Here is a 51,794-nt window from a genome sequence, read left to right as displayed (position 1 = left end):
CCCCCCCCCCCCCCCCCCCCCCCCCCCCACACACACACACACACACACACACACACACACAATGATAAATGGATGCAGAGACACACAGATACTCATAAATAGAAACAAACTCAGGAAGCAAAAGAAGCGAGGACAAACATGGCAACACTGAGATACAGACACAAACAGAAGTGACTTGACTGATCTCACTTTTCCTGTGTTAGTCATAATGGTCATCACAGATACTTCTGTTTGAGTCTTGACTTGTAGATTCATCCCCGACCACTGAACTTATTTTAATCATTTCAATTAAAGGGGAATTCCCACAAGTTTACACACAAAGGTCAGTGTACTCATCATGGAGAGGAGAGAATAGCTTCCCACCACGTACATGAAATGAAATGGTGTTGAGCAAACGCTGCCTAAATTGGTTACTTTTATCCCCCTAAAAAAGGCCCGCCTGAAAAAAATCAATATCAGTATAAGTGGACGTTCACCTTGACGTCAGACAGCCCTTATCGATGGGGAACTGGGGCCATTATCTCAAAGCCACCAGACTCCACTGACAAAAACAGTCATTGTGGAACATGGGGGTTGCTCTACCTCTGCCTCGATCAGTTAGTGCGTAAGGTGAAGCAGTAAATATATTCCAAATATAGAAAACTTTTAAAGTAATCTTGATTTTTTTATGTGGCTGAAATACAATTTGCTGTGGCCCCCAATTCACAGCAGTAACGTAGCATTGAGATTTGGTTTATTAAAGATGATAGCAAAGAAACACTGTACATCAAATAAGCACAGCAGAAATGTCAGATAGGTCGGACCAACATGTTTAACCATGTATCTTTAAATGTTACAGTTATGGCTGTAAATGACAACAGAAAAACACTGTGATTCAGTCTACAGTGATGTCATCAAGGTTGCCTCGGCTCTGGCACGAAATGTTTAATAGAAAGTCTGAGTTACAAACTAGAGGTGTGAAGTTTCACAGGCATTTTCCAGTCAGGGTCGCTGCTTCTTCTGCTTTAATTCTAACAATTATTTGTTTTTATTCCGTCTCTGTTGAGTGCCGTAACTTCATGGAAGTGCAACACCAAACCAACAATGTGTATTTATGTTGACCTTACACAGCCCGCTGTTGATGGACATCAAAGTCCTTTATTTCCAACGATCTTGACTGAAATGTAACTGAAGAAAAACACGAAATATGACATTTTCAGTGGAAGAAATTTATTTTATACTCCAGTATTTGACCACAGGCGGCTTATCAACCTTTATAATAGTGTGGGGGAATGTAATAGATATCACTTTATCTTGCTAAAGGTTGTTTGAGTTAAATAACGCTCCTCTGTTGAGGTCTGTTTGTATGAGACTGACTGTTGTTTCTGTTTCTGTCCAGATGCGTGAGCTGTTGCTGAAGCTCCATTTCATCCTGGTTTACATCGCTCCCTGGCAGATCGCCTGGGGCAGCGCTTTCCATGCCTTCGCTCAGCCGTTTGCTGTGCCTCGTATCCTTTGGCTAAGATCTCTGTGTGTGTGTGTGTGTGTGTGTGTGTGTGTGTGTGTGTGTGTGTGTGGTGTGTGTGTGAGTGCATCAGTACCTGCTTTTCTTTCCTTTACTGGTGTGTGTGTGTCCAGACTCAGCCATGCTGCTGCTCCAGACTCTGCTCACCACCATCTTCTACACCCCGCTGGCTCCCTTCCTGGGCAGCGCCATCTTCATTTCCTCATATCCACGGCCGATCAGGTTCTGGGAGCGAAACTACAAGTAAGGCCCCGACGAAGTGAGTGAGTGAGTGTGGAGTGAGTTTTCAAAACAGCCTGGAAGTGTAAAACACATCAGTGTCGCTGTTGCACTGTGTGACATGTGTGTGACATGGGCATTGTAGTTTATTTTGACTCAATCTCACAGTCCTGCTGCTGTAAATACTTACTAGGGCACTAAATGTGTATTCATCCACCGCTGAAAATAGTTCCAAACTTTCTGTTTTCCTTCTTTCTCCCTGTTTGAGTAACGTTTTCCAAAAACTACAGTGCCCAGCTGTTTCAGAAACTTACTGAGCCTTTTATAAAAATAAAAGCATGTATTTGTGACTTGTTTTTAAAGATTTACAGCCTCAGTAGAAATAAATGGGCTTCACACAGAGCCACAGACACGTAAGAGAAGTTGGACAGTGTTAAGAAATGTATGAATTTTAATAATGACATTAAACATTTTATTTCCTGAAGGAGAAATAAATCCCATCCTCCTGAGCTGAGCAGGGCAGATTAGCAGATAGACCCCCTCCTCCTGTCTCCCTCGCGCTTACACAACGTAACCCCTCTGTTCCCTCTTACTTATTGATGTGAGGGACCGTTTGTACTTCAGCTCGCTGAAAGCACTCCAAAAATACTCCTGCAGCTTTGTTGTGCCTGTGATTATATTTAGACGTTGTTGTCTGAAACTCATGACATTAAAACCACCGACAGCGTCGTCTCTGCTGGAGTCAGATCTTTGTGTTTTAGGCGTTAGTTGTGCAGGTTTGTCAACGTGAGCCTCAGCCAAACACAGAGGCAGCATGACAACAAAAAAGTAATTCACACAAAACATCTGAGACAACAGAGTAGTCTTAAAATATTTAGTTTCATGTTTTTTAGATGCCTGTGGAGGTTTTACATCCAGAGTGATCTTTATACTGCATCAAAAAAGATACAGTTTAAGATCTTGAAGAGGGTTAGTTCTTGATCAGTGCTCTCTGTCTGAGAAACTTTACAATGATAATATAATCCACAAAGGGTTTCAGGAACATATATTGTCTGTATTAGCTTCCCCGTTCACACCTAAATGAGTTCCCCACTTGGGACCACTTTGTCGCCGTTGCAGAATTAGTACCTTTTGCTTCTTTCTGGGCTCAACCGTCTGCATGGTTTTTACTGTCTTTTGTCTCCCATATCTTGCAGCACAAAGCGTATCGACAACTCTAACAGCAGACTGGTGTCTCAAGTGGATAAAGAGACAGGTGAGTTCCTTCCAGAGGTTGGAGTAAGTCACACATATGCAAGTCATAAGCAAGTCTCAAGTCATAACCAAGTCAAGTCATACTCACAAACTGACAAAGATAATATAACTCAAGCTGCACCCAGTGGTGGGATGTAACTAAATACGTTTACTCAGGTACTCTAAGTATAAATCTGAGTTACTTTACAAATTAAAATTTTGTACTTGACACATGAAAATGAATAAGTACAGCTGAAACTATGAGTCCGTTATTGAACTGACAAAGAATACATTTGCCACTATTTTGAGAATAATCTAAGTCATTTTTAATGCAGACATATTTCATAGTTCTAACCCCACAAACTTGAGGGTTTTTGCTGCTCTTTTTTTTATTATTTAGTAATTTTTATGTTGAGGTTTGAACTACTGGTTGGACAAAACAAACATTATGAAGGTGTCACTTAAAGATAAAAAACAATGACTGTCCTGCTCACTCAGTGTGAAACTCCATAGCACAGGCAGGCAGTCTGACTGTAGTTAAAAATCCTTTATTAATACATGGATAACCTCCAGGGTATAAAAACCTATGTAAACACCCTGATGAGCTGGCTACACAGAGCCTTAATCCAGTGCAGCACTCCTTATATTTTCCTCATTAAGAAGGTGTCACTATGGGCTCTGGGTAAGTGTGAAGCTATCTCCCACTATTTCCAGAATTTTTACAAACCAAACAACCTGTCAATCTTTGTTTACAAACAAGCATTCAATTTACATATTGCCATTCCTCCTCCTCCTCCGAGGAAGACAGAGCTGTGGTAGTGTGGGCACGAATATCAGCCGGCAGGTCCTCCGCTGCTGCGATATATGTGTCATCATATTTTAAAAACAAAATGTAGCTTCTCAATATCTAGAAAAATACAAATATGAAATTAAAAAAGTCAAGTGGAGACTTTCATCAGTGTGAGTAAAGCAAGTCTCAAGTCCTCAAATTTGTGACTCGAGTCCCCCACCTCTGGTTCTTTCTAACTACACACTACTGTACTTCCTCCGCAGGCTGTGATGACAGCAACCTAAACTCCATCTTTTACGAGTACCTGACTCGCTCGCTGCAGCACTCACTTTGTGGCGACCTAATGCTGGGCCGATGGGGCAACTACAGCGCCGGAGACTGTTTCATTCTGGCTTCTGACTACCTCAATGCCCTGGTCCACCTCATTGAGATCGGCAATGGGTTGGTCACTTTCCAGCTGAGGGGTCTGGAGTTCAGAGGTACAGTTCGACCATTCTTACCTCCTTCATCCCTCTCTCTGAATGAATGACAGGCTATCTAACATCCATCTCTTTACATTCCAGGTACATACTGCCAGCAGCGAGAGGTAGAGGCCATCACAGAGGGCGTGGAGGAGGACGATGCGTGCTGCTGCTGCGAGCCGGGTCACTTGCCCCACATGCTGTCGTGCAATGCGGCCTTTAACCTGCGCTGGCTGGCCTGGGAGGTGATGGCCACCAAGTACCTGCTGGAGGGTTACAGCATCAGTGAGAACAATGCAGCCACAATGCTACAAGTGTACGACCTCCGGAAGCTACTCATCACCTACTACCTGAAGGTATGTTTCATTTAAGTCAGCAGATGTACAACCTCAACCTTTTGTAACTTAAGGCTCGCTTTTGATTGTTAAAAAGTTTCTGTAATGACTTTCTGTTGTGCTCATGAACTGATTATGTGATCGGCCCCTGGGCATAAATATGCAGAGCGCCCAACCACCTTGAGCACCTTGTGGCTTTGCAGCTCTTTGTAGTTGTTATGCATCTTTTCGTGGTTTTGTTTCTCAGTTTATACATTTTGTGTCTCCCTGTGGTTGTTTTGTGTCTTTTCCTAGTCATTTGAGTTTCTTTGAGGTACATCTTTGTCTTTTATGGCTGTTTTGTGTCAGTTTGTAGTCATTTTGTGTCTCCTTGTGGTTGTTTTGCCCATTTCTGTTGTTATTATGTATCTCTTTACAGTATCTTTGAATCTCTTTGTGGTGTTTTTGTGTCTCTTTGTGGTCGGAAAGTGTTAATTTGAGTGACATTTGGCAGGTAAAGGCCAGGGGTCTGGGCCTGTGCCAGTCGGCCCGTTCAGTAATCCATCCATGTTTGTGCCTGAAGTTTGTCCCTTTAACTCAGCTGATATTCTTTTGACTTCCCAACACATCCTGAGTGCTTTGGGTTTCAGTATCTCTGGAGCTTTGATGGTTTTAGCACCTAATTTGACATGATTTCGCCATATCCAACACACTGTGCTTTCAGCTCAGCATCACTGCCCCCTATTACAAATCCAAACTTAGTACACTCAGGGTCAGATTTCCTCACAACACACTTTGGAGCTTTTACTGGCTCAGGCTTGTCTCCCACATCACTTTGTGTTGCTGCATCCTGGGAAACGTTAGCTAACACTGGAGAAACATGATCGTCTCTACCTGATGACGTGACTGGCGTGGTGATATTAGAATGTAACTGGTCACTAAAATCCTGCATGTTAATCTGATGTTTTTTATTAATGTCACCAGTTCCCAACTGGTGCAGCCACAGAGTCCAGATTTCTCCTTAGTCATTAGTTCAAGGTCTACATGGTTTATTATATTCAGTGTCATAACTGTGTTTGGCTAGTTTGCTGTCTCTGTTAAGGAGCTGTCCAATAATCTACTCACTCTACAGCAGGAAATATGACTCCAAAATGAGAGCTTTGTGCCAGAAACTCACTGTACTTCAAAATAAAGTGTGTGTTTTTTTACAAACTTGACACATTTGCAAGTCAGTTGCAGTCCATTCAGAATGGAATAGCGAATCACTTTTGCACCATGACCCACCAGTTGGAAACCACTAATTTATGTAAATTCTTGAGGACATTTAGACATAAAATAACTAGCTTTGTGAATTACAAAAACAGACAAACAAAAAATTTAATCAAAACCAACTGGCAGTAACTCCACAGCCCACTAGATGGCACTCTGAGGCCCCAGTTGCTGATATATTGGTATGAGAAAGACTTGTTGTACAGTATTTATATTTTGCCAAGCTCTATATTTCGGCCATTCACAGTTTGCATGTGTGGATATTTTAAATGCTGCAGCCGCAGAATAGTTTACACACCAGTGTTCCTATAGTCCAGCATTCGTTTGTTGATTTCTTCTACTCCAGCTCGTTCAGAGATGGAAAGATGCCTTCACTTTCTTCCGGTTTTAAAAGTGTTGGAACAGCCAGACATACTGACAGTAATCTGCTGGGATCCTGCTCTCTCTCTCTCTCTTTCCTAATTTAAGTGATATTTTGTTATACTATGTTATTATAGGAGTCACTGGTATGGAAAGGTGGCAAGTGCAGCTTTAATCAGGCATTAACTTTTGACACATTCAATCACCCTCTCCTCAGTGGCAGACTGGAAATTGAATGTTCCACTTGTCTCAACAGGCTCTTAGAGATTTGCCTGCCCAAAGGTTAAACAGTTAAATTGATAAACCAGTATCTTATGCATTAATCATTATAGCAAATGGCAGCTTGCCAATAGTAACTACAGATGTGTTCAGCAGCTACAACACGTCTCTGTCTCCTATGCGTCCCTTGTGTTCAGTATTTTACTTTTATCTGATGGTCCGTCCCTCTTCCTCCCTCTCTCCTCTCAGAGTATCATCTACTACCTGGTCCACTCTCCCAAACTGTCCACCTGGCTCAAAGATGCCGCCGTCCAGGAAGCGCTGCAGTCCTACACCAAGTGGCACCACATCGAGCGTGACCCTCAGGTCTTTAGCGTGAAGATCGATGAAGACTACGTGCACTGCCTGCAGGGCGTGACGCGTGCCAGCTTCTGCAACGTCTACCTGGAATGGATCCAATACTGTGCTGGGAAGATGGAGACGGTACATCACTTAAAGATTAGTCTGTCAAACTTCATTATGGGTCAGAGCAGCTGACTGTAGCTTTTCTCTCACTGAACGGAGTCATTGCTCAGTCTTGAAAATATCGTGAAATGGTGAAAAATGGCAAAATTTCCCAGAGCCCAAGTTGAAATGATTTGTTTTGCCTCACAGACTGTCCAAAACCAGAAATACTCAGTTCACTGTTGTAGAAAACCAGCAAATGGAGCCAGTGAATTTATGTCATTATTCATAAAAATGACTTAAATGATCAGTCAATCTATGTATCAATCATCTGTTTTTATTTATTCAGTCATGTGAAATGTTTAAAAGGAACATGAAAGTTGCATTACGGTGAAATTTGAAGTCATTCATGTTTGCCCTGTCTTTGTCTCTTGTGATTGTGTCCAGCCTGTGGACAGTGACGAGGACTCTCCTTTGGTGACTCTGTCTTACGCTCTCTCCGTCCTGGGGAGGAGATCCCTCGGCACGGCATCACACAACATGTCTAACAGGTAAACCCTCTTCAAGTCAAACAAGCAACACAAATAGATTATATAATTGGGGTCCCATTGTGTCTTGACAACGAAAGCAACCCTGACCACAATGTTGCACAAACTGTTAAACGGTCTGAGACAAAATTGTGATTTGGGGATTCACAGAAAATTTGACTTAAAGGTATACTATGCAGCAATTGTTGGATTTTGTGGGTAAACCTTCTCCTTACACTGTTTGTGCATGTACTTCAAGCTACTATTGAAGGAACATTTCTTGTAATAGAAAAGCTGATACTATAGCAAGTAAACTAACTGTTGGTACCTACCGGTTCAAAAGAAAACAGGCTAACTCTGTAACGCTCTTCATCCCCATCCTCTCCTTCAGTGCTCACCAGTGAAAGTTAAAGCCAGCTCGAGAGTCACTCTTGCTTTGGGCTTTTGTCTCTCCTCTTGGCGTTTCGCCTTGCTATAATTATATTTTTCCGGCACTGTGTCTGTGATTTTTTTAGCTTCCTCTTAGATGTGTGCTGCTACTTAGTGGTCGCTACCTTTTATTGATGTCACCTGTGCCCAGGAAAGTCCCAACCACGGCAAAATAAGAGGAAAATAAGAAAATACAGGCAGAAGGCAGAGTCTCTGCAGATAAATACACCACTTCACACTGTGATGATTGAGAGTGAATTACTTTTGTATTACTCCGTTCATTGGTGTTTTTTCTCTTTTTTTGTTTTAAAGGAAAATCCTGCATAGTATACCTTTAACCTGACATGAATTTATTTATTTATTTATTAACTAATTAATGAAATATGAAAACCACTAAAATAAAATAAAACACAAGGTGAACAATTGAAAATGAAGTACTCACAGTTAATTAATCTGAAAATACAGTAAAACGTTACCCAGTGTGAAGTGTGTTTTCCTGCATAAAGGATCAGTAATAGTTTGTTGGTTTCATGTTTTTTAGATAGATGAAAAAATGACACACAATTGTAAAGTTTTACTGGCTGCAAATGTGCTAAAAATTATTTAGTGATAGCTCAATTGGGGTGACAGTAATCCATAGGACTTGAATTGGGAACCAGGGGATCACTGGGTCAAGTCCTTATTCGGACCAAATATGGCGCGTGGTGGACTGGCAGCTGGAGAGGCACCAGCTTGCTTCCTGGGCAACACAAAACCCCCAGCTGCTCGGGGCATCCATCCAAGGCAGCCCTCTCACCCTGACATCCCTCAGTTTAATGCATGTGTAGGTCCTGTGTGTGTGTGTGTGTGTGTGTGTGTGTGTGTTTGGACTTGTGTGTATATAACAACAGAGTGAAAAATTGAATTTCCCTTCAGGGATTAATAAAGTGTATCTTCTTCTTCTGCTGATATTTTCAGTAGCAGTGAATATTTGCCTGCACTTTGACAGACACACCAGAGGAGGGCGTCAGCAGCTAAATCTTTAACACACTTAGAATTCAAACAGATTTCTGGCACTGCACTCTGTGACTGTGTGTCTTTGTGTGGTTTGTATTCTAAAAATATTTCATAGTTTCATAACCGCTCCTCTCTTTTTCTCTCTCTGCCTTTTTATCTCTATTTCCCCCCTACAAACCTCTGCCCTCCACCACAAAGTCTGGAATCATTTCTGTACGGTTTCAACACCCTGTTTAAAGGCGACTTCCGCATTGCCACCAAAGACGAGTGGGTTTTTGCTGATCTTGACCTCCTGCAGAAGGTGGTGGCTCCTGCGGTCAGAATGAGCCTCAAGCTGCATCAGGTAAAGTGTGCTGTGCTTTAGAAGAGCTGCTGCTGTAACTCTGGGATTGTTTTCTTCTCTTCTGTAAATGCACACACATTTGTGCATCATTTAAAGCTTCATGGTGGTTGTCTCTCATCCCTGGAGTACACATTTTTGTAGTATGTGATCTAAACTCCGCAGTGCTCCATCATGCCTCTCCTGCCCTTTCAGGATCACTTCACCTGCCTGGAGGAGACCGAGGAGTCATCCATCTTGTACGAGGCCATCACAAACTACCGCAGCAGCCTGGTCATCTGCCACGAGAGTGACCCAGCTTGGCGTAAGGCAGTGCTATCCAGCCGCGACACGCTGCTCACCCTGAGACACATGATCGATGACGGCACGGACGAGTATAAGATCATCATGCTGTACAAACGCCACCTCAGCTTCAAGGTCATCAAGGTAAAAAAAATAATCTGGTGAAAATAGGGGAAGAAATATTTCAGTTTTCAGGTTGCAGCTGCAGCACAGAGTCAGAAAATGTTGGTCTGGAAAGTGAATGAATAATAACAACCCCATCTCAACTGAATATGTGAAGATGCAGTATAACAGTCTGACCAGTGTCTGAGGTGCAGGACCATTAAACCTGAGTGAATGTGAAGCAGGGTGTCACCTGAGAAGTGCAGACTTGCGAACTTTAATTTCTTAACATTAAAAGTTAAGTTTGTATTGCACAAAATGACCGCAGCAGTGGCTGATCAATATGTTTTGACGCTGCAGAACTAAGTGCTTAAATTTCTGCTTAACTCTCTTAAAGTTTTAACTGTTCAACCGGGAAATTTGGTACAAATGTCCACTTAGACTTCAGGATAAACTGATTCGAATTTGGTGGTCAAAGGTCAGTGTAACCTCACAAAATGTTTTTTGGCCATAACTCAAGAATTCATTCTCTCATTATGACAACACTTCACACCAGTGTGTTGTTAGAGCCGTTTCTAGCAAGTCCTAGTTTCCTATTATTTTTTGAGTAACTTCAGTGCACCACCTGACCCAGCATCTCGGAAACATTTGATTAAAGTAGGTGTGCTGAAGTGAGTGTGGAGCCTGGAAGACGCCACAGGGTTACAGTCTTTAACTTTATTGCAGCTTCCACATAGGTTCAAAAATAGCTGCCCACAGATGCAGTAACAGGAGACATGATAAACTCGCTGCCTATTTTGTTATTCTTAGTTTTTTATTGTGTAATGAAGTTTGTTTGTTTTGGGATTTTTGTTTTAATTTTTTAAAAATGTGGCAGTCAAGACAATAACTTCATAGCATCATCCTTTCAACTCTTCATACGTCCTGCAAGTCACTCAACTCTGAAACCAACCAAAACACCCTGGATCATCAAGCAGTGAGACACATTAAACCAAAGACAGCGAGTTTATCATATCCCCCATTATGGCGTCTGTGGGCGGCTATTTTTTAACTTATTTGGAAGCAGTAATATGTCTAATAGAATAAAATGATGGATTATATCCAAAAGGTCAAAGAACAACTTCACTGTGACATCATAATATTCTGCAAAAACGCTTTTCTGGCTATTATCTATTTGGTCGGACACTGAATAGATGACACTAATGTGTGTCCATCTTGAAACTCTAAAGATTCTATAGGTCTTCTGTGCTGCTTGTGTGTGAAGCATCCACGTGTTAGAATTTGTAGCGTCTTTGCAGCAACATCCATATTTAAAGTATTGTCTACTCTTATGGCTACATATCTGTCCTGACTGCAAGGCAGTAATTTTAGTTCTACCTTTGGACCAAGCCAGGCTAACTGTTTCCCTGTTTCCAGTCTTCATGCTAAGCTAACAACCTTATTCCCATTCATCCTACAGATGCAAACATGAGAGTGGTATCCATCTTCATATCTAACTCTCAGCAGAGTGAATAAGCGTATTTCCTAAACTGCCTAGCTGTTTCTTTCAGTAAAGTTTTTATCTGTGTGGGTTTTAATAGGGCTGTTAATCAATCTGTCTGACTCTGCAGTTGCTTTAAGTGCACTCATTTCCATCTAATCCTCTGCCACATTAAGTTTTAACTGTTCAGTGATGGAAGAAGAAAACTAAAACATCTCCTGTAGGTGAAAATGCAAGCGACAGATTAAACAGTTAATTACCTCTTCATCTTAAACTCTCATTAGGTAACTTAATTAGAACCAGGTAATGCTATAGCTAATATATTTTTCCAGTGGAGGTTCATAAAACATGAATTGCTAAATTGGATTTTTTTTTAAAAATAATTCTTGTTTGATCTTATCTCTTCTCTCTCTGCAGATCAATAAGGAGTGTGTGCGCGGTCTGTGGGCGGGGCAGCAGCAGGAGTTGGTGTTTTTACGGAACCGAAACCCAGAACGCGGCAGCATCCAGAACTCGAAGCAGGCGCTGAGGAACATGGTGAACTCGTCCTGCGACCAGCCGCTGGGCTACCCCATGTATGTGTCATACACACCTCTGCATACGTGTATTTGAAAAATCTTTGGCTTACTGATTTGATTGAGATATTTAACTTCCTTATCTTTACATTTTTGTCTATGTGCAGGTGTTCCATGTTGCTGATAGTATGACATTTATGTTGTTATCTTCCAGGTATGTTTCACCTTTAACAACATCATACGCAGGAACACACCGCACGCTCCGCAGCATTGGAGGAGGAGCTTTAAGCCTGGATGCCATACGATCATGGCTCTGCTCTAAATGGTTGCGGTCAGTTTACAATAAATTCATTTCTGCATATTAGCATCTCAGTCGATCGTGGAGTCGTCAGACACAACCTCCCAAAACTTTCCCTGTGACTGTGCTCTCAAATTAAAATTCCTCACATCTGAAAGTCCATTATTTCATCCAGTCTGGTTGGTAAAAAGGCAACGCTGTAACTGAGAGGTCATGGGTTCACTTCCTGGAACAGCCATCAGTCTCTAAGAGTCCTTGAATAAGACACTCTGGATAAGAGGCTCAGTCTAATTTATCTGGCATTATTTAGAGTGCACACTTAAGAGTACAAACTTGCACGTTTCTTACAGCCTCATAGGTCACATGTAATCACTTTCAGCTGAGTGTTAGTGCTCAGACTGTCCTCCATCTTGTGTAGCTAGGATGAATCAGGGTGGACATAATGTTTCGTAAGAGATTATTTTAATTTAGGGGTCACAACACTGCTGCAGTAGTCGTCTGCAGTAGGTTGATTACCTGAAGTAGTGTCCAGCACACAATGATAGATATAATATGTCCGTCAGTTTGTGAGTGCTGTTCAGTTCAAAGTATTTACAGTCCCTCCAGGATTTTGCAGCCTGTTGTGGCCTGAAATGCCTGATTTCACAACAGCTTTTGCAAAACAAAAAATCGGACACATGTTGTGATGTTTATAAGTGTTTTTTTGTAATGACATTGCTGGGGCAAGTAAAAATGATGCTGTCTCAAATTAGGAGCTTATCTTTGTGAGTATTCAGTGTGTCCAACAGAATTTGAATCTATTTGCAATGTATTTGGGGGGCAATTGGACAAGATTCTGATTTCTGGAACACTTTGGCTGAAATGCAATCTGGGAACCTATGGTCTGCTGATGATTTAGCTTTATAATAGCCATTTTAAATGTATCTGCATTCATGTTAGAGATTAGCTGAAATATCCGGTGGACAGAAGAGGAAGTCTCGGCCCGGATATTCGTTTGCTACATTAGATCTCCCGAAATATTGGCCATTGCCACTAGGGGCTAATTGTTGTCAGATGATAGCTGATGAGATCTGAGATTATGAAGTTTCAAGCTAATAAAACAACATTTTTGAGAGGGTCCAGGGTCTCCAAGACCCCAAACACAACATCAGTGTTAAGATGATGTAACAAGAGGCATTAAGTTGTGATGACACACAGATGATGGTAACTTCATAACATTCACTTACTCAGCTGGTTGTATTTGGTGTAAATCACTCTTCATAAGGAGCCGCTGGCGGCGTAATGCAGCAGCTGCCTGCTGAGCGAGCGCTTCTCTGTGGATTTACAGATATTGACTTGGTGGAAGTCAGTGCAGGGGAGAGACTTCCCCGCCAACTTAATGTAGTTTTAAATACATGCACAGGGACAGTGGGAGTGCACACTTGAGAGAGAGAGAGAGAGGATTGCAGAGTGGGAGGGCTGCCAAAAGCTTTGACGCTTGTTGCTCCTTCCTCCTCTCCTCTCCTTCCTTCCTTCCTCTGGCTCCACATCCTTCCCTCTATCCTCTCTTTTGTTTATTAGTCCCTCCTAATACATCAGCTTCAGCACAGCTTAACGTATAGGCTCCGCATTAACCTCCACAGGCCAGATAATGTGCATGTATGTGTGTCTCTGTGACTGTGTGGCTCTCTCTTAAGCTTCTTAGAGGCTGAGTTTTCTCTTCAGATTAGATTAGTTTGTTAATCTTGTTTCATCGACCCCCAGTTAAAGGTGTTGTCTTAATTTCAGTAAGTAGCCGAGGAGCCGGGGAGACGGGCCATTCCTCGTCAGCGAGAACACATTTAACTAATTTAAGAGGAGGGCTGCGCTAGTGTGTGTCACATATGCTCGCACAGTTATGTAACATCTCTCTCTCTGAGTGAAAGTTTATGTGTGTGTGTGTGGTTAACAAGCTGGAATAGTCGAGGCTTGCTAAATTTTTGATGGCCCTTTGCCAGTTTGTGTCCCTTGCTCCGATGTGGATATGAATAAATAAATCAGAGTTCTGCGTGTGTGTGTGTGTGTGTGTGTGTGTGTGTGTGTGTGTGTGTGTGTGTGTGTGCTCTGCAGGGTGCGTAAGGACAACCTGACCAGCTGCAACAGCGGTGTAAACATGGAGGATGTTGACTGCGGTGCTGGTGGTTCGTCCTCGCTGAGCCACAACCGCCCGTCCTCTGTCACGTCCAACAGCCTGAGCCTGTACCAGCACAGAGCCAGGACGACACACAGCCACAGACACCATAACGCAGGTACACACCAACACACACACACAAACATGTCTCGCTGTCCTCGTGGAAACCCTTTATTGACGACATTGATTCAGGTCAGATCAGGTGATTTATATATGTTTTTTTATTGTCAGCAAATCCCATGAAAACACCAAAAACAACAAAACAATATTTGTGAGTTGTTTCCTTTTTAAGTTTTTCGTCTTCAGCAGGAACCAGTGTTCCCCGGGCTATGAGCTGACCCTGGTGACGGCCACAAACTGAAATGCCTTGGTCTTGCAAGGAAGTTGTTCTAAATACTGAAAGTTTTATTGTAGTTTCGACACATTTTGACTTGGAGCGACGAGCCTCAAACAGGATAGAAAAATTGGAAACAGACTAACACATTGTTTTATAGGTTTTACTACTACTAGGAAAAATATAAAATATCTAATAATGTCTGATTTCATGTAATTTCATTTTCAAAAGTACATAAAAATCATCACGCCGTGACCTCCAGCATGCACTGGGGCGGTTTGCAGTCGAGCGTGAAGCAGTCAGGATGAGAGTCGGCACCTCCAAGTCTGAGGCCATGGTTCTTTGCCGGAAAACGGTGGATTGCCTTCCTGGGATGGGAGTGAGTTACAGCCCCAAGCGAGGGAGTTTAAATATCTCAAGTGAACGCAGCGTGAGATGGATCGGCATTTTGGTGCTGCATCTGCAGTGATGCGGGTGCTGTACTGGACTGCCGTGGTGGAGATAGATTTACTCGTCCATCTACATCCCAACCCTCACCTATGGTCATGAGCTCTGGGTAGTGACCGAAAGAAAGAGATTGTGGATACAGGCAGCCGAAATGAGTTAGCTGTGTGGGGTGGCTGGGCTCAGCCTTAGAGATAGGGGGAGGAGCTCGGACATCCGGAGGGAGCTCCGAGTAGAGCCGCTGCTCTTTTGCTTCGAAAGGGGTCAGTTGAGGTGGTTCGGACATCTGATCAGGATGCCTCCTGGGCGCCTCCTGTTAGAGGTGTTCCGGGCATGTCCCACTGGTGGGAGGCCCCAGGGCAGACCCTGAACACGCTGGAGGGATTACGTATCTCATCTGGTCTGAGAACGCTTTGGGGAGGAGCTGGAAAGTGTTGCTGGGGAGAGGGACGGCTGGGATACTTTCTTTTTTTTTTTACCCCAAAGTATGTTTTTTATTTTTAAATCAGGTTATGAACGTGTGTATTTCTGTGTTTCTGCAGCCAGGAGAGAGTACCGCAGTCGGTCAGTTCAGCCTCAGAGTCAGCGTCCCCCCGTCAGCAGCCAATCAGGGCCCATCCTGGACTCAGGCTCCACCCACGGGCTCGTCCAGCGTCTGTCCAACAGTCAGCTGTCCTTCAACACTTCCATAGCCTCTATATTCTCCCAGGTATTCACAGACGACACACTGTTCAGCAGGCATCCCTGCTCCTGTGTGCCTCTGTTAGGTGAATAAAGAGGATGTTTCTCTCTCTTCAGGTCCCTCGTCTCTCAGGAGCAGGTGGGATCAGCTCGCAGCTCCAGGCAGCGCAGCATCAGCAGCGCTCCAGCCAGGTACCAACCTGATACTGTTGTGTACATCAACACTTTATCTTAGCCGACACACTGCATCACAACACAACGGCATGTTAGAAATGATCTCAGACAGAAACCAAACATTTAAAGACTTCAGACAGCACATACAAATGGTAATATTCACCTAGAATTAAAAGGCTGTATGCGACATATTTAAATTAAAAGATTTGATGACCGTGTATTTTTGATTCAAATTCTCTTATACTTTAAAAAGTATTTAGCATATATAGAGTTCCTCTTTCGCTGCATTTTATTCATACAGATGTTACGTAAACCACTTAATGTTATTACCACTACAGAGTTCAAGCAGACATTCAGAGTTTCATCTCTGTCATTATCATAAAAACTCCAAGAAACAATTTCATCGCTGATGGCCAAAGCATGTGATTATAGAGTATAATTGAGTTATTTTTACACACAGCCTGCCGTCTCTGATAATTGTTTGTGCATGAGCATGTTTGTGTTTCATGTTAACTGTACGCTGCGGTCTTTCCCCAGGTCTCCTCATCTTCGTCCACTCTCAGCTTGCTCTTTGGGAAGCGCAGTTTCTCCAGCGGCCTGGTTATCTCCGGGCTGTCGGCTGCTGAGGGGGGCAACACCACTGATACGCAATCCTCATCCAGCGTCAACATCGCTATGGGGCCCTCGCACAGGTCCAGCAGCAGAGCCACGCAGGTAGGGAACAAATCAGTAAGTATACATGCAAACTCTCTTTCTACCTTCTTAATACAGAATGTGGTCCTCTATTTTTTTTTTTAACATTTATATAACCAGGAGTAAAAGACTCTAAAATTAAGAATCTTTTCTCAGGAGTGTCCTGGCCAGATAGGCAGCAGCACAAACAACACAGCTGCAGACATAAACAAAGATATAACAATTAAAATGAAAACAAGAACAAATTACAGAATTATAAGATACTAAAAAACATTAAAAAACATTCAAAGCATCTTCACCAGATGTGCCTGCTTCCACGTAATTTAGAAATACTTCAAATGTGTCCAGAGAGACCAGCTCCTGAGACTTAGGTAAGTTTGCAACTTGACTCCAAGCCAAGAGAGCTGCTTAATTTACCGCCCCTCTCCCAACTCAGTATGGACTTTAGTGACAGTATTAGGAATGAGTTCTGTGAGTAAAGACAGTAACTTCCCATACTTTTTTTTGCAGGATGTAGATCCACAGGTAGGAAAAAAGTAGCTCAAGAACAACCTTATATAAGGCAGATCACCCAACCATACAGAGAAATGTTGAGTAACGGTTTTTAGCGCTTCATGGTAGACAGTGTCCACCGTGTGTAGGCACTGTGAGGATACGTGCATGTATATAACGTACTGTAGTCCAGCACAGACATAAAAGTGGCAGAAACAAAGTCTCCTTTCAGCCTTGAAGGGAAAGCAAAACCCAATTTTAACTTCAGTTTTTGCTGAACAGCTAGAGAAAAATCACTCCAAACCTCATTCTTAGGGCTAAAAGCTTGACATTTACTTTAAAGTAATACAATAAAGGAATAGTTTGACATTTTAGAGGGTCAGATAAGAAGTTTGGCACTGCCCTCATAAGTGATCCCTGTCAAGAAATAGTCAACACATAACCCTTGCAAAACCACAGCTGGTACATTTACATTTCTGTAACAACTGGTGCACCAGGTGAGAGTGGACTCAAACACATGACTTTGGAGATAGTTCAAGTAAACTAACGGTCTTTACTGGTCAAAAGGTAGGTTTGGTACTCAGAAGGACTATCTGTGGAGGCAAACAAATCCAACAGGGAGGAGGCAGAGTCAATCAACAGGCTAGATCCAAAAAAAAAAAAGAACAAGAAAAGGACACAGGACACACAAGGAGCTAAGACGAACTGGCACTGAGAGAAAACAAGACACACGAAATACTCTGGTGAGGGGAAGGATAACAAGACACAGGTGAGGTTAATCAGGGCGGGACAGACAATCAGACACAGGTGAAGTCATCAGAAGGGAGGGAAAACACAGGGACAGGAAGTGAAGTGATCTGAAACGAGAGGAGCTGTGAGATAAAAATAAAAATCCCACTCACTGCTGTTTTAATTTGACTTGGGATGCAAAATGGTGCAGTACAGGCTATAAACAAACATTATATCTCTAATTCCATTGCCTCCTCTCTTTCTTCTCTCTCAGTGGACATCAGAGCCATATGAGAGCATAGACGCATCCTACTCCAACGCAGCCATCACAGTGAAAGACGGCGTGCAGTCAGGCGACCGAGGCTGCAGCCAGGGATTGGATGAGACCCAGGAGGATTCGGCATCTGTCTCAACAGCTCCAGAGACGGCGGATCAAAAGAGCGTCTGAGAGAGAGAACACACACACACACATATGATGGGAGTGCCCAAACTCGTGCCCATATACAGAGAGGACTGTATGAAACGTTACACATATACACAAACATACGGAGGATTGTATGAGAGAGCACCCATGCACACAAACCTGCCTCCTCTCCCGTCCTCAGCATGTGGTCTCACCTTGTTGTCTGAATGTAAACAAGTCTGAAAAATGATCTCGGATCCGGTTGATGAAATAAAGACGTTTTTAAATGAGGGTGCCTTTTCTTTCTACCTCATGGCATCTATTGTTTAAATGTGTTGTGTTTAAATATGTTTATATGGTTATACTTTATTACTTTATTTGTATAAAGCAAAAACCTTCCAATGCAGTTCCTTGCCACGCTGGTAAGACCGTCCCAATGACGTGAGCTCATCTGTTTCACCCTCTGTATCAGTCTGGCTCCGCTGTTGCCCCGAACACTTCCAGAGCCAGACTGCTACAGAGAGCCACGTCATCAGGATGATTTTACCAGACTAGTTCCTGGCAGTGTGTAACAAACAATGCTGTATATGTTTCTCTCTTCCACGAACTTTCCAGGATGATCCATAGATTGTTTGAGGCCAGCATGTGATCCCTTAGACCCTTTGGCCTCCAGTCAGCAATCTGAGCTCCTCACTTCCTCTGAACACTTCTCCCCAAGGCGAAAGAAAACACATGCAGACTTCTTGACAGTAAATACATAGTATGAGTAGTTTTACACAGTGGCTGACTGAAACTGAATATATCATAACATATCAAACCAACTCCTAGTGTAGAGTTAGGCCCAGGATTTAACTTTACATTTCTGGTTAAATGATGGATCTTTTTTAACTTAAGAATTTGGTTGGTTGGAATCGAACCTGCAGCAGCTGCAGCAAGGACAAAGGCTTTATACTTTAGGGGTCCCCTCTGCTAGGTGAGTTAGTGGGCACCCTGGCAGTATTTGTAATTTGTTTAAAATTGACTACTTTTATGCCAATAAAGTAAGAAATTAGCCTAAAATAAAGGTTCCTTCCCAAACAATCATAATGTGGAGGAAGATGTGAGAAACCATTTAGACCTTCATATTGGGAAATAAAATGTACAGAGAGAATAACTGAACGAGTAGTCTCTATATACACACACTATATTCAGTGAATGTAGAGTCTGTAGGCAGACCCCGGAGATCTTGCCTCCGGAAGAAGAGCGGAAGAGCCCTGGTTTCCGGTTGTAGGCTGTTTGTAGTCCGCGTGATATTGACCAATCACATTTGAGCCGGCTGCAGTTGTTAACAGGTTAAACGCCCCGTGCGGTGAACTAACGAGGCAGAACATAATTGATGTCACTGCAAACTCTGAATCCATCGCAATGGTTCAGCATATTTACTTATATATAAATGGAAGTCGGAAATGGAAATTCGCCTCCTCCGCCCAAATCAAACCGGTATTTGACCAAATGTCTACTTGCTTTTGTTCCTGGGTCATGGCGTTGAAGTATGGCCAGAAAAGTGTTTGTGCAGAACATTATGATGTCACCGTGAAGTTGACCTTTGACCTTTTGGATATAAAATGTCATCACTTTATTTTATCCTATCAGACATTTCTGTGAATTTTGTTATAATTAGCATATTAATTCTTGAGGTATGGCCAAAAACATCTTTTATGACGACATAGCGACCTTTAACCTTCAACCACCTAAATCATATCAGTTCATCGTTGAGAATGGAACAATTGGTGGACTTACAGCCTTATATTTCTCAATTCTGTATGTCTGCCAATCAGTCAAGTAGATATTGAGATATTTCACAGGATAAGTGAAAACTTTGAAAAGTCAGAGGATCACCAAAGTAAGCAGGACCATGAACGTCTGTACTAAATTACCTGACAACTCATCTGATAATTGTTGAGATATTTTAGTCTGGATTAAAGTGGTGGGCCGACCGAATGACATGAGCTGCACCGCTTCTCACAGCATAAAATTATTTTTGGTTAAAGAAATGTGGAAACCGTTTTATTTGTAGCATTACCAGATCCTTCTCCTCACTCACAAAGCCCTCCATAACCAGGCCCCCTCCTACCTCCTTGACCTGCTCCACTGCCACACCTTCCATGCCAACCTCCCGACTCCACCACTCAGGACCAAGCACGGGACCTGGGGTGACAGAGCTTTCCCCATAGCTGCGCCCCCCAACCTCTGCAGGTTATATTTGCTGGTTATCTCCCACACCTCCCGTCAAAAAAAGACTCAGTCACATTTGGCAAAAATCTATTAAGTATTTATTGTAAGTTGTTACATTTAGATTTCTTTCTCTAGCAGCACTATTTAAATTACAGATATTCAAGGGCAGTTACCATAGATTGGAGTTTTCTCATAATGCAAGATGTCATCGTGTAAACAAAGACAGAGACTGAACCGTAGATCAAAATGTGCCACAAACTGAACACGCCGTTAACGTGACGGTAACTCATGTGAAGTTAGAAACTGATGAACAACATTTCTGTGTCTTTTGAGATAAAAGAAAAAAGAAACAATGGTTGAAATAAATTAAAACAATACAAAACAAAGTAAGAATAGTGAACAGGTTTTGTTGTGTGACACAGTTACAATTTCAGTTGGATCTGATATAGTTGCTTGTAATCCACACCAGTCACGCGTCAAAAAGTTCAGTGCCTGTTAACAAAGTCTTCAGGTCTGTTGGTTACGTGTCAATGATGAAGTACATGTGGATGACTCAGAGAGATGACACAAAGACCCGTGACAGCAACGTGAAAAGACAAAAGACAAATAAAATGTGTTTTGTACTAAGAACCGTTTTGAGTCCAACAGAACATGTGATGTTTTATTCAGACAGTTCATTTGACCCCTTCACATTAAAAGAAAAGGTAGGTAATTATTTTGGCACATTTTATCCACCAAAGACACGTTGTTGTACTTCCTGGGTCAGTTGCATTGGCCAGTGTGTCAGGCGAAAGAGGCGAAGTCGCCCCCCTTCTGGTGGACCACCATCGGACCTTGTTTCAAAAACAAAAAAATATATGCACAGTAGTTAATGCTGAGAGACAAACACTTTTTTGATGCAGCTTGAATCGTGCAATGAATCACACATATAATGTTTAGAAATTTAAAAGATAGTCTTGCACTTCAAGAAAGTCACAGTTTGTCGTAAAACTAGTGCCTAGTGTTAGGTTTCTATTTCTGGCGATGGCATTTGAAAATGGAGTTCATTTGTGAAGATTATCTTACTGAGCAAAATGTGTGAGTATCATAAACATTTGTTTGCTAATAAGCTCATATTCATCGATAATCCAAAATCAAATGGAAAAAATGACACTGGCTTTTTGACAAGGGAACCAGTGTGATGCTAACTTTCGTACGGCCTACAGAAAAATGTCATCCCTGGTGGACTCTATTACGACCCATTCCATTTATTTTAAGGCAGCACCCTCTAGTGGCCATAGTAATAAATAACGGACTGAGCAAAAAAAGACTTTATAATGTTATACAAATATTGAAGAAGCCCCTATAGGGTGGGTGGCAGTGGCGGTGGGATGGGTCAAACAAACACTGGACTTTCACCCAGGAGACCAGTGTCTGCATCTTGAAGTCAAAGCTGACTTGTTGTAACAACAATGTAGCCTTGTACACTATAATGTGTAGCATGGTATGCTAGTGACTTATGTCATGTGTCAGATGTGATGTGTGTCACGTGGCAAACATCACGATTCGTTAGTGACAAAAGTACTTGCCAAACCATGATGTTTTCCTAAACCTAGCCATGTAGTTTTGTTGCCTAAGCTAACCAGGTAGTTCTGGAGCCGAACTGGGACTGTTTCATGATGATAAGGACTTCAACTGTTAGAACGGTGATATATACGTCTTTATATGGTGATATAAAGGAGATGATGACGAGCTAAAAATAAATCTTGATAATAAAAACTAAGACGAAATCTATGTTTCATTTTCGTTGACGAGACGTGACAAAAAAGTTCGTGGTGGACTATCAGACATTGATAAAGATGAAGTTCACTTACTAGTTTAATGTTAATACAGCAAACCTACGACAAACTGTGATTTTCTTGACTATCCAAATGATCTTTTAAATTGACAAACATCATATGTGTAATTCATGGCACAAGTCAAACAGGATCAAAATGTGTTTTCTCCTTTATCGTTGACTACGGTACATATTTTTTCTACAATAAGTTCCTATGGGCGGCACTGAAAGGGGAGGAACTTTGGCTCAATATGCAACCTTGCTTTTCATTCTTTTTTATATAAATATATTTTTTTATGTAACTCAACTACTTCTTTGAAGGAATAGTTTAACATTTGGAAAACACAGAACTTGGCCTTCCCAAGAGTTGGATGAGAAGATATGAAGCTGGAGCCAGCAGCTGGTTAGCTTAGCTTAGCAAAATTATTTCTTGGGTCGTCATGGAATACTCCGACACATTCAACCCATGACACCTTGTTTTTGTATGAACTAGCAATAAAGCTAAAATGAGTGAGTTTCAGAGGTGGACAAAGCCACATTAGCAGTTTCACCTTGCTTGTCTTAAATTAAGGTGACCAGCTGCTGCCTGTAGCGTTATAGTTAGCGCACAAATACAGGAGTGTTATTGATCTTCTTGTCTAACTCTTGGCAAGAAAGCAAATGCGCGTATTTCCCAAAAAAGTTGAACTATTTCTCCAACAGCACCCATTTTAAGTTTCACACAGCTACTTGTACTTGGGTGTACATATTTCTTTAATCTTCTGTCCTTGGTGAAAAGTAGTCACATCTGTATTGTACTATCATGCAGAGAATTGCCAATAACAATATAATTAAATATTTCTTACAATGTACAAATCCCCTACTGCTGAGCGCTGTTAACTTTGTACCAGCTCTGTCTTGACGCACAGATTCACATCCCTGTGAGAGGAGACGAGCCCCTCCTGTGATAATCTACAACAGAGGATGTGTTTCGTCAAGGTTGGACTAATACGATAGAAAACTCTTTTCAATGCTACATCTCAGGGTGCTTTTGACAGCGACTGCCGATCAAGGATTGACGATCAGTTGATGATCAAATGTCAGATCTTTGGGCAGCACGACCCTGAAGGTTAGGGACACAGTGCTCTGAGATGTTCGAGGAAGTTGCACAATCTGTTGAACTCATGAGCTTCCTGGCTGCTGTTCGAAGCTCCACTGTCATTTTCTCATGTCGACATTTTAAATCTGACACCTTGAGGTCGCTTTTTTGTTTGTGTGGCAACATAATAAATAATAAATTTCACTCTACACTGACTTCTTGACCGTTAGCGAGCAGGAGGATCAGATTGAACCTGCGCTGATGTAAATAAAACAGTCAGGATCTCAGTCATCATCAAAAGTTTTCAAGCAACCAGTGAAAAACAGTGAAAAGTTGAGCTCGACTGACAAAAGTCTTGATTTAAAAGCCCGCTGCATTTGCACTGTCCTGGTGGAATTGCTCTGCAAGTCATGCATGTGGAAATAACCAACCATAGTCTATATTTGTTAATACAAAGAGGGTCATTTAGTCATTCTGGCAATTCATGAGACACTCGAAACAAGAACCCATAACTGTCGATATTAGTGAAACATACTAGAAGAAAAATATGAACCTCTCAAAAGAGTTTCTGATATTTTTAATTGTCTGCATACTGCAGTACTTGAATACATACTCATACAGTATCGTTTATAGCAAATAACTGAATTATTTCATTTATTTAGCAAAAAGCATGCTGAATAGAAAAAGAGTCACTTTTTTCTGAATCGCCCAAAGTGACGGTAAAATTCTTTTTATTTTTCACCAGCGGATCATCTCTCCACGTCTGTGATCTATCTACAAAGGCATGACAAAAACCAAGAGGCTTAGGCATCTAAATCAATAAAGAGAAAAGTGATTGCCTAAAACTGTTGAACTTCAACCAGGTACCTGCACAAATATAATCTCTTTCCTAATAGTAGCACAAACACCTCTGGAAGAGGTACAAAAGAGACAATATGAAGGTGTCAGTAGGAGGAACAAACATCGGTGTAATTTCTTTTTTTTGCTGTAAAATGGGACCGTCTCTGCTTTAACTGCTATTAACAGTGTCGTACGTGTGATGTTACAGAGAGAAGAAGTGAGACAGACAGAGAAAGAGACAGAAAGAGATCTTGAGGTCTGTTGTGAAGCATAAAGAGGCACCAAATCCAACTGAGGGAACACACAAAGCAGGTTGAGTTTCAAACCAACATCAGTCAATACATCTGTCTTTAGCCACGATGCACTGTGAGGAATTGTGGAGGAAAATCTATAAAACATCAACCCTCCTATTCTCATTTCCATCTCGCTTCAGGAGCAATATTTTCTGTACAAATAAAGAGTTAAAAAATAAATCATTAGACCTAAATCAACCCTCAACTCGAAGCTAACAGTGGCTCACAGGAGCTGAGTAAATGGTCTCGTACCGTAGAGTAACGCATCATTGACTTTTCTTACATCTTGCATTAGTGGAGTATTAATAAAAACAGAAAACCCACTTCTGCTGATGTGTCCCACATCAACGCTACTGTGTTAGCACAGTGATAGTCTGACCGGATGTGGCTACAAAAAGAACGAAGAATAGAAAAATAAGTTGTTGTTGTTTGCTGACGACACAGTGCTGCACACATTTAATCACAAAGTCACACTAACAGCTGTGCAGTGTCCACTGACAAACAACAAAACGATCATCATGACCAAAACTACTTCATGGCAAGTTAAATATTTTATTTTTTAATTGGTTACTCGTTATAAAATGTGAGTCATGTTTGGACAGTGCACATGCTCCTCCGCCCTTCAAAATAAGACTATGTAACTTTTGAATGACAAAATAACTCAAATGAAATGTGCAATAAATCGCACCTTTGCTCAGTTTAATATACTAATTAAGGTTTTGCAGCCTCACTAGACTGTATCAAAGAAGTGGACTTCATTACGACACTAAACATTTTCCCTAATAAGTTTATCGCTAGTGTCAAGTCTTCTTCAATACAGCATGATGTACCTTTTGTAAATTATGGTCCAATTTAGAGTAAGACAGATTATTAAGCAGGGTATGCTTACGGCGTGGCTACCTTGCGATTGACAAGTCGCTACCACAGGGTGTCCTTGAGGTCTCAGTCAGATCCACCCCTCCCTCCTTCACCATCTCGTCGAAATATGGTCACTTTTGGCTCCAAAAAAATTACATGGCAATGGCCAAAATGCCAAATTCATGGCTTCAAATTAAGCCCCTAGGACCAGTGCTGGGCTATGAACCCAATTAGACATAGTGGCCAAACCGTGGAATTACAACTTGCAGGACGAGGACCGTAACATGATGCCATGGGGCTTAAAAATACTTTTTCTGACAGACTTACACTGTGAAAGAGACGTCTGTGAATCAGCTGATACAATTTCTTTGAGTGTCACACACGCTGCAAGATGACTCATCTCAATATTGGGACTTTATTTAGAAAACTTCTGTTTGAAATGTTTACGACAACAGCAGAACATAGCTAGAGTTTCTCCTGCCTAATCACTCCCCGTGGATACGAGGAATTTGGGGACATGAGATTTGGGGGGGCTACGGCCTGCAGGTGGATGCTGAAAGAGCAAGCAGCAGTACTGATGCAGGGCAGCAGCATTGACAATACCAATACCAATACCAGTACACTTAAAGCAATATATAATACTATAATACTAATTGAGTAGTTAATTTGATACCCCTAACATGACTTGAGTGGCATGTAGAATACCTTAAAACTTTAATTAATAGCCCGGGCTTTGTATATATGGGACAGACATCTTTATAGGACAGGCCTTTAATTCCTTTCACACAAAACTCTTGCTTGGAAAAGATCACCACTTTTTTCTTCTCTCTTATTTATGATGCCGGTAATTCTGAACGAATCATATTTTGGTGCTCGTGTTTTAACATAAACTGGACAATTAAAATGTGGAGAATCTAACCAAGCTAATGATTTGTATCTGTATGTGCGATCTACGCAGCTCACTAACATTAGCTCAGGCATGTAGCCAACAACTCGGAGGGCTTTAAGAGGCTTTACATTTTAAGATCTTCTATAAAAATGAACTGATTTGCGGAGTCAGAGCTTGGTCTTTCGTTAGGCTCGGCTTTTAACTGAAGTTTTACAGCAGCCATAATTTCAGTTTTGGTGGCATTTCAGCACGCTAAACTCCTAGACCCGTCAAATACACAATGCTTAACTTCACCAGACCCTTGGCCCAAAGAGGACCGATCAAGGTATTGTTTCTATTCTACTTGGTACCGGGTTATTTCAATCAATACAAATGGTTAGCCGTGATGCTAATCCAGCTGTGCCGTGGGATTTTGCGATAACCACACATTATTATAGCAATACTCAACTGGGCCTGTACAAAAAGTTATGAATGAATTTGCATACCTATTTCCTAATAAAGAGGCAAACTCAAAGTACAAAATTTTATTTAATTTCAAAAATCTATACGGGGAACCTATTAGTCAATGTTAGCGCATGGGACGCATCATTATCTTACATTACTTCCCGTTTAAATGGTTGTGTTATTGGTGCTTTGATGTTAATAGGTATAAAATGAATTCTTTCATGAGCAACAGTTGGTTGTCAATAGTTATTTGATATTAGCAAATAAAAACCAACATTTATGTCGTAATAAGACTGATAACACACGTTATAGGTGCTATTGTGCACAGATATTAATACAGGTGTGCCTTGAGAGGGCACAGAAAGTTTGAAAACCCTTGTCTTAAAGGTAGCAAGTACCGATACCCAGCTGTCATGGTTGCTATGTCCACTTCTTTGACACAGTCTTTAGGCGTGACCACTAGCTTGTGGCTGCAATGATGGCTAATGCTAGCAAACGTTACACAGGTCTCGCCCTGTAAACTACATTACTGAGTCAGTTTGCTGACTTACACATTGTTTGATCATTTGTCCTTCTCATTTAACTGTCACCTGTGGCAACTATAACATTTGTTTATCAAAAGTTACATAGTCTTACTTTAGAAATGACCAACTGTAAAAAAACGACAAGGTCCTTTTTTTTTTTTTTTTTTTGTACCTCACAGGATGGGGCTCGATAATCATATTTGTCACAGAACATCATGATGTGGTTACTCCTTCAATAAATAAAGTGTTTCCCCCTCAGTTAGGAAATACTGCACAGGGTCAGCTACCAGTGTTGTAGCCTGAGTAATGAGCGTCTCTCCCGTCAGTCAACTTCTCAGTCAGTCGCTGATCCGTCAGTTCCAGTCGTCTATATAATCTCACCAAGACTCCAGCACACAGCCACATAATGTCAGACAACAACACATTTATTTGTTTTCAGCAAGGTTTCTTTTTTATCATCACGAAGGCATATACTATTTTCTCTGTATATTACTTGTTATATATATATCTATATATATCTATAGATATATATGTATAATATTTATATAGAAACAAAAATAAGCGTACATTTTTGCTGAATAAGATTGAAGAATATCAGCAAAGGGCAATGTAAACCATGGTCCATCTAAAACCGGTGAAAGGTGCGGTAGGTCGCCCTTTCCCAACTCACCCACAGTAACAGATTTGCATAGGCAAAAATGGGATTAGCCCTTAGACAGTGGATTCCTGAATTCTTTATAGAGATGCAAAATCTAGTTCAGCTCAACACAATTAAAAACAAACATACATACAAACAAAAAAATAATAATAATGTCGACTAGGCCAAGCTCTCTTTAACCCCTCTGGTCATATACATAGTCATTTTTCTGTGCACATTTTTGTTTACAGTGTTAGGCTTCAAGTAGATCTAAAAACAACTTGTACATTGACAACTAGATGTGAAATAAATTAACCAACATGAGAGGTAGTGAAAAGCCTACGGAGACGTTTGTTGTTGTTTCTTCTTTTTTTTTTTTATACAAAGGGAAAAAAAAAATCATAAAACGTGTCAGTAAGGCCAAAGCTTCGCAAACCTCCTCCGCCCCCATCAGGACACTCCAGTTCTAAAACTGTTTTCGGTCAACAAACCACAGCCACGTTTCAAAAAGAAAACACCCCCTCACTTGGAACCCATGGAGATTTAAAGACAAAAATCTAAACTCAGCGATGACACTACATCACTTCACATCATCATCATTGCTTGTAAAATCTACATTTGAAATGCAGTTATTAAAAAATAAACAACCGTGTACTCTTCCCCCGCTGTGTAAAAGTCACAATAAATTAAGAGGAAAGGACGTGAGCAGACAACGCGAGCTTCTGCTGCGTCCGTCCTCCCTGTAAAACACCGTTACCTGGGTTTTCTGCTGTGTCTGTCCTCCCCCTGTAAACCCTGTAAAGTGCTAAAAGGAGTTAGCACTGGGGCAGAGACCTGCTGGCTCGTCTGCTCACACCGGGGACAGTTATCTCCCCAAGGTTACGAGTATCTAATAAGGTACACACATCGCACAATTTATAAATGTAAACTTGGTTTTTAATTGCACCATGATTTCATTATCTGGTTCTTGGTGAAACATTCTCGTGTTAATTACTGTGTAGACTCAGCGACAAGGAGCTGTACTGTGCAGGAGAGGTCTGCAGGAGAGCGTCAGGAGCGACAAGCATTCGTCTACCGAGTCAAAAAAGTAACAAAGTTGTCCAAATACAACATCTAAAATGGTTCCTGGAAAGTGCTCCGAGGAGAAAGTGTGACAATTGATCCTCCAGTATCAGGATTGGTTAATTGCTCTGTATTCGTCTGATCGACTGAGCGCATGCATGCACAGCTCTTCATTACAGCAGCTAAGCAACATCAATCAGGTCCCTATGGGTGTTAATGTGGTCTGCGTGTGAGTACTGTATTGCCAAAGGTTAAATATACTATATTTTATTAAGGAACATTGCAGTGATTATTGGATTAGACTTGCCTTCTCTGACTTTACTGATTTAAAACCAATACTTCACGACAGAAAGCTTTTGTAGTAGCACGATAGCTTGGTTTTAAGCTGGCGGCTTCATCTAGTCATCGTCTGGAGGAAACTCAAAATCCCATCATTCAATGGACTCTTTTTTCCATTTAGGCTCAAGCAGAAGACCTGTATTTCTTTTTTAAAAACAATAAATTGAATTATCTGTTTCCTTATTTAAGTCCTCTTGCAAACTAGAAGCAGCCAGTTCTTAAATAATCCAACAGTATCATTAAAACATTTTGAGTAGCTAAACTTCGGACAATTCAAAACCAATCTAACATGGTGGGACATAGACTCCAATCTAGTCACTAACTACATCCAATTGCACTTCAATAGTCTGCTAATACATCCTGCGCCGTCTACACTTAAATTTAATCTAGTCCAAACTTGGCACGTGAACTTCAGGTAGTTTAAAGGAGGTGGCAACACGGATGCCTACATTTACCAGTGAGGAGTGGCACTGTTTCATTGACACTTCACGACCAACCGAGAGGTCAGCCCTCCGTCGTGTGACACAAAGAATATACTCAGAGGCCCGGTTCATTAAACAAAATAGCATATACTGCACTCATGCACTTTCTACTGCACATCCACAGGCCGGGAACAAATGTTCACATCATCAAAAAAATAACAAAAAAAGAATATGTCCTTTTTGCTAAAAATGTTAATGGGACATTTTGGCAAGACCCCCTTAAAAGTTTTTTTTTTTTTTTTTTTTTTTACTAAATGTTTCTGTTAAGTGTGTAACTGTACCATACACACACACATAGCCATTATCATCGCATGCTGTCAAAGTCAGATTAGAAAAACAAACCAGAGTGTGTGAGGGCTGGCAGTGGGATGGAGGGTTAGCACGGCGAGCACAAGCATGCTCACTGCTTGCCTACAGCATGCTGAAACCTAGTTAGCCTCGTCGAGACGGCTAGCGTGTGGCTAGCTCGGTACGGTAGCATGTTAGCATCGTTAAACCAACCCTCTTCACTCGCTCTGGTGCGAAAATGAGCGTCTTGAATGGGCAGTAGCTAACTGAAGGACTACCATACACTCTCCCAGCTCCGTCTGCCGGAGAAACAGACATGCACCAGAAAGACTCTACAGGCGGTCACGTCTGGCATCTCTTCACAGCATCTTTGACATCATGTTTGGCACCCGGGTTATGTATCTGCAGCTGGACGTCCAACTCCAGGGACGGTTACCTACAGCATCTAAAGCTAGAGCCTTACAGACAAAGGCCAGGGCTCAATAACCCTCCAGTAACATCAGTGCCTGCTCCATGCAGAACCAGCTTTCCATAATGCTCAAATTCAGAATAAAAACACTAAAAGGTAAACCCTCTTTTTTCTGCGCAACTATTTCAAAATGTAGATGACTATTTGGAGTCAATGTGTTTTTGTTTTTTTTTCTCCAGTGGTGGTTTCTTACCCCACACTGGGCACCTGTGCTTGTCAGGCTGTGATGGTCTGAGTTGAAGGGAGGAGGAGGAGGAGGGGGAAAAAAGATGGGAGGTTGGGAATCGTTGGACAAACTGTGGTTGCTTTCCAGAAAAAAACTCCAGCAGCGCTTGTGCTGCCTTTTCCTTACATGTAAAGGCATTGTGATTTTCTCAGTGGAGAGATTTTTTGACTAAAGTTCATGAGTAATAATAATACATGTAGCTGCCCAACCACAATTCTAGCCCTTACTTCTCCCAGTTAAAGAATCCTAAAGAAGGAAAGTGCTTGGACGGACGGACGGACGGACGGATGGATGGACAGGTGGATAGATGGATGGATGGGTAGGTGCTGCTGCCTTTGCTGCAGAGGCCGTCAGATCTCCTCAATAAAAAAACTGCAGTAAGCTTAAAATTGGCAGAAGTGTACTTTTTCCCTTCACTGAATATAGACATCCAGACAGAGACACACAGGTCCCCCGTGTTAATACATCTCAATATTCAAAAACGGTTGCAGTCCGCGGCTTACATCGTCAAGCTACTGTAGAGAGAGAGAGTTACATGCAGAGCCAGTGCTTCTACTGGTTAAACGGGCAGAGACGCCCCAACTCCCACCAACAACTAGGTGTCATGTTTGGACAGTAAAGAAATAAAACATTTTTACACATCTGAGGAATGGGACAGAATTAGAAAAACAAAAAACATATGAAAGAATGAGTAAAGAGAGAGATATTAAAGTATGAGGTCTAAATATTACAGTACAGGAACAGTTGGCTTGTCCTTTTTCTCTCTCTCTCTGTCTGTCCCCACCGCCTGAGGAGTCCTTGTCCACAGTTAACCAGCAGCTGGCCATCAGGTTGGCCGTTTCTACCGACAGCCGACAAGCAGGTTGGCCAGTCAACCGTAACAAACAGCACAAATTTTGCTAGCAAAACAATCACTGGCCAGCATTAATGGTCTTAAACCGACCAATAACCAACCAGCAAAGGCCGACCTGGCTCCAGTGGAGAACTGGATATAAATTGCTTAAAAAATATAAATAAAAAACAACCAGCTATCTCGGATGTCATTCAGTCTTTTTTCAATCAAAAAAGAGGGAGAGATTTTTCCAAACCCGACTTCTGGCACCATAGTAGTATTTGAAGTTTAAGTAGTAGTCTCGTTGGCGTACGATGGCGATGAGGGAGGGTGGAGGGGTCTAGGTGTCGAGGCAGGTGCGCCTCCTGTTGGCCAGGAGGTCTCTGTAAACGGAGGAGTTGAGGAAACGGGGGTAGGAGTCGCGGTGCATCAGGGTGTAGATCTGAAACTGGGCCTCCTCGTACATCAGATTGCTGGGCTCCGCCAGGCTCAGGTTAATTCCTTCTCTGACCCGTGAGTCCAGACTCACCTGGGGGGAGGAAAACAAGTCTGATTTAGAAACCATCGTGGTTATTTAAGTAATGCGTGGAGCGCCAGTGACTTTATTAAGACATAACACAGACTCAAGAGGAAAATGGGCTACATATCAGCAGTTAAACTTGATTAATCTGACAACAACCTGGCAGATCACTACTTGGGTTTGTAGTTCATGATCAGACAGAGCACTTTCTGCAGCTTAAATTTGTTGCTAGCTAGCCACCAAATCACCTGTCCTTAGCTTACCGCTATTCTGCTGTGAAGTATACCAGGGATGGGCAATATGGCCCAAAAAAAAAATCACGATATTTCAGGGTATTCTTGCGATAACGAAATTCTTGATGATATTACAAATTAGTAAAAAAGAAATGTATTATTAATTTAAGAAAATAGAACTGCAACAAAATAAGTGATATAGTTTTACAGTTGCCTTCAAATATTCAGTAAAAAATAAACAAAAATGATCTCATTTCTTTAGTTTGTGAACAACATCAGTAACTCAGAGTGAGAGTCAGATTCTGTATACAATATTAATAGTTCAACAAAATGAAATCTACCACAAATTACACATTTAAACAGCTCCCAGATACAAAAATGTCCCCTGGGATCTAAATATATAAATCAACAGGTGATTTCCTTCTTTTAGCAAAACCTAAATGATTAAGTTATTTTTTTCCACCTGGACCTTTATGCTCTGCCATTTCTCCTCTAATCATCACGCTGTAACCCGTGACAGGCTGTTATGATACCATAACTATCGCCCAGGCCAACCATATACATACATGTTTACATGTATGTTTATGTAGGTTTACATTACCAAAAGTAATCAAATGACTTTGCTGCCAGAGGAGCCGCTGAATGAGTTCCCTCTGAGCGGTAAGTCACTTAAAGAGTCTGAGAAGTCCGGGGCTGTTCATAAAACATTCAGGACGCCACAGTTTATTCCACACTACTGAAGCTGCTCCTCTTTTTGGAACCACCGTAGAGTCTGTAATAATTTTGCTTTCAGCCTCGCTTGTTGTTGCCGTGGGTAACAGTATGACGTCACGTGTCAACAAGTTGAAATATCACAAGTATCACAACATGAATTTTTCATATGATATCAAAAAATTAAACCGTATTATCGTGAACGAGATGATATGGCACATCCCTTCAGTAAACTCACTGATCTGTACCTTAAAATCTCTATGCCACCACAAAAGGCCTACTGCTCAATTCATCTGACTGGACATTGGGAAAAAATGCCAATGACGTTGTGCACTTTCAGCTCTAAGTTGAAGGGGTTTTTTTATCTTGTGGCGTTTAGGGCACTCCTAAACAAATACAAGGCACACTGAACAGAAAAATGCGTGGTGCTCAGCCACGCAAAAACAGCAAGCAAACGCTTCACTCACATTTAAAACAACTTAAAAAACTAAACACTAAACATAAAGCACAGGTTAATGTTTGCAGTTTGCAGGTCATTCTGTTCTAGAAGAAAAACAGGTTTGAACTTTGATTTCACAAGCAATCTCACAGCAAATAAGAATTTTCTTTGCTCTGTTCTGTGGTGGCTCATTTCTGCCAAATGAACACAAATACAAGCGTACCTCTTTGGGTGATAATATGGACACATAGTCTTCGTATATGATCCTGGACTTCTCCTCCACCACCGACGGATTCGTCTCCTTCTTCAGCTCTTCACAGGCCAACCAGAAAAGCAGGTTGTCCTCGCTGTACTCCGAGCGCAGGAACTCCCGGAAGATCTCCCGGCCTTCCAGCGAGCGCAGCATCAACTCAAAGCTCCGTGCCCACGACAGCGCTTCCTCTAGACTGGGGTGTCTACAGTTAGACATGAAACAAAGGCAATGAAGAAGTGTGTGTGTGTGTGTGTGTGTGTGTGTGTGTGTGTGAGACTGACACAATAGTGATTACACAAACGTGACAGGCTGGAGGGATGACAGCTAGACTTACTGTTCTTCTGTAGCTTCAATACTGTCCATCTTGGTGCAGGTCTGTCGCTCACTCCGCTCCATCCTGTCTTCATTCCTGGATTGGAGACAAGAAATGATTATGCCTAACTTTCTGGCATGTTTCTGCCTGTTTAAATTGATGAGTTTGAGTTATCATTAGGATACAAAGTGATTATTTATCTTAGCATTTTTCCACTTTTGGTACAATCCAAGAAAAATCTCTTCACTATAAACAACATAATTTCTCCTCTCACTACAGACGTCCAGATCCAATCAACAACATCAGTATCAGGACTGATCGATTTCGTCTGTTGTTCCACACCGGCTGTCAAAATACCCCAAATGCACTCTGTTAAAACCCTGGAATCACTTTATAATGCACAGCATTGTTAGCAGGTGAACCACGGGGTCGAATGAGCAAATAAATAGCATCCAGGAGTTTCAATTAATTATATCTACACCGACAGCATGCATCAGTGACTGTCAGCCAGCGGAGCCACTTTGGGTTAATAAACACTTTAAATATTCCAGGGTTCCAGCATTTTATGCCGCCTGAACCTTTCAACCACTGAGCTAAATTTGCACTGTGCGATGCAGAGTGTAGAAGGGTGCTGGTTTCTATCCCAGCTGACACTGGGCAAGAGGCAGGGTACACCCTGGACAGGTCGAACTGACTATCACAGGGCTGACACATAGAGACAGACAACCATTCACACTCACATTCACACCTACGGACAATTTAGAGTCACCAATTAACCTGCATGTCTTTGGACTGTGGGAGGAAGCTGGAGTACCTGGAGAAAACCTACACTGACACGGGGAGAACATGCAAACTCCGCACAGAAGGGCTCCCCCACCCTAAGGTCTCAGCCTCAGGCAACAATGCTAACCACTTCACACACTGGGGGCGTAATGAATAAAGGACATGAAAATGCAAAATACTTGCCTTCAAATATTTACACTAGCAGTGATGCAAGGTTGCAACAGTTGCCCAATAAAAGGTTTTGATGCAAATAGATTTGCCAGCAGCAATGCAAATTTGCGAGGACTACCTGGATCCTATTCCCCCAGAGCAGCATCTGGCAGTCTGTACTGCAAGTTGCTGTATAGCCTAAACTACTGGAAGATACTTTATTGAGTTTCCTTTTAGAGAAATGCTCTGAGTGGATTTGAGTTACCTCTGGTGAACAGTTACACAGTGTGTATTGTGAAAGGCAAAAGAGGAATGAGTGGATCTGGTGTGTGCGGCCTTTGTCAAGGTTGAATTCAGACGATGGAGAATCTGTGTTGTTATTTTGGAGGTACGCACGATATTGGATTTTTTGCCGGTATCCAATATGCCGATATACAACAACTCATTTTACCGATAACTGATACCGATATCGATATATCCACTATTTTCCCTGCCTAATTTTAGTGATCATGAAGTCTCTTCTGTAGTGGAATTAACATCATATTATGCATGCATGCTCTCATCATTGATTCTGATAGTTCATTATAAAACCAATATCAGCCAATACCAATGACGTGCCGATATTATCAGTGTGCATAAGCTCAGAAAATCGGCCTTTTCCGACAAAAACATTACATTTCTTGCCACATAATATTCACGTTCTGTGTGAAAGTACTCATGACAAACACAACAGTTCGATAAAAATGTACTGACGTGTGAATTAATCGCACAAAACAAAACAATCTCAGTGTGTAAAGGCTTTAAAACTGAGTTTAAAGTGAGGATTTATCTGCCTGCAGCTTCAATTTTGACCACTGTCTTTAAAATCGGTCACTCGCAAGTCACACATCTTCGCAAAAGTGCGATACTAAAGTGTTTGAGTACCCTTTGACATTGTTCACCACAGCCTGTCACGGAGGTCTCAAGTCAGAAATACGTAATAAGGAATAAAGGTTTTGATCCACAGTCCCATGTGCTAGAATCTCTTTATTCTAGTGCTGAAACCACTTGTTGATTAATCGCTTATTTGACGGGGTGAAAATTAGTCAGAAACCATATTAATAATCAATTGTTCAAGTCATTTTTCCATCAAATGCACAAAAATCTAGTCACAGCTTCTCACTTCTGAGCATTTATTGACTTCATCTGTCACATGTCACAGTAATCAGGACTGTTAGAATTTGCAAGCGTCGCCTCGGGGTTTAGGAAATTGTGACAGTCACTTCTTAAAATTCCTGACATTTTTTAACCCAAACATTTAACTGATAGATCCAGACTGATGGACAGATAAACCAAAAATGAAAGCAGCTGCAGGTGCAGCGCCTCTCAGTTGATCTCTTTCAGTGATCAATCGCACAGCGAAGCGTCAGCGGGCGCTTCAGACGACGCGTGTTCAAAGTCCGTATAACAATAAAGCTACAGTTAAACCTTTATGTAAACACTTGAAACACACACACATGGTAGCCTCTCTGTCTGTCGTAGCTCAGTCACACTCGCTGAGTCCACAATGCAACACACACTGAGCCATCTATTTTTGTCCCACCATGGAGGATCTTTCCTTCCTCTTGCTGTCTCTTGTCAAAGTCCCCATTGTGCGGCAGTAATGGGCGCAGCTAGCCACAGCCCCCGGGCACCCTCACAATACAGCTAAATATACAGGCTGTTCTTCACAGCTGTTTTGCATGTGATGTGTGGATGGAAATAGAAGGCACCCCAACTAGATAAGGGCCTTGTGTGCGGGTGGGTGAGGAGGGTGTAGAAAGTAGAGAAAGGAGAGAGAAAGAAGGAATAAAAAAACTAAATGCAGATGAGAGTGACTCACACAGATCTCTACCACTTGACCTGGCATGATAGTAAAAAAATTGTGACACAGAGAGCGTTCAGTGATAAATATATTCACACAAACCTGCACTGAAAAAGGCAAAGTCTCCCTGCCAGCCTTAACGCTAAAATAAATAAACATATAGGCAGCTGAGGACAAATTTCCAGGCTCATTCTGGAGATCTGACAGCACTATTTGATTGAGAAACACAGAGCGGAGTCACAGAGCACTCACTACGGGCCCAGTCCACAAGCTGCCACCACTTCAGATGAAGTGGTGTGAAAGAAGCAGCACATTCACCATTCACTGCCTGAAAACAATGTTTCATTCACTCCTCTCTCCCTGCAAGAGTGCAGCCACAGTGAAGCAGCGGTAGGAGCTGCACAGCAGTTACTGGTTCTGGTGCCTTGCTCAGGGGCGATGAGGTGCAGTGAGTGTTTGTGCAAGTCTGTATTCTTTTCTCTCTGGTGAAGGAGGAATTAAAGGATCAGTGTGTAGGATTTCGGAGGACATATTGGCAGAAATGGAGTATGTTTTCTTGAGTGTAATAATCACCTGAAAATAAAAATGATCGTGTTTTCATCACCATAGAATAAGCTGTTTGTATCTACATAGGGAGCAGGTCCTCGTCTATAGAGATCACCATGTTTACTGCCACTGTTTTTGCATTTTTGCGTCAGCCACCATAGTTAGAAGCCCATCTGTGACGAGCAGCGTCAAAAAAAAAACACACTGATTGGTAATGTGAAGTTGCTTTATTCAGTGTTTTTACCAGTTGAAATCATCGGGTCTGTTTGTTTTGGAGAGGAATAGACCTCTGTGGATAATTCAGCTCCCAGTATTCCCCAGAACATCCTGAATTGCAAAGTTGCAAAGAAGTTGCAAAGATAGCGGCCCATCTCTGACATGCAAAGCAGCGCAGGAGACACTAATTTGCAAAGTGAAACTGCTTTATTCAGTGTTTTTACCAGTTTTAATTACCTGGTCTGTTTGTTTTGGAGGGAAAAAGATCTCTGCGGATAATTTGGCTCCTGGTAAAAAAAACAAAAAACTGAACAATGAACATTGAGGGAATCCTAATCAGGAAAAGTTTCATCAAAACGTGTGCCCCATGCACAACGTGCAGCTCAAAATCCACAAAACCAGCTAAAATCCAGTCTATGAACCCTTTTGGGAATTGGCCAATGCTACGCTATGATTGGCCAGTCTGCTTTTGAGGGGCAGGACTTGGCAAAAGATCAGTTGTTCAACTCGGAAAACTGTTAAAATGCAAGTTTGTTTGTAGAAAGCTTTACTGGCTCCCATACTTCCCTGCTCATCAGCGCTGTGTCAATATAATGTCTGTTTCTGGGGAACACATCAGCATAACATCACAGATTAACAGAATAAAAACTATCAGATTCTTCAGACACAGAATTTATATTATTGTGTAGGTTAATATGTTCTTACCAGAGACACTTGCAGCAGCCACACCAGCAGAGGCAGCAGGTGTTGGGTCGGGGCTGTCCAGGGGCCTGGGGTGGGGCCTCGATGTGCGCCGCCTGCCTTTTTCTCATCTCCACTCCACTCACACTCCGGGGCTTCACAACGTATAAACACACAGAATAAAAACACTGTTAAACACCCTTCAAATGAATAACGTTATAACGGAGAGTGTGTTTTCAAATTTGGTATCCATGTTTTACTTCTGGCTCACTGGCAATATGTCTTATTAAAGGGGGGGATAAAAGATACTGTGTGTGAGTGTGTGAAGAGAGATGAAGCCAGCGAGTGAGAGAGAGCACTCATGCAGGACAGAGAGGATTCCCTTCCTTGTACGGTATGAGGGTTCCTGGCACTAAGCCAAGTCTTTCACTTGGCTTTGACAGACACTACACATACATTTCAACGGGCACAGACACAGACGAGCAGGCTCTACACATCGCGCACCCAGACGGACACATGCCAATAAATAAACACAAATTCATGCACACACTTATACACTTATATCAACCTGTCGCTTTAAGGATTTAAGCCTGGGCACACCACACTAACTAAATAATGAGGTGCTTCTTTTATACAGTATGTACTGCTGTTCGTCTGATGCATCGCTCCAATGCAGACACACAGTATCAATCGTGGTTTCTGCTGATGCTTTGATGTTTCTGTTCCTGTAATGTACTGTGTAATGTATGAAACATGTAATGGAAATGTACAGTGTGTGGTAAAACTTCAGTCAGCTGAACTACAGAGCAATGCTTTGCGCTAAACGCTACAGTCAGCATCCTCTCAGCGATAACGCTGACATGCTGACTCTTATAACTCTGGTGATCATCCTGAGCAGAGCATAAATGTTTGCACCACTTTACATTACGGGACAGTGCACTCAGAAACACTTGTGATGGCCCCAGACTTAAAGTTAGAGATCACTAAAGTCCTTACGATACATCATCTGGAGACCATGAGTGTCCAAGAGACCCATTTTAACTGTAGGGCTACCTCTTGAAAGTCCAAGATTTGAATCACTGGTCGGAGACCCCTTAGTTAAGTAATAGGTTTCAAGTCGAGCAGTCATTTTTTGTTTTCGTCAGTGTGCAACATGCTTCTGGGGATGTTCCGGTCCCCAAATTTAGCTGCTCTCATGCTCCTCTCTGATACAGGCGGCTGAGGACCCAAACCGAGGGTGAGTTTGATTGAGACGGAAGCTTTGCCCGGTCAGGCTCTGAGATAATGTTATCTTCTGCCTTGTGCTTCAAAGTGGTGAATTTATAGTTCACAGCAACTTCATACAACACAGTCTTTAGCTTTTGTTTGATATCTAGTGTCGACAAATAATGTTGCAACTTTCCGATCTGTTGTTAGCGTAGTTAGCACCTTGGAGGGCTAACTTTGGCTTGTTTACGTGCACTGTTACACTCTCAAACTCGATATGGAAAAAAGGACAATAGTAAAATATTGTACTGAACAGTCAAATCTGATTCATCTGACATAATTCCAATTTGGGTACAGCACTAATTTACTGTCATGTCACCAGAAAATATTTGACATTTTGCTTGAAAAATATGTGAAACGATGATCAGTTTTCCAAACAATTCACTTGAGATTGAGATTACAACAGAATTTAAGTTTGGGTCATTTTTGGCCATTATGGAAAGTGTATGAGTTTGATGAAGAGTTCCTGCAAATGGTTCTATCACTACTTCATGTAAAAATCTGCTTTAGAGGCTTTCCAATCCCGACCAGGATACAGTTCTCTGATATAAAGATGAATACTTACTATAGAGTGCCCAAGTCACGCCCCTTCCGGTAGAGCTCATGGGACCTTAGATCAGAAAAAATATGAATGGCAGTGAATGGGGAGAACAATATTATCTTTTGTTCACGTTTGAGTTGTGACATGAAATCTAAATACGTTGTTAATGAATTTAAAACATACATTTTAAGGTCAAGAAAGTCATACTTTGTGGTAAAACTGTTGAGATATAAGCTTTTGAAAAAAAAAACGTAATTAGAAAGACTACACAGGAGGCGGTCGCGTATGTGACGTCATAGCTTTCGCTCGCTTCCTGCAGCTTGGAGTGACTGCAGCCTGGCACAAAACACACAGACATCTTCAATCATAAATCGATTAATCATAAAACAGTGGAATTTCAGCGGGGAGGCCAAGCTGCAGGAAGCGAGCGAAAGCTATGACGTCACATACGCGACCTCCTCCTGTGTAGTCTTGAGTCTTTCTAATTAAAAAGCTTATATCTCAACAGTTTTACCACAAAGTATGACTTTCTTGACCTTAAAATTTATGCTTTAAATTCATTAACGACATATTTGGATTTCATGTCACAACTCAAACGGGACCAAAAGATAATATTGCTCTCTTCATTCACTGCCATTCATATTTTTTCCGATCTAAGGTCCCATGAGCTCTACTGGAAGGGGCGTGACTTCAGCACTCTATTATCATTTTTAAAGATACTGAGCATTGTGCAATCTATTGTCATTCAGCAGCTTCAGTTCAAAAGAATCTGTATCAGGAAATGTGTGGATAAATGCACAGGTAATGACAGTGAGAAGTAGACTGACTGAATGTCTAAAAACGGAGACATACTGTTGAAATTGGACATATTTTTCTGAGGACATCTCAGGCTGTTCATCTGTTTTGTAAAAGGATGAACGTCTACAGAATGTACTTGTAATTCTTCACACAAAAAAGGGAAAATATTGGAGCTGATGGTGCTTATGGGTTATTGTGTGATGGTTTTTTCGGTCCGGCCCATCTGAGATCAAACTGGGCCGTATGTGGCCCATGAACTAAAACGAGTTTGACACTCCTAATCTATCATGTTAGTGAGTGCACAGGTCTGAAAAGAGGGTCACTTTTGTTCTTCAGGACTAAAACTTAGGTACGGACCATGCAACCACAACTTTAGCACGACCTCCATGAGCTATTTCTCTGCCACTGCAGCTACATTTAGACATGATTTTACCGTTCAGCCTCAGGTAACAAAAGTGTGCATCTAACAACTACTGTACGCAGTGCCACTCTGTCCTCTGTGGACAGTCCAGTGCCGATCATCGCCCAGGGTTTCCCCTGGCCTTTAGAGAAGCTTTGAAGGTGAAAGTGCCTTCGGCCTTGCAGGTAGACGGAGAGTAAAGAGCCACTTTCACATCACACAACAGCCCTGAGAGGCAAACATGGTGCTTTTCAACCCTTTAGGCTACTCAAACTAAAAGTACCACTTTCTAAGAACTCAATAATAAAATACAGTATAGTCTGGTAATGCTGAGGCAGAAGATAATAATACTTGGCTAGATATTTATGAGCTAAATAGGCCGGGAAAACCCTTATCCCACTCTAACTATGACAGCTCTCTTGCAGTAAGTCCAACAGCTAAAATCTACACAAAGAAACACAACAGACATCAAAAAGAGGACGTCATCACAAATTCTTCTTCAGATAGAGGAGATAAACTGAACACACACTCCACTTCACAATTTGGGGCATTTTAGCTTAATTTCACCGAGGGGTGCAGTGTGAAAAATGCACTAATTAATTGCAGCCTTGTTGTCTCGTGCAATTAATGAAACAGAACTCTTACCTGCAAAGTCATGGTTTAAATTAAACTCCTCATTAAACACTTGAAAATCCAAATAAAAACAAGCGCGCTCCAGTACCAACAGAGGAGCCCTCTTTCTCGTTCCTTCTACTCTGCACACACACACACACACACATGAAATTTACGACAGCGCTGATGCAGTACATGGCAGGTAAGGCTGAGACGACCTGCCTGATATGCAAATTTTGTCGCCTGACCGGTAGAGTGGCCATCAGTTATTCAGCGACCAGGCAGCATCCGTGGAAAAACATGCCGCTGGATGCAAACGACGGTGAGGGTATGGCTTTGTTCTAAACCCGGAGAAGGAGACCACATTGACAGCACATGCAAATCCAGAGTGGAAATACAAATACACCCAGATGAGAGGCAACAAAACAAGATGACGAAAAACAGAGCTACAAGATCTGTCATTGTGAAGTATTTAGATGACCAGCCTCACTTTGCCCACATCTTATCAACTGAGACACTGTCTAATTGGTACAAGAGGAAGTCCAAATTATCCCAACCTGTCCAAAACTACCTTCACCAGCCCGATTAAATAAAAAGTAGCCAAACTGGATGCAAAACAACCCAATCTGACAACACTCTGCGAGTCACTAATTGCTGATATGAGTGGAATATTCATTCATAGTCACCCACTTGTGGACAGTCATTCATACTGTGACTGAGCAGAACTCCTGATCGATGAGTAATGCAAAGGTTTATTTAATATCTTTGCAACCTGATGGATCATGCTGCTTTTTGTGGAAGTTTTAATATTGCTTTGCTGCTTTTCTACCCGATCCCGCCTCGTCTCATGCTTCACCAGTACAACACTGTATTTGTCTGTAAGTTTCCTCACACAGACGAGAAGTGACAGTCTGCAAAGACTCTCTCCCTGTCGAAGAACATAAAGAACCTGGTTGGTCTTCATTTTCTTTTCTTTTTTTGGTGAGTAGAAACCTTTGGCTCTGACACTAGAGGCTACCGGCCTGAGTATCTAAATCATAGCTAAACTAATAGCTAGATAATGACCACTTTTAGTACGTCACAACGGTTTTTGGCCAACTTACCTGGTTTTCAAGCAACATACCATATCAACTTGATCACTATAAACGGCTGAGCATGGCCGCAGCAGGCTGTACATATATGATAAGGTGTCACATTAAGGCCTTTGCACAATGAGTCTATTTTTTTGGATGCATTTTTTTAAAGCCGTCATCTGAAAAAAAATTGTTACGCACAGAAACCTTGCACACTGATTACAATGTATTTATTGTTCTATTTGTTGTGAAAATTCTTGATAGTACATGACAAAATGAAAAGACACACTTCCTCCTTTGCCTCTCTTCACTGGAGTTACCCATCTGGCTGTCACCACTCCCTAAATTAGCTTATAGCTCACTCTGGTAAAGCTAAGAAGCTCTGCAATCTGAACCACATTTACTCATGCTTTCTTTTTTGTTACACACATTTTTAGGATCAAAAGCTCTCAACTTTAAATACGCGTGACACCAGTGAGAGGCAGAGTTGTAAAAATAGTCACCTTTTGATGCAAGGGCAATTTGAGGGGCCCGATTATCACCTACAGGATCTGATAAATTGGGTTATGTGAGGGGCCTAAAAGCTAACAGGAATGTCGTTTGTTCTGCAGAAACCTTGATCCCAAACTGGTCACACTGAAATTAGGATATTAATTTTTTACTTTGATGGTTTATCTGCATGTTGGAGACATTTTATAAGCAAAGACTGACTCTCATTCAAACTTTTTTCTTTATCTTGATCTGAAAGATTTAATATTTCAGTGGCTGATTATTATTTCCCTCTCAAATGACTCTCAAAAGAAACTTGGAGACACTATTCCGTTTCTATTAATAACAATAAAGCATCCCAATCATACCAGACAAAGGTCAAACTTACCATGAATTAGTGAGTTCCTAAAAACAGGTCAGACAGAGCAGTCATGGCGTGAGGTAATAGGTTGCTGGATGATAGCAGGCTGGTTGACGGAGTGACTGACTTGTGGACTGTCTGGGCGTCTGTTTGGCTAATGGAGCGGCTGTTTGGCTTGCTGGAGAGGAGCTTCTTTTCACCACAGGGAAGGGACGTTACTGGTCTCACCATCCCTGACCGACTGGCACAGTAAGGGACACGAGAGCTGAGGTGAAATGTGACTACTTCCTCTCCTTATTTCACTCGCTCCTCTTTTTGTTTCACTCGCCGTCGCCTCCTAGGCTTCCTTGGGTCTCGGTGAAAGGGTCATTTATGGACTTGAGAGTGCAGGGAGCGGTGACAGTACAGCATCTGGAGGAACACAAGGGACAAAACAGTTAAAAACACAACAGAATCATTTCATCCAGTGAGTGAAATAAAGGTGCAGTAACTTATCTTTGGTGACACTGGTGTGGAAAAACTGGGTTTTCAATGCACTGCATAGTGTATCACTGCACACATATAATTAAATGTCGGCTCTATCAGCTGACACTCATTTGTTGACATCAGCACTTTTGATGAGAATCCCTTAAATTTGTTCAGAGAACAGACTCGTGACTGAAAAAGCTTAAAAATAAACTTGTCAGTGTTCTCTGGTGGGCAATTATGTATTGGCCACACTGCTGATTACTCAAGCAGTGGATCAACAAAAAAATGTCTCTTTGGCAATTGAGGTCAGCTGTTCATAATAAGTTATGTCTCCACTGTTTCCTGCTTGTCAAAATGTGAGTATTTAGTGCTCTTCTGTTTTATGTAATTGAAAATTGAACATCTTTGTGTTTTGGTAAGTTATTATTTGCATCATAGACATTTCCATGTGCTCTGGAGAACCAAAAAAATGTTATTTTTCCTACTTTCTGACATTTTATAAACTAAATGTATCAGGGCTCAACACTAACTTTTAAAAGTGGTTGCCAAGTTGGCCACCAGGCATCAACTTTTGATTCTGACACTGAAAATATGGTTGCCATTTGCAGTTATATGTGTGTTTAATGATGAAAATGTCACATAAAAATGTTTAAAAGTTTTATTTAAGTTACTAAACAAATTTCTTTGAAGGTGTATTTCATCTAATTATAATATTCATGAAACCTTATCTATTCATTTGGGTCTTTGAATCAATGTGCACGTTTGTTTGTGATGTTGATGGGTTAGTCAAACTTCACAACCCACAGTCAAACAACTTCATTTGCTTCGCCATTGTCTCTAAACCAGATGCCTGTGCGCACATGAGTAAACACACCTGCAGTGTTGTGTGGCTCAGGTTCTGAGAGCAATATTCAAACAACAATAATGCAACACGTTAAAAACGCTGATATCTAATTTTTATTATATTTTCAATATGGAAACAGTTGTTGCAGCCCTAAACTGTTTCTAAACTACCTCAAACATATCTATGGCACTAACATACTGCCATTTCTTGTTACTTATGGCCCAAAATACGCTTGATACCAATACATCTCCATGAAAAGCTAAGGGATGTGGTCAAAACAAGACAAAGCTAGAAGGGCACTCGGACAGCGCAGACCTCCGCCAAGACCAAATGCCCTATCTTGCAATGCTAACGCAGGTGAAAAGCAATTTGTGTATCTCTCCAGTGATTGGAATCTACTCCTGAATTTAATGGGTTCTTCCATGGCCCACGCTACACCCTTGAACCAAGTTTCGTGAAAATCAAGCTAGCTGTTTTTCCGTAATCCTGCTGCTAAACAAACCAAACCAAAAACATGACCTGTTGGTGGAGATAGTAACCCAAATCTGGAAATGATCAACGATGCCATCATCGTTTTGTTTAAACACTCATAATGAAAAGGACCAAGCCCCTCATCTGTGCCACAACCCAACACTCCATCACAGTCAGATGCCATTTGCTGGATTTGGTCCCTGACAGGATCCGACTGAGAGCCTGAAGGCGACAGAACCTCCTGCATCATGCTGCATGTTTTCATACAGGAATCACTGTTTAAACAACTCACTTCCTTATTAAAGTAGTTAAGAAATGCTCATGTGTCGACCTCAACACTGGAGACTCTTTATGTTGGGAACTATCACCAGTCTGCTGCAACAACGGAAGAGACAACAGACCATCTCTACATTAGTCATTACACAACTGTGTGACATTTAAAATGATGTGCTATACAAAGTACATTAAACATTGTTAGTAATAGTAGTTTTGCCTGAACACAGCTCATTGTCACTTTGTAGCATGAATCAAAACTGAGGATTCACATGAAGCCACCATCCGTCCCATATGACACAGCATGCCGTCTCAACACTGTTCCACTTTAACACCATTCCCTCAGCGAGAGAAAAGCATCAATAAGTTTGAAAACAAAAGTTTCCCTTGTTTAATAAAAGTCTATGAAGAATGAATTTGCATAGCTGTGTGCAAAGATAAGGCTTTTGTGTCAGACTTGTGAGAGTTTCAACCGCCTGTTCCCGGGAGGAAGATGGCCACAGAGTCACTACAGTAACATGCTTCCTTAATAAAAGACGATAATATATAGTCATAAATAGTCTAATTAGTCTATTAAGTGATTAGTAAATTGGAAGAAAAATGATCAGAAACTATCTGGACTATCAATTAAGTGTTGAGGTAATTTCTCAAGCAAAAATGCCAAAAAAATCCATTCTTATAGCTTCACAATTGTGCATAGCTGCTGCTATTCTCTGCTTTGTATTGTGTAAACTGAAATATTTGAGGTCTGGACCGCTGGTCACACAAGACATGACATTTTTAGACGTCACTTTTTCACTATTGACCGATGTCCCAACTGGTCTAGCCATGAGTTCCATATCTCGCCTTAGTCATTAGTTCACGCTCCACACAGTTTCATATATTCAGTGTCACACTTGCATTTGAACATATCGTCGCGCTAGGTTGTGGTCTCGTAGTCACATAGCCGTCCATTAGTCGCTCACGCTACGGTAGAACGCAGCTCGGGCTGCATTTTCCTGACCGAACCCGACCCGAGTCCAAGACAGTTGTAACCTAGCCCAGCCAGACCCCGACAGACTTCCTTAATTTTAAGTCCGAACCCGACCCGAGCCCGACGCAGTTTGTTACCAGACATAGTTATTGTTGTCATGGTTACAGCTTGTCTGTTTACCGTGATCACACATGGACGGTGTGTAAATGACCATCAGAAGGCTGCTGTTACACACAGCCAATTGAAGCGGAGCCAGTGTTGCATTCAGGCGTTGTCACGTAAATAAAAAATTCCAGCATTTGAATAGGCCATAGCACAACAAGAGGGCCGAACCCGAACCGCCCTGAGCAAAATTTCTGATTTGATATACGAACCTGGCTCGACCGGTCGTGTTGGGCTCGGGTCGGGTATCCATACTCTGCTGTACAGCAGGAAACGGCACTTGGAAATAAAAGCTCTGTGACAGAAATTCACTGCACTTCAAAATAAAGTGTGCTTTTCACAAACTTGACACGTGCGTAAGTCACTTGCAGTCCATTTAGAGAGGAGCCACGATCCACTTTTGGACCGCGACCCACCAGTTGGGGACCACTGGCTAAACCATAGATCAAAGAATCTTAGACAATAACCAGCTGATCAACTGATAATGAAAGTTATTTGCAGCCTTAGACTGAACCAGAAACAGTTAGTCTCTGACTAATGACAGATTAAATCATGCTATTAATGATTATAACAAATGAAAATGCAGCTGCGAGTCCACATCACATCACAATTATCTCAACTCTGCCTCTGTAAAGACACACCGCGGAATCTCAGTGTTTGTAGTATGCATCTTCAGATAAAATATCTCCACCCTGAAAGCACACACAAGACAGCTGGTGTTGTGTGAAACCTCTCTGGCTGCAGAGTAAAAGCTGAATGAGATGAATCAGGAAGTCTCTCAGGATTTAGTGTCAACACAACCTGAGCTCCTCTGACTCATGAGGTCAAAACGACAGCAGCACTGACACTATAAGGAACAACTTTATTATCATATCAACACGTTTGTGGCCTTTATCAGGGTCACCCTCCTCTGACTCAACACACCCATGGGACTCTGCAGTGTGGGTGCTCCCTCAACTGTGCACGACATGAGTGCATGGCAGCAGAGGGAGGAAATCAAGTCAAAGCTGCGCTAAAATGAACTTAAAAGTGAAGCAGAGAGTTTATGGTGGATGCATGGAGTGAGCTGTCGCATCAGTGGATCTGTTGCATCTGCCTGCAGGCCCGTGCATATCTTCAGATAAGAAGTAGGCAAGCTCATCGGACCCTGCTCTCTGCCTCTGTGCACTAGCTCTGCTGGCTAGCTGCTGGGCTGGGTGTTTTGCATGGTTTCTCCTGCAGCTGTCCGACCCATCTGAGCCCAGCCGCTGCAGGTCCGAGCAGCCGGCGGAGAGAGGAGCTCCCCTCCCGGCTGACACCGCGGAGGGATAACGCGATCACGCAGAGGGCTGCACGGCTCTGACTGTCGCACCGAAAAAATGTCCACAAATCAAACACCACCCACTTTCTCCTTGCTAGCTTTAGCCGACAGCCTGAGATCCGCTATCTCTCGCAGCGAGAGGAGGAGGTGGCAGCTGAGCAGCAGCAGCTAGCGCCGTGCTAACGTCAGCTAGCCTGCCCGTGTGGAGCATTAGCGGAGAATAACCAGCATCTTACCCCTTTGTGTTGGGCTGTCAGTGTCCTAGGATGATGGGTGTGAAAGCGCGATGTCCCGATGCTTATTTAGCGACATCGTAAATGGGAATCCTGCGGTGTAATGTCCATCGCTGCTGTTTTTCTGCCATCCGCCCCACTTCAGCACCGAACGCCGCCGAGCCCCTGGATGCACTGCGCAGGCGCGCTGCCACCGCTGCTCTGTGGCTGCAGTCGGTGAGAAGATGCACTGCTGAGGCTCCACACACAGTCTGTGCTGCACACACATACCACATCCCTGCTGCACGACAACTCCAGAACACAAGATAGTCATTTAAAAACGCTGCCACGCTCAGTTTATTAAATATCAGACATTTTCAAGAGGCATATCCATAAAAGACCTCAAAATACAGCCTGTCTGACACAAAAGAAAACTACTGTAAGTTTATAATAAAGTTCAGAAGGCCACTATTCATATAAAAGGAAATGTATCCCCAGGTTATAAGCCAGTAAAAATAAAAAAAGCCTCTATAAACTCACAAACACAACCTCCTGGAGTGTTACATAAAAGCAATTTCTGCAGGAAATAGTGACTCCAGTGATGTCACACACTTTTATTTTTTTGTTACAGCATTTTAGCTATAGTGTCACTTTTGTCTAATTTCTAATTTAATTTGAAATGGCACTCCTTATATCCTCCTTAAATCACATAATATCGTGTGTAATATATATAGCCCTCTGTTGCCATTAGCTACATTTATAATGTCCACATCATATTTTTAATATATATTATTTGGTATTTTATAACATCTACGCAGCGTAATGGTTCTCCAGTGCATTATATAGACTGTGGTTATGTGGTTATTTTGTGGTGGTTATCGGTGAGTCATACTGTTATGTTCATGTGTTCAGAATGAATAACAACCTGGTATTTAAAAAAAAAAGCCATGGACATGGAATGGAACATGGAAATATAGATATAGATATATAGACTGTACATGTGTTTCTGTTACAGATTCTGCAGAGACAGATCACAAACATGTCCGTTATACTTTTAAAATTGGCAGTAACTTTGTCTAAAGTCAAGCAGCAAGGCATGTAAATGGGTGTTTTACGCTAGAAGTGAGACAGCTAAAGGTATATTTGAAAGCAATACCTATTCCTGACATGCAAGGATCAATAATTTTAGTTATGAGCCATTGATGCATTCATTCATTCATTTATATCTGCTATGTATTGTCAGAGATCTGTACAGTCCTACACAAAGTGAACCAGAGCATCTTTGCCTGACTTTATTCTGTAGCTTACATTGTCATGTGTCATCCACTCAGCTGAAGTCACATTTTAAAGAATGAATCATTTCTGCTGTGAACATCTGAATTACTGTCTCTCAGGTTTTTGTATCTGGATGTGTCACTCAGCCAACGTGCATCTGCAGCGTGAGAGTCTCCTCCAGTGAGCCTCAGTAGTGATGACTAAACTATATTTTCCTACCGTTAACACAGGGGGGCACCAAAACTCTGCTCTCTCTCTCTCTCTCTCTCTCTCTCCCCCTCACACACACACAAACACACACACACACCTGCTCTGATATAGCGGTGACAAATCAGTAAATCTACTCGTTCACGCTGCGTGGAAAGAAAATGACAGGAACATTATCACCGCTACAGTGACAATTAGAGGATTTTATCTGGCAGATAACACATTTTCTTTCAGGGGTGCGTAAAGACAATCATCTCAGTGCTTCTCAAATCTTCTCAGAAGGCAAAGCTGTTTATAAAAACGAGACTGAAGGGAGCTCTGGAAACGTACAGGAATGGATGCATTTAATCTATTTATTTAGGTAGTCCTCCATCTTCATCTGACACATTCAGTATTTAGATATGAGGATCCAGGACTCTCTAGAGAGGGGGTGGTGAAAAAGGTCACGAGAGGGAAACCATGATGGGACATGTGCATGTTCCTTGACACCACTGGCTTATTAATAGGGCTCTGAAGTGGCTCAGATCAACTCCTGTTTTCTTCACAAGCTGCTGTGCTGATTTGCATGTGAAAAGGTCAAAAGCTCTACTCTGTTCCATCATGGCTCCCGAACGTGCAGCAGTGACTGCTCTGGCAGAGAGCGACGCATGTAATGAACAAGACAACTGTGTGTGTGTGTGTGTGTGTGTGTGTGTGTGTGTGTGTGTGTAAGGGATGAACACTGAAGTCCAACAAACTGAATCCAAATACTCTGCATGTGCAAGGGATTGTGATCAAGCAAAAGAAACGAGTGAGCAGCACCAGTGTGTTTGCAGAGGAATCAGTGTACATGTGGGCGTTTGGTTCAGAGACAGAAAAGAGGGAATGAAATTAAGGGAGCCAGACAGCTTTCGATCCAAAAGTTGTTGAGACAATTCAGTCTGGACCGAAGCGTTGGATAAACCGACAGACTGACATTCCCTGGAGCTACACTGCTGCATGTCCCCTCAATCACACCTTAACCTGCAGACCATAATACCATCTCTGCTCCATGACTGTGTCTGTGGAGATATCTCTTGCCCTGTGGTCATTGTGTTTGTGTGATATATTGAACCGGGCTCAGACAGCCCTCTAGGGCTTTTTCTGGTGGTAATTCGTTTGACTGCTGATTGTATATATACAACCCTGTGTCCAAAAAACGTTGGGACACTGTGTAAAACATAAGTAAAAACAGAATGTAATGATTCACAAATCCTTTTCAACACACAGAGGAGGGAAATTATTATTAAACACATCAATTTTCTTTCATTAAACATATTACCAGTGCAGATATTCACATGAAATTAAAAACCAGACATTGGTATTAACTCAATAAAACTATGCTGATAATGAAACTGGAACATTTTTATCTTTAAAAATTATGTTCAATAAAGTGGAATAATACTTGGAAATGCCTTTGTTTGCAGTGCCAGCTTCAAGACGCTTCCTGTCTGAAGAAACTAATCTCTCACAGAAGAAATTTTTGGCTGATTCTTCCACACAGACAATCTTTAAATATTGACGGTTTTCGGAGGCCCGCTTGTGAATAATAAAAAAAGAAATTTCACTTTCAAAACTTCAACAATTAGAGTCCTCAGTTTCTAAATGCCTACTGATTGTTGTTAAAAGAAACGGTGATGTAACACAGAGGTAAACATGCCCGTGTTGCAACTTTTTTGGCATCAAATTAAGAATGAAAGTATATTTACAGAAAAAAAGTTCATCAGTTTGAACAGTGAATAGCTTTGTACTGATATTTCAATCAGGAGAGACAGAGGAATGAAGTAAAGATAATATTTAATACAGAATATGAACGTACAGATTGACAGATGATTTGTGCTGATTAAGATTTAACAGAAGTCTTTGGTGCTTGGACACCAGAGAGAAATATTTTGTGATTGAGGGACATCTGAGTGACAGCAGGATAAATCCCCCCATGGAGTCCAGACACTGGTGCTGGTGCTGATGGCTGATGACTCTGTGGCTGCTGACTGCTGAGGCCGATGAGGCTGATGAATCCGTCAAGACTAGTGCTGTGTCTCAAATTGCGTACTTCTGTACTTAGACTTAATATTTTGAGTGTATAAGTGCGTTCACACTGAGAAGTATGGAAAAATGCAGTGCACTATGAGTGTCCAGATGGTGCACTCAAAACGGTCAAGATGTGAGTGTGGAACTATGGACACTTCTC

General features: G+C 41.8%; 2 protein-coding genes across 5 annotated transcripts in view; one reads left to right on the top strand and one right to left on the bottom strand.

Moving 5' to 3' along the window:
* pcnx2 (pecanex 2) overlaps positions 1 to 18,151 on the top strand; it is a 40,730-nt gene extending 22,579 nt beyond the window's left edge. For 2 of the 4 annotated variants that reach the window (XM_050071989.1, XM_050071986.1), the window contains exons 25-40: positions 1,379 to 1,487; positions 1,618 to 1,747; positions 2,920 to 2,978; positions 4,010 to 4,225; positions 4,310 to 4,563; positions 6,619 to 6,852; positions 7,261 to 7,364; positions 8,964 to 9,108; positions 9,301 to 9,531; positions 11,387 to 11,544; positions 11,699 to 11,815; positions 13,871 to 14,049; positions 15,252 to 15,418; positions 15,508 to 15,582; positions 16,102 to 16,278; positions 17,753 to 18,151. In XM_050071989.1, the coding sequence (XP_049927946.1) occupies positions 1,379 to 1,487; positions 1,618 to 1,747; positions 2,920 to 2,978; positions 4,010 to 4,225; positions 4,310 to 4,563; positions 6,619 to 6,852; positions 7,261 to 7,364; positions 8,964 to 9,108; positions 9,301 to 9,531; positions 11,387 to 11,544; positions 11,699 to 11,815; positions 13,871 to 14,049; positions 15,252 to 15,418; positions 15,508 to 15,582; positions 16,102 to 16,278; positions 17,753 to 17,926 (2,529 nt within the window). In that variant the 3' untranslated portion in view covers positions 17,927 to 18,151. Of the gene's footprint in view, positions 1 to 1,378; positions 1,488 to 1,617; positions 1,748 to 2,919; positions 2,979 to 4,009; positions 4,226 to 4,309; positions 4,564 to 6,618; positions 6,853 to 7,260; positions 7,365 to 8,963; positions 9,109 to 9,300; positions 9,532 to 11,386; positions 11,545 to 11,698; positions 11,816 to 13,870; positions 14,050 to 15,251; positions 15,419 to 15,507; positions 15,583 to 16,101; positions 16,294 to 17,752 lie in introns of all 4 variants that reach the window. The other 2 variants (XM_050071988.1, XM_050071985.1) reach the window with 1 other exon arrangement.
* A 2,039-nt stretch (positions 18,152 to 20,190) lies between these two features.
* Positions 20,191 to 48,294, bottom strand: rgs17 (regulator of G protein signaling 17). Its single transcript, XM_050071535.1, has 6 exons — positions 48,128 to 48,294; positions 43,428 to 43,811; positions 37,885 to 38,015; positions 33,663 to 33,737; positions 33,299 to 33,530; positions 20,191 to 31,701 (listed from the first exon to the last, which is right to left on the bottom strand). Exons 2-6 carry the CDS (start codon positions 43,428 to 43,430, stop codon positions 31,513 to 31,515), a joined length of 630 nt encoding a protein of 209 aa, XP_049927492.1. The 5' UTR covers positions 43,431 to 43,811; positions 48,128 to 48,294; the 3' UTR covers positions 20,191 to 31,512.
* Positions 48,295 to 51,794: the final 3,500 nt, after the last annotated feature.

This window comes from Epinephelus moara, chromosome 19 (assembly GCF_006386435.1).
Source record: "Epinephelus moara isolate mb chromosome 19, YSFRI_EMoa_1.0, whole genome shotgun sequence".
Taxonomy (NCBI): Eukaryota; Metazoa; Chordata; class Actinopteri; order Perciformes; family Serranidae; genus Epinephelus; species Epinephelus moara.
Note: the sequence above shows the minus strand (reverse complement) of the source record. Positions and strands in the feature narration are given on the sequence as shown.

Excerpts from the sequence above, each read along its gene's own strand:
- rgs17 (XM_050071535.1), bottom strand. Across the intron at positions 33,738-37,884 it reads GGCTGCTGCAAGTGTCTCTG|GAATGAAGACAGGATGGAGC; the intron begins GTAAGAACATAT and ends TCTCCAATCCAG. Across the intron at positions 31,702-33,298 it reads CCATATTATCACCCAAAGAG|GTGAGTCTGGACTCACGGGT; the intron begins GTACGCTTGTAT and ends TCCTCCCCCCAG.